Consider the following 72,089-nt stretch of genomic DNA (forward strand, 5'->3'; position numbering starts at 1 on the left):
TATGTATTTGTTGTTCTATTGTGGTCATTTTGATACCTCATTTGTCTACTTCGGTTGAAAAATGTTAATGTTATGACTATTTTTCAATTTTTAGTGAAATTCGAGATGGCGGCCATCTTGATGACGTCATAACCGGAAGTTCATCCCAACTTATGCAATGTTAACATTTGGATTTGTGATCAGTGGGTCATAAGGGTTCAGAAAAATATTGGTTCGGAGGTTTGGGGGGGGGGGGGGGTGCATGTGGGACCCTCCTAGCCCATGGCCTATATGAATGACGCTTTCAAATGATACCAAGGTACTTCGCGAAAATAAACCCCCGCGAATACGTATCAAGCGGGGAAACGCGAAATTTTACACCGCGAAATATAACAACTATACACTAACCTTATCACCGTTTAACGACAATGTTCAAATCAAGATAAAATCAGTTCTTGTAAAACTAATCAATAAGTAAAAAAAAAAACCACTTACGAAATATTGCATTTACTACATACTTATCTAATTTAGAGAAGATGCAATAACAGCAAAACGGAGAGCAAGAATTCACTAATCATTGGATCCAGCTAATGGGACTAATTCACGTACCACGTGATACCCGATAATGTTTGTGCGGGACTAGTATCTCCAGTGGTGCTGGAACGTTACTCTTTGTAATCTTCCCGCTGAAATGACGTTATCCCGCGATAACGTCATTTGACGTTATTCCATCACCAATAGAAACAATAGTCCCGCACAAACGTTATCGGGTATCACGTGGTACGTGAATGAGTCCCATTACCAGGGTCTAGTTATCAAAAGGATGTTTAGCTTAATACTCGCTTGGTTAGTATTTTTTAGTTTATCACCTGATGCAAAATATGTGATTATATCTTCTCTAAAATCAGTATGAGCATTTTGTATGTTACCAATAGATTCTTAATAGTCTTATAAAATTTCTTAAAATTAGTATTGGCAGAAATCATTATATCTTAATTCGGAAATTGCCGTTAAACTTTGATTAGCCTAATCACATTTTGAACAACTGGGCACTGACAATATTTGCTTTATAACATACAATAGCATATCAAAACATGTGGGGGGCAGAAGTACACTATGATATTTTGTGTTTTACATGTAGGTAGCGTGGCATTGCGTACCACGACGAATCCCTAGCTGTTGTTATACATTTTGCAAAATGCAGCAAACTAACGCGGTGCAGTTGAATACATATAAATATATATATTGTAATAAGTATTCCAGCATGCTGGATTATTAAGGAGATAATTTGTGGCATGGTATGGTTAGTGAGTGGGAGTGTGTATCATTCCTCGGTTGGTTAGAATATCACTGATCAGGAAGTTCTGGTGCGTGTGGCTGTTACATTTCACTTTCCACAACAGATCACTCAAAACATTCCACGAAATGATTCCCACCTTAGTTACAACAAAGTTATTTTGGAAGACCAGCCCATCCTTATTCTCTCTGTTGAATAATATTGTACTTTTGACGTTTATTGTATCTGTAATTGTTACACACTCATACGGTTATTAAATCAACTTTTATTCTGTTAGTTCGCAAACTTATTGAGTACATTAACTACAAATATTTTACTCAACATTCAATAATTAACATAAAAAACACATACAGCATTATAATGATTCATTAAACGGTCGTACAAAATAAATTCACATTTACAATATAAGTTCTTAAATTGCATCATCACAAACTTTCACATTGTCTAGTGCTCGCAATCTCACTACCATACCAATGATATATCGCCTTTAAATGTGGATTGAATTTGCAAATGTGACAGATTCATTTGTGGATTCAGAAACAACGTACTTGTACATTGTATATGATAAACATGGTTTAAAACGATGTAGATTTCTTAGTTAAGTATAAATCTCTTGGGATTTGTTTTAATGGAATTTAATTTTAACACTAACACCTATACAATTGCGAAATTTAACCAGATCAGATAATCTTCAGCAATTTCATAGATTTTGGAACGACACGGCATCGTCTATTTCCCGTCAGATAATCATCAAGATTACCATCAAGATCAACTTCGTTTCATACACGTTAAATCTACGAAACTCACCAGTAAAATTCTTGTCCGTTAAGATGTATTATTAGTACTAAAGGTCATAACATGTATGAAAACGTCACGTATTTTGACACAATGATCATGACGCATACGCTTTCCAACAGCAGTTTTGGACGACAATGCGGCGATCACAACATAGAATGACGTTATTTGCGTTGACAATGATGACGTGACACCGAGAATAAGTAGTTCAGTCAAAGTTAACCGTGTCAACCAATCAGAATGCGTACAGAGTTTATACCACGTGTGGTGTAAACAAATTGTTAAGGATGTATTCTTCTTAGGTTTCAGTCCCGTTGAAGTCTCGTTTCGACAAAGATCAAAGAAGTTATGAGATTTTCAAATACAATTTATCAATATCTGTAGCAAGTTGCCAGTTGCAAATTTTGTCAAAAAATTACAGTTCTAACTTAGCAGTTTTTTTTTATTTGGGGATATTAAGAAATGGCCCATTTGGCGGCCATTTTGAAATTGTGTCTTTTTTTCGCTTTGAGTAGAGCCAAAGTTTTACCATTTTTTACTGAAATTGTTTTTACTTAAATCATCACTGCACCAGCATTTTTAGCTGTATCGGGCTAATTTTTGCTGTAAATCTTTACTTGGTTCGTGATCATTAAAATACTGAGCATTAATGTATGCAATGATTTACTTTGTTCACTTTATTTTTACATTTAATGGTAATTTGAGCACTTTTATTTTTTACTCTAAAATACTGAAAAATAACAAATATTCAAGTGGGGCAAAATAGTAAGCACAAGGCTCCCCTCCCATTTTTCTGATTTTGAAAGAACAACCCTTTCCCTATTGACATGCAAAATATAAACAAAAGTTTAATACCAGAACTTTTTCTATTAAGGGTTAGATTTGGCAAAATGGCTGAAAATGGAGCATTTTGGAGCACAAAATTAAGGGGTAGGGGTAGCATATGTTGTTATTCTGAGAAAAAGATATTAGTCTTATTAATCAAAACTAGTATATTTTAAAAGAAGACTACTGGAAAATAAATTCTACAACATTAATTCATATCAAACACCTCATTAGGAAATTATGGCTTTAATCTCTTGTGTATATGGTCAAAACGGCAAAATTCCCATAAAATCCAATATTTTTATCAACTAGGTATCTTTGAGTGACAGTAGCTCAAAAACGAGAACACGGACATATGTTTTTTCTTTCATTTTCTTTCATGGTATGAACTCCTCTTTTCAAAAATCTATTTGAGAAAAAGAGTTTAATACAATAAAATTTTGACTTCTCAGAGGAGTAAATCCTTAATCAACAGCTGCAGTGTATATTCAATGTCCTGAGTGTTGAATAACACCGCCTATTGTGGTAGAAATTGTATTATACAACAACGTAAATGATTGAAACATTAATTTTGTGTTCTCTGTATTTTCAACAAATTTACTTATACTTGATGGATGACATTCACTTTGAGATATTCAGATAAATAATGATAATAATAATGATTAACAATACTTTTTGAATAAAAGACATATGAGGACGACTATATAAAACATTTTCCTATTAATTTGATTTGAAATAGATGTTGTCAAAAATGTAGTCGTCGTATAACTCCTTCAATATGGTTTACATGTTGAACTGTATGAGGTTTTGATGTAAAACGTTTTGTATGATCGGGAGTTCATATCATGAGGATTTTAATCAAGCATACACCATATAATGATATTCTCTAAAATAGCAAGGAATAGGACCAACATTAATAGGACATGTAATGATAATTGATTATGGACAAACAAGAGGTTAAGGTTATATATGCAGGCCATCTGTCAGGAGGTGGAGTGGAATGTTTGTACTCGAGCATGCTGGGGATTTCCTACACCGACAAAGGTCAACAACAGAAAGAAATCACGCAGAAAAAACGGACATATCTAGACAAACACCCTATTTATCATCTTAATGCCTGGAATATTGAATGTTTTATAGACATTTGATAGAGGTTAGAAAAGGAAAGATATCCCATTCACCCTCTCAAAAACGACAATAACAGAATCCAACATTTTTCTTTGTCTCAATATTTTCTGTCAGATGATATACATTCTCGTGGAAGAACAATTTTAATCTTTTCTATAACAAAGCTTTGTTTAAGATTAAAATAAGAATAAAAAACATTATTTTTTGTTTTTTATATCTTCAACAAATACTGCCGAATAGATGATAGATTGTGATTGAGGGATGACATTGAAATATTTACTTCGATTTCAAGAGTATTTGTAAAATAAAAATAGCCTAGACTAAACATATAGACAAGGTATTGCTTATTCTTCTTAAAAAATTCAAGATTTTTTTTCTTGAACTATTCAAACAACATAGACAGTGTACCAAGGAAACTTAAATTATTCTGAGAGAGACATCAGCTGACGGGATCTTAACATTCCCGGAGATACCAGCGAGGTAACACAAGCACGGAACGTGAATCACTGGATATTCCTGAGGCCCTGGTATATATAAACTGCAATGCGCAACTAACCTCACATTCAGAACTTCTCCCCTGAGCGGTCAAGATGAGGATGCTTCCCTTCATTTTGATTTTTTCTCTTACCAAGTTGTCTGTCTCAATCCCTTTGGAGGATTTCTACCCGTACGGAGCTGCACAAGGAGACACAGACTTCCCTAAGAATGATGACGGTAGTTCACCTGTAGTAACTATCAGTACCCTGTTTCCATTCTTCAACAACCAACATTACAGTTTATATGTAAGTATTCATTTGATATCTGTTTATATTTTGTATTTTTTTTATTCGTTGTTGTTAAGGTTTTGGGAAATCATAATGAATATAATTCATTAATCATAATTCAATATAATTATATAGTTTGCTTTTTTTAATATAGGTACAAGTAATACCATCAATCTTTAAAAAAAAAACAACAACAAACAAAAACAAGATAAAAAACAAACTCAAAAGAACATTTATTTAATGAGAACTTACAGCTGTATGGTCTATAACTTTCGCTCTTATTTTCACAGTGAAAACTGTTACACATAATTTTCTCCGTCTGCCTGAGTTTTAAACTTTCGAATTTTACCACTTTTTTATAAAGTTGCAGTACTGGAAGTATTTTCAATTTTAAAAGTAAAAAATCTTTTTAACGTGTACACGTGAAAATAAGCTCGAAATATGCCGAATCATTCCGAACTCTTCAGAACATTGTCGCAACAAACTCGAAGGGCGAGTTCACGTGGAACTCTGGAGTTAATACAAGCCGTGCGTGTTACGTAATTTGAACTTTGAACTCTACTCGTGTCTAACCCAGCTCAGATCCAGGGTTCGGAGAGTTTCTTTCGGAGCCAACACGTTTTGTTCACGACTCTCGAGCTAGAGTCTATAAATAGGATTGTGCGAAAAACACGAGAGTTGTGAAACCAAGAGAAAATGTCAACAAGTTTTCATAAAAACAAAACATGTGGTCGATCTCGGCAAACTGGATCTACAAAGAAAATAATGCTCTTAAATTACAATATTTAATACACACAATATTTTGCGGCAATGTGTGAATTGGCTGTTTCAAATGCTCATTACTGTACATATACCACCATGATTTGCTCATATTAGCTAGAAGGAAAATGTAAACGAACACATGTGCGCCTACGCTAGTTACCTGGCTCACCACGTGCAGGTCGTGTCGAACGTCAGTCACGTGATACGATTCTGAATCCGACAAAACCCGAATTCACTGAACATGGTGGTGATAGAATGCACTTTCTTCAAAACCAGGAATATATGATAACTAGATTTCGGCTCTTTTATAGGCCGACATATACCTTTGCTAAATCATCAAGTTGCATGGCAATGTTCAAATATTGAATGTTTAAGTGACATATCGTTACAGTGAAATTAACATGCAATATAACTTTAAAATTGAAGATGCTCCATCGTCGATCGTAGAATTTTTTCTCAATCAAAAACAGGAGCTGACAAATTAGTATTTTTACTTCAGTAACAGAAGTTACTTACTTTATGCTATTACCACCATTGAAAAGTTTGAGCTTCTTATTTTAATTCAAGATAGAAATATGAAAAATAATTAATCGCGTCTCGAAAAAAATCCATGGCAATATGGCCTAAATTTAATAGAGTCTGATTGCGAATGCACTAAAAGCAAAATATATTATTTTATATGTATTTTTGCTTTAATAAGACAAATATATACACAATTAAACATCACTTATTTTTCAAAAGATGAGTGAGTATCGTTTATGCTCTGTTGGCGGAGGAGCATCTTTAATAGTTAAATTTACCTCCATGTACACATACGACGTTTTGAAAATGTCTATACCTCAAAGACTTTGAGATTCTGTATTCGGTATAGGCTTGAAAGCATGTCTTGTTTTAAAATACCAAGGAGCCTGCAGCTTAACTTGGGTACTGTTTGGAAGTATATGCATATATATACATGTACTGAATATCTTCTCATTATGCATAAAGAAAAGATATTCAGCAAAATGTCCAGTAAAATAGGACCAAAATTTTGGTCGCAAATTCACTCAACGATTTTACCCTGACAGGATAATTTACTTTGAAAATAATATCCTTTTTATCTAAGTGTTTGGGTTATATATTTGTCATTTTATAATTATTTGTTGTTTTTTAATTGTTAGGTCAACACGAACGGTGCGATCAGTTTTCTGGGTACGCTATCACAGTTTACCCCTGAACCATTTCCACTCAGAAACTCACGGCGGATCATAGCTCCTTTCTGGGCGGACGTCGACACCAGACATGGCGGAACTGTTTGGTATCGCGAAACAACGGACAGTTCCATCCTTCAGAGAGCTACAGACGAAGTTAGACTGTATTACCCGAGTCTGAACAGCTTTAGGGCGGACTGGGTATTTATAGCTACATGGGACAACGTGGCTTTCTATGGAAGTGAGGGGAGTGCTCTAAGTGTAAGATTTTAATTTAATCCCTTTTAAGTTAGGAACCGTATGAAGCCTCCATTTAAAAAATTAATTATGTTTATTATTTTATTAACTTCATTGTAATTGACTTGTCATTAAAACATAAAAAAAAACCAATTTGTTCTACGGAAGTGAGGGAACAGTTCATTCATGTATATCCCGAATAAAAAAATCTGTAAAGAAAAATAATAATATAATAATAAAACTTTATTCGATATTTAACTTAATAAATTAAAAATCTATGGAAAGTAATTATTGTAATTCTCAAAATGTCAAAAACTTTTGTTGGTGAATTATATGTTAAATGTTCTTCTCAGAATGAAAATGATTAAGCACTAGTGGTTGCCGTATGTTTACATACACTAGTACAATTTTATCATATCCAATTGTGCGCGTTAACGCACCTTGATAGATATGCTAAAACAGCCAATGTAGCAATATATGTAGGATTTCTAACGTGAGTCCAGAGCAATAATTTTCAAATTTTGATGAGTCCCAGTACAAAGCAATATAGAGTGTTCTCAAACGTTTTGTGCGTCCCACAGGAAAATCATGAGTCCAGAACTCATCTAGGGGCCTCCCGTAAATCACTGACAATGTATGTTACACACCAATGTATGTTACACACCAATGTATGTTACACACCGATGTTACACACCGATGTATGTTACACACCAATGTATGTTACACACCAATGTATGTTACACACTAATGTATACACACCGTTACACACTAATGTATGTTACACACCAATGTATGTTACACACCGATGTATGTTACACACCGATGTATGTTACACACCAATGTATGTTACACACCAATGTATGTTACACACTAATGTATGTTACACACCGATGTATGTTACACACCGATGTATGTTACACACCGATGTATGTTACACACCGATGTATGTTACACACCGATGTATGTTAACACCGATGTATGTTACACACATGTATGTTACACACCGATGTATGTTACACACCAATGTATGTTACACACCAATGTATGTTACACACCGATGTATGTTACACACCGATGTATGTTACACACCAATGTATGTTACACACCGATGTATGTTACACACCGATGTATGTTACACACCAATGAACACCGATGTATGTTACACACCGATGTATGTTACACACCGATGTATGTTACACACCGATGTATGTTACACACCGATGTATGTTACACACCGATGTATGTTACACACCAATGTATGTTACACACCGATGTATGTTACACACCGATGTATGTTACACACCGATGTATGTTACACACCAATATATGTTACACACCGATGTATGTTACACACCAATGTATGTTACACACCGATGTATGTTACACACCGATGTATGTTACACACCGATGTATGTTACACACCAATGTATGTTACACACCGATGTATGTTACACACACACACGATGTATGTTACACACCGATGTATGTTACACACCGATGTATGTTACACACCATGTATGTTACACACCGATGTATGTTACACACCGATGTATGTTACACATTATGTTACACACCTATATGTTACACACCGATGTATGTTACACACCGATGTATGTTACACACGATGTATGTTACACACTAATATGTTACACACATGTATGTTACACACCGATGTATGTTACACACCGATGTATGTTACACACCGATGTATGTTACACACCGATGTATGTTACACACCAATGTATGTTACACACCGATGTATGTTACACACCGATGTATGTTACACACCAATGTATGTTACACACCGATGTATGTTACACACCAATGTATGTTACACACCAATGTATGTTACACACCGATGTATGTTACACACCAATGTATGTTACACACCAATGTATGTTACACACCAATGTATGTTACACACCGATGTATGTTACACACCGATGTATGTTACACACCGATGTATGTTACACACCAATGTATGTTACACACCAATGTATGTTACACACCAATGTATGTTACACACCAATGTATGTTACACACCAATGTATGTTACACACCAATGTATGTTACACACCAATGTATGTTACACACCAATGTATGTTACACACCAATGTATGTTACACACCAATGTATGTTACACACCAATGTATGTTACACACCGATGTATGTTACACACCGATGTATGTTACACACCAATGTATGTTACACACCGATGTATGTTACACACCAATGTATGTTACACACCAATATACACCGATGTATGTTACACACCGATGTATGTTACAAACCAATGTATGTTACACACCGATGTATGTTACACACCAATGTATGTTACACACCGATGTATGTTACACACCGATGTATGTTACACACCGATGTATGTTACACACCGATGTATGTTACACACCGATGTATGTTACACACCGATGTATGTTACACACCGATGTATGTTACACACCATTCCAATGTTACACACCAATGTATGTTACACACCATGTATGTTCACATTTGTTACACACGATATATGTTACACACCGATTTGATGTTACACACCGATGTATGTTACACCGATTATGTTACACACCGATGTATGTTACACACCGATGTATGTGTACACACCTGTTTACACACGATGTATGTTACACACCGTATGTATGTTACACACCATGTAGTTACACACCGATGTATGTTACACAATATGTTACACAGATTATGTTACACACCGATATATGTTACACACATTATGTTACACCGATATATGTTACACACCGATGTATGTTACACACCGATGTATGTTACACACCATATGTTACACACCAATGTATGTCCAATATGACAACCAATGCTTATATTTACATCTAACTAGTCCTTACCGTTATAATAAGAAAAACGATAAAAATTACAGTATGATAATCTTTAAGTTACCCGGTACATGTTGCTTTTTAGTACACGTATTTCGTCCTCTAAATTCTAGATTATCTTTTCTTATAATTTCATAGACAATATCTTATCAGCTGTTGCATTGAAACACTCTAATGCTTTATTTTATCAATACAGAAGAGAAACACTTTCCAAGCCGTCCTTATCACAAATGGTGGACATTCGTTCACGATTTTTAATTACTATGACATCACTTGGACGACGGGTACAGCCAGTGGTAGTGAGCCAGACGGATTAGGAGGCACTCCAGCGCAGGTGAGGTCGACTAGATTCATACACAACTGTTGGTAGCTTTATGTCATTTGCTATTATCATTATCATTGCATGTAATTTAAGTTTTGTTTTAGTCAAAATTATATCTAATGTTGGCAGCTTCATGTAAGAACCAATATTGTCAGTGAAACCGTATTACGGATGTTTTTCTCCATTGTCTAATCTTTCGGCATAAAACAGCTTGGCGAAAATTAAACTTGCGAATATTAGTAATGGCGTAGTCTACTTGTGGGCAGTCAGTCTGATAACAAAAAAGACCAGTGTATATGTTTTCATTATCGCATAAACTATGAAATGCCTGTTACACTAATTTGAACACCCATCATATTAAAGAAATATCGGTTTATTATTACCCGTATTGTTATACATGTACGTTATAATTATACAGGCGACACCAACCAGGGTCTTTGTCAGTTGTCCATCATGTCACTTCCGAGATACACAATGTTATTAAGCGAGATACACATAACACCTTCTAGAGAGAGAACACTAATATAGTATACAGTACATGGTTTTAATTCATCCCTGGCTCTGTAATGGAGAAATATCAAGTGACAAACATTAAATATCATATGTTTTCGGGTACTTATGGCGAAACTTGCGGGTAGCAAAAATAACCCATTATTTAAGCATTATTCCCAAAATAATTTAGGTTTATTTAGGTCGACAAAAAAACGAAAGGACATACTTCGTAGACGCGATTTTTTCTATGATTTTATAAACCCGAAACATATTGAAAATAATGCTTGTAATTTAATTTGAATAATTTACTGAGGTAATAATTAGGCATTGATTTCCGTTCTTTAATTTACTTTTACAATAAAACAAATTCGATTATGGCGTATTGATATCTTATCCATTAATTTAGTTTGGCCAATAACTGCGGCGCTTTTAAAGATTCCCGCGAAAACCTACTGTATGCATGACGACATAATACTCACCGTACAATCGTTTCGGTTTATGGAAAAATAACCTCAATATTCCCACCAATAGCAATGAGTGTAACATATGAAATTAAATTATACTGATTTATCATTGATGATCCTGGCAGATAAATGACTTTGACCTAATCAACCTACCAACGACATTTTACCAGTTAGATCAGTGATTTATTATGAAAATTGTCTAGAATAGTTGTTAATTCTAGAGAATTTCCGTATGTAAATCGTGTCCAAATCAGTCTTCCGATATTTTTAGATTCGTGTAGAAACACGATTGTAGAACAGAATTAAAGTAACCCATATTCGTCATTTGTATTAGGTGTTGTGATTTAGGTGGGATTCAATGCAGGAGATGGAATCAATTATTATGCTGTCAACGAATCAAGAACTGCCGCGATCATCAACCTCCCTAGACTGTCCAACGTACACGTGGATGGGAAGTTTGTGTTCCGGATTGACACAGAAACCATTGAACAGGGAGGCTGTAACACGGGAGGTTAGTATTAGACTACGAGACAATTGAACAGCGTGGCTGTAATACGGGAGGTTATAATTAGACACCGAGACTATTGAACAGGGAGGCTATAACACGGGAAGTTAGTATTAGACACTGAGACTATTGTACAGGGAGACTGTAACACGGGAGGTTAGTATTAGACACCGAGACTATTGAACAGGGAGGCTGTAACACGGGAAGTTAGTATTTGACACCGAGACTATTGAACAGGGAGGCTACAACACGGGAAGTTAGTATTAGACACCGAGACTATTGAACAGGGAGGCTGTAACACGGGAAGTTAGTATTAGACACCGAGACTATTGAACAGGGAGGCTATAACACGGGAAGTTAGTATTAGACACCGAGACTATTGAACAGGGAGGCTGTAACACGGGAAGTTAGTATTAGACACCGAGACTATTGAACAGGGAGGCTATAACACGGGAAGTAGTATTAGTATTAAGACTTTACACCGGACTATTGAACAGGGAGGCTGTAACACGGGAAGTTAGTATTAGACACCGAGACTATTGAACAGGGAGGCTATAACACGGGAAGTATTGGAAGTTAGTATTAGACACCGAGACTATTGAACAGGGAGGCTGTAACACGGGAAGTTAGTATTAGACACCGAGACTATTGAACAGGGAGGCTGTAACACGGGAAGTTAGTATTAGACACCGAGACTATTGAACAGGGAGGCTGTAACACGGGAAGTTAGTATTAGACACCGATATTATTGAACAGGGAGGCTGTAACACGGGAAGTTAGTATTAGGCACCGATATTATTGAACAGGGAGGCTATAACACGGGAGGTTAGTATTAGACACCGAGACTCTTGAACAGGGAGGTTGTAACACGGGAAGTTAGTATTAGAAACCGTGATTGTTGTAAAGGGAGGCTGTAACACGGGAGGTTAGTATTAGACACCGATATTATTGAACAGGGAGGCTGTAACACGGGAAGTTAGTATTAGACACCGAGACTATTCAACAGGGAGGCTGTAACACGGGAAGCTAGTATTATACACCGAGACTATTGAACAGGGAGGCTATAACACGAGAGGTTAGTATTAGACACCGAAACTATTCAACAGGGAGGCTGTAACACGGGAAGCTAGTATTAGACACCGAGACTTTACAACAGGGAGGCTGTAACACGGGAGGTTAGTATTAGACACCGATATTATTGAACATGGAGGCTGTAACACGGGAAGTATTTTTATTAGACACAGAGATTATTGTACAGGGAGGCTGTAGCACGGGAGGTTAATATTAGAATAACGATATTCAAAAATTATTTTTGCATTATTTATTAAATGACACCAAATTATTAAACTTAACTAATGATGCAATAAGAATGTTTAACTATCGATATTCTAACCATAACCTGATTGATACAACTTCGTTAGAATTACATCACAAAAACACTAGTATCTAAGTCATGTTGTTATTTAGGATGAGATTAAATGATAAGGATTAATTTGAATAAATTGAATTAGAGTACAATATTATGTTGCATCTACCTAATATGAAACGGATTTTCAGATTAATCCGAAATTACTGTATATCTTCTTGTTGATATATATAGTGTGTTTTCCTCATGAATATATAACAACAAAATCCATTTTGTCATTAATTTTCAGGAACCTTGACTATCTCACCCCGATATTCCCACATGTTTGGCGGAGAGAGAAAGGTGTTGGCTGGCCCCTGTATACACGCTACTGATACCGTTACTGCCACCTTTGGGTCGAGCGGCACCCCCGTGCATTGTTCTATGGATTCTATGTATAGTGTCGCGTGTGTGACGCCGACGTTTTACATCACTGGTGACGTCAGCGTGACGCTGAATGTGATGACGTCAGATCAACAATGTGATCAACAGCTGAACCAGTCCTGTCACCACAATGCTGTTTACCGGGGGAAAATTACTATAGGTTGGTGGAAAAAAAGTTATTTTTTAATGTTAATGCTATTTACCACGAATACTGATTAATTCTAACAATGCATTCTATAACTTATTTTGGGGCAAAATCTTTTAACGAAAACTGGAATTATATCAGTTTGTACAATAACATACTTGTACGCCATAATACTGCTACCAATATATCAATAAAAACTGGAAATCATATCATATTTTGTTGAACATTTATACCACAAAATAAGATTATGACAGCCAAATAGCAAACAATATAACTATAATATATTTCATAGTGTGTTAAAATCATTTTCGCAAAGCTTTAAAATCCATATGGCACCATTATATTGATAATAGAACTTGCCATCTTTTTCACACTAAAAAAAAAAATTTGACCGAGTGAATGTCGTTTTCAAGCGGTCATTTGTAATTTTATAAGCTAACATCATTTGGATTAGACAGCAGATATTGCCTTTATGGGGTCTCTGCCTACAAAACAACAGAGTGGTACAAGTTGCAAATCATTCGTGAACAGTAACACAAAAATAAAAGTAAAAGAAATAGTCCTCTAATTTCAAATGAAAAGAGATAATTTCCAGGGAGAGAACTCCAATTTTATTGGCAATTCAAACGTGGCTGTACTTGGTCCACACGTCTTTGATTAAATGGAACGTAACTGTTAATAGAACATAAAACAAGTGTTTATTAAGTAAACCTGTAATGAAACAGTATCCTGCAACTGTCCCATATACTAACCGATAAATACAGCCGGATAAACTTGTGCTTTATCCGTCAATACGAAATGCATTATCCGTCAATACGATCACGTGAATTTTTCCACGTGTGATGGAAATTTTTCAAACTTGACCCGGAGCTTGAACCCTCTGATGAATGAAACGTCATTTTTTCCCACTAAAAAGTGACGTCACATCCACCGGAATTTTTATGATTTCGAAAATTTACGGCGGAGTCGTGTTTTTCTTGGCTCATTGCAAAGGTATGTATTGTAAAGAAGTTTTTTACGGATAATTATTGTTTCTTTTGAGTACATTTGTATTTTCATTTTGTTTCAGTAATATTACACTCTGAATAGAATTACTGGTACTATTTGCGAATGCGCTTATATATTTCCCACGGTAGTAAAAAGGAGTACACTCGCATTCGGTTTAGTGAATGAATCTTTTCCTCCACATTAAAGAAGCTTCTCGCTTCAAGCGAATCTAAGTTAGTAACTAACAGTTTGCTTTCGTTTTAAATTTCATAATGGTTGCAGGATAAACAGAATACATAGGTAGTATCTTATACTACAATTTTTATTTTGGTACTCGACACGGAAAGCCGAGATGACTTGGCAAAGGATCATCATCACGGCTTTCCTAAGCACCAAAATAAACCTTGTATGGTAAGATAGTAACCTTGTATTATCTATATATGTGGATGTAATTTATATTTACTATACACAGAAAACCCTCTGAATACCAAACCTGTCCTCAAGAGAGTGAACCCATCGAACTGGATACGAGGGGAAGTAGTCACACTGAAGTGGCAGACCGAGGAGATTCCATTTGGTATGGGAGGGTCAAGGCTGGAAATATACTCTGTCAAGGTAACCAATGGCGTTATTGTTACCAGTTTAAGATTGTATTGCTATTTAATAAATATCCCAGCATTCCCAAGACGTCATGATATGTTCATATCATTATTTACATAAACAACCTAAAGGCAGTTGAAGCATAATATAAACATTACCACTTTCCTCGTTTCTTTCCAAATTAGGGGACTTCCTCCCTTCTCCTCCTTATTCTTCTACACAAAAACCGCGTATTCCACTATTTCTAAACTAATTCCTTACCACATAGTCTGTAAACTACCTATCACCGCTCATAGAATTACGTTAGAAGTCAGTAAGACATTGAATGCACACCACGAATGTAGAAAACGATATGCGTTTACGTTGGTTTTGTTGCAGCCCGATTCTGACCACATGCCACGACTACGTTACTCTAAAACGGTTGTACAGCACCTGGAATCCCTCCAATCAGAAGCTTCGTTTAGTCTTGACACTGATGATGACGTTATCGTTCTTAGCCTGGTAGAGGCGACAGATAGTAACCGACAGTAAGTCAACATGCCTTCTACGATATACCTATTTAACGTATTATAACATCTACTCTGGTTTAACAATAACTGCATATTCTACTGTCTTATTTTGTGCATCAATGTTTCTCTTATCTTAAATATTTTTTGTTTTCATTCGTTTAACAACATCTTATTGTTAGTAGTACCATCAGACACTGGGTAAATAAATACACCTTCATGTGTTTCAAACAATGTTTTATATGTTTTATTCTCAGATTTTAAAGCGACAAAATTGAGAAATAAGGCCAAGTCCAATAAATGGACCTATTTCAAACATTGAGTTATTGTTAACTTTCGTTTAGCTTACCAGCAGCAACACTACATTAGAATATTGAATGGTAATCTAGCGAGACTTTCTATTTCTGTTATCACATCATTTGTGAGTAAGGCTTCGTTTACAACAGCATCAACTGTTTCAAATTGCAACAGAATATTTTTTATTTTTATTTTTTATCATTCCAGCATTTTAAGGCAGCGCGTTTGGTCGGACGCCATTGTAGTGACACCAAGAACTATCCTCGAATCTAGAATGTCCTGTACCCGATGGCAGGCAACAGATGACCAGCTGGCATCACTTTCTGATGTAGATGTTCAGGTGTGTCCGTGTAGTTTTGACCAAGCCCGCATCGACGTCATCCGCTTCCACCCCGACCCTGTCTGCCAACAGAGTTCTACACGATCGAACGCTAACTGTCTGTACCACCCACGGGCTAGACAGTGCTTCAGACTCAACACACCAGGGTAAGGGGTACCCGCTACCGGAGTAATGTGTTCAGAGGGCTCAATTATGTGTTGTTTTTAGCATAGTACATTATACACAACTGACTTGTTTTTCCCAAACATTCATTGTTATCTATTCACCCTCTTGAAGAAATTATCAAAACGTGATGTAATTAGAATTTGCTCGTGCTGTTCCTATTGGTAAGGACACCACTTTTAAAACTAAATCAATGTATTGAAACCATTTGTTTTAATTACGATGTGATCTTTTTACAAGGTGTTAGTTTCTCTAAGTGCGTGGAATTTCAGGGAAACGTTACAGTATAAAACAACCGGACCATCTACAACATCTTAAGTTACTGCGATTTTTTTCATCAGTTTCGAATTTTTAATTTAATTGATAATCCATGACATACATTGAACTAGCTCGTTGTGGCGTGAATTAAACTTTCACGGATGATAAGATTTCACGGAGGATTAGAGTTCACGGATAGTGTCGATTACACGTGAGATAGCACTCTCTGATCAAAAGTAAACAGCCGTACAGTAGGATATTAAGTCCCCACACTATTGTACAATACTGGAAAGGATTTATCGATAACTCCAATACATTTGGTATGTCATGGTGTTTTATTATTTTTGTTTTCGTTTCATCAATCAGACCAATAGGGGCAGGGCAGCTGTGTTGCTATGACAACAACGGAAACCTCATGGATATGATGACGTCATCCGGTGGTGGATCACTACAGCGCTTTCATTATTTCGGTGATGCTGAAACCGTAGTTCCGTACTTGTCCAATATTGTTTATGATACGGCCCCCTACTACCATTGCTGTATGTATCCCCATCATATCCTGTCGGATGTGTCCAGTGACTGTTACAGATTTTATCAGCGGAGAAAGCCAGGAAACTGCCATGACTATGTCCCTAACACTCAGGGTAAGCGTTATGTAGAGTACAAACTTAATAGTACATTATAATTAAATGTAAAAATCAAATAACAGAATGTACATGTTTTATATTTTAGCCCAAACCTATGGTGATCCCCATTTTGTGACCCCTGACGGTATGGCCTTTACCTTTAACGGAGTGGGCGAATTTACCCTGTTTAGGACAATAACGAAGACATTTATAACTCAAGTCAGACTACAGCCGTTTATAAGAGGCGGTAAGATAGCATCGAGATATATGATATTTACTAACAGATTACAAATTACGTCTGCTTTGCTGTCCGAGTCGTTTTGTATGTTTCCTATGCATGATTTCAAATGATATAATCCCTCTTTGCTTATTAAAGTCTTACTTCTCTTTCGGGTAGATATCCATTGTGACGTCATTATTTGTGAATGCAATTCACGTCGTTTTCTCTGAAAAGTATGACGTTATCCTCTGAAATACATGACATCACAATCAATACCTACCCACAAGGGCAGATAACTCTGTAATATGCAAATATGGAATATATCAAAGGATATATAACAAAAAGAATTATTATCTCAATTGAGGTTTTAGTTATCTTTTTGTTTTACAATAAAAGCTATATTAAAGAAAATTTGTCCATATGAGTACCAGGCTATGTGTAGAAATGAAGTGTATAGATATGCTAAACCACACTACTTTCACGTGATTTTAAGTCATTCAAGCGTAGGTTTGGAATTACATGTATCGAACGAACTCGAATACTTTTATATCTGAATGTAATAAAATATAGTTATATCTGAATGTAATACAATTTAGTTATATCTGAATGTAATGAAATATAAATATATCTGAATGTGATAAAATATAGTTATATCTGAACATAATAAGACATACTTATATCTGAATGTAATAAAACATAGTTATATCTTAATGTAAAAAAATATAGTTATATCTGAATGAAATAAAATATAGTTATATATGAGGAAGGCAACAAGTCGAAATGCTTGCTCAGATGGAGTATTACCCCTTATGTCACACTGATTTCAATGAAGGTTAAGATTCAAAATCGTTAAAAGGTTCAATAAATTTGATAACGTTTTTTATGAAATGTTAATCAATGTCTCATTGGTTAAATACAGGTAAAAGTGGGGCCATGGTTACATCGTTTGTCGCTAGAGCTGTGAGTGTTTCCGTAACCGTGGAGATCAGACTCAACTCCATCCGGGCATTCGATATTCTGATAAACGGAGTCGTACAGGATATCACTGGAATCACGTTTCTTCGATATACAGGTAAGTTTAAATGAAAATTGAAATTCAACCCAAATGTGTCTTTTGTCGATATTCTGTGCACATTGTAGGTTGCGTAAACAGTTTAATCTGATGAGGGACGTTTGTTTTTGCTTATTTACTGGTATTTTAAGTTTCTACAAAATATCTTGATTTGATATTGCTTAAATGTTGATACGTAAAACCAAGTCTATTTATAGTAATGAGAATGCAAAAGATAAAAATGTTACTGTTGTATCCTATGTGCTGGCTATATATATATTGAAACCATTTCTGTTATTGCCTCTATAAATTTCTTATGTCCAGCGACATGTTCCCGGCGATTTAATTGTGTTTTTACAGATAAAATACCTAGTTATTACATTTAGTTGAATCTTTTCCGGCTCGGTTTATTTTCGCGAATGCCAGCGGCCGTCGGAATACGCAAAATAAGTTGGCTGACCGCAAAATAGAAGAATTAACCAGCAAAAACTTTCCCCCCTCAGACATTATTTTTCAAATTCATGATTTCAGGTGTAACTATATCTGTACTTCACAACGTCTCTTCGAATGGTAGTCACAAAAAAGAAGTCAGTCTGGCCTTTTGTGACTACGGTATCGCCTTCCAGACATTGGTGTTCGACACTCATCTTAACTATGTGGTGAGCTTTGCTCCAAGCTTCCCATCGGGTTAGTATATCAATGTCAATTCATCTTATTTTCATCTATTTCAGGGAAACTCTGAAATATTTAAAAATGGTCTTAAGAACGGCGTTAAACAAACAAACCGGTAAATAATACAAAGGCTTTTCTATTTGATAAATCACACTGTATATATTGTACAAGAAAGCACGAACTAAAGTAAAACATAATTTTCATACTGCGGCAGGATAACGTTTTATTGAAACAGCATATTAAAACGCCGAACAAAAACAAAACGAAAATAGTTCAACACACTTCTTGTTAAGTATTCTTTGGAATTTGTCTTTTTGTTTCGGTAATTGTTTTACCATTTTCTGGATTCTTAATAATGTGGTTTCATTTTAATTTAATTTATAGTCTAAAATATAGTGAAGCTGCAGAGAAAACTTTGTCAAATCACTTATGAATTTTTTCAGAACTATGTTACTAAGACAACGTTAAATATCCATATATATTTAAACGAATCTTTTTTTGTGTTGGCAGGGAGCATCGAAGGGCTTCTGGGAAATTTTAACAATAACTCAAATGATGACCTTGTGCCCCTTTATAGCCATGCTCTACTGGCCAATTCTACCACCGAATACATACATAACAACATGGGCCTGACATGTAAGTCGGTTTGGTATTGATTTAACACCAATCTGGTATGCTGATAACAGTCTTATTATTGCTTATTGAGTCATGTTATAAATATCGTAAGACACATATGTAATAATACTATTGTGACGTCACATGTATTATGACGTCATAATTAAAGTATAACGCCACACGATTGTGTCGTTAGACGGATATGTCAAATGCGAGCCCGGTTTCACCACTCTCTCATATATGTCTACACGAATTATATTTTGTTTATATTTCAATCAATACTATAGATAGAATATTGCACTCGTGACTGCGTTATATTCAACTACAATGGTGCCTTCACTAATGAAGAGAGCAAATTAGCAGACCTATCCGGATACTGTGTATAAATGATCAGGGACATTCCTTTGCTTGTAGATTATAACTCTTGTACAAACAATTGCTTTATTGTCCTTTGAAGTATAGGATTTTGAGAATAGGACTATTATTGAATAGCGCGTGTTCTTTTAGAAGTCGTATTTTAGTTTTTAAATAAAATGGAAGTTGAAAGATTGAAATTTTAAATTATCTTATTAGTTTTACACACTATGTTTCAAAGATTTCCCAGATTATATTATTTCAATCCTGATTTTACCTTATTTATATCAATATGTCCCTACACAGGGCGAGTTACAGAGGAGGAGTCATTGTTTACATATGCAGTAGGAACATCCCACTTGTCTATACAGGACCACACCTTTGTACCGACGTTTGAGGTTCCACAGTCGGCTGTTGATGACACCTCCCGGGCTATCTGCGGAAGTGACAGATTCTGTTACTATGACTACTATGTTACCCAGGATATAACGCTTGCTATCTCCACCCAAGTGTCCTCTGTCACATTGTCAAGGATCCAGGAGATTTCTCGACCGGGTACGTAATTTACTGTTATACAAACATAAACTACCCTGAGATATACAAACCTTCGCATAGTCTATAACAGTAGTAGTTTCTAACCCTGGTTAGTGTTCAATATAAAGAGAGTGGGACGACTAGTTTGCGAAATGCCAGTGCGATGCGACCGAGTGTGGAGTGTGTTGTATATCACTGCAACCATAACAAATATTCTATTATTACAAAGAGGCACAGCCCACCACAGCCTCTTTAACCACTGGTCTTTATACGGAGGTGGTTGCTAAGACTAGGTTTACTTGCTTCACTTGATATGTATAATTGGCGCTTATTCGTAGTAATGACAAATGCAATTAAAATATTAACACACCAAAACTAAATACATGAAATGGAACCAGTTACATATTAAACTATATTCAGGGTTGTAGAATGTCACACACAAAGCAAGAACGGAGTGATTAGATTCTTATTAAATAGTCTGGCAAATATACTGTTTAAATCCAAATATCATATTTAACCAGGAACATATTTTACAAACTCCGAAATAATTTCTAGGAAGTATTTTATGCTTTACCTGTATTTGAATTTGAACGAAATCTAGTCAACATTTGCCATATAGGTACAAAAAAAAAATAACTCTCTTCTGATTTTGCGAATTTACATAATCATTGAAACTAATACTGTTTAATTGCTTTAATAATGATTCTAACGCCTAAACATGAATGAGGTAATATTGAATTAACTCATCATTTGGTATTGATAAATATACGCACTACCGAGGTTTATTTTCTGTGAATATTTCTTTAGGCCTTATAGTTGATTTCCCGTTGGATGCTGTTATAGAAAATCTAATATATCATTGTTTGATATATGTCCATGAGTTGCGGGTTCGGAATATATGTAGGACAATCGCCAGATACTAACCGTTGGTCGATTTTTATCTCGGGGTACTCGGGGTTTTCTTAGTCTACTGAACCTGATATCTATCAAATACTTTATTAATGTACCCTTGTCGTTGATATGACGTTACACAAAATAAAGCCCCAAATCGCTTAACCTTGCCATTGTAGTTGTGACGTGTGGAATACCACCAGCAGTAGAGTACGGACAGTGGAATACTAGTGGTATGGAGGTAGGAGACACGGGCGAACTTTTCTGTAACTCTGGAGCCCAGCTTAGTGGAGCCAGATTCATTACATGTAGCACCGGAGGTCATTGGACGGATATTCACAGCGCATGTGAACCATCAGGTATTAGATTTTCGTTATTATTATTTATAAAGGTGTTTAATAGTATTGGTAATGTTTTTGTATCTTATATGAACATTTGATATGAAGTTTATTACATTCTCATTATTATTTGTCAGTCATTATTGGAACACTTAATTTTTATGCACATCTGATTCAAGTAATTTATGTCACTTTTAACGTTGAGTATATATTAATCTAATTGAGATTAAAAAAGTATCATTATATGATAAATTATTTTCTGCAAAAGGTCAACATTTACCTTAATAACAAATTGATTCTCATACCAATTTGTATATTCTTTACTTCATCACTTACATAATCAATATTGTATAATATGTTTACATATTTTCATAAATGTCTATATAATATGTTGGTATACTGATTTTACAAATGCATGTTATTTGTTGCTTATGTCTTATACATGTATCTATTATTGAATACTCCGTTTTAAAATTTAAATATGACCCGTGTCACCGGCTTTTTGTACACACAAACTACAGTTGATAAGGTAAGTAAAACATAGTATGCTTATGATTATATAAATATATACACAATTAAGGACTTACTGATAATTGAACCTCTTTCCCAATAGCAAGTTTTGAATTTGAATATGTAAATTTTTATTATTTTCAATAATATGTAATGAGGCATTTATCAGTACATGACTGTCGGTTGTCATTGTACAATGTCTAGTCTGCAGTTCAAGTGTCTATCAGGTACCGTGACAGTAGTCTGTAGTTTAAAATATTTAGAATGGTTATTTAAGCATATTCCTGTCAGATGATTCATAAACTTCATGTTCATTAATATGCGTTTAATTAGTTCAGCTGCCTAAGTACATTTCAGTATATCCCTTCAAACGCCTCTTAAATTTCAGGTTTCAATTTGGGTTACATTGGTGATTAGTGCATTACAGGTGCCAAGTACAGATTGGTACATTTCAGTTGTCTATAGACTGTTTGAGTGTTACCTAAATCCGTCTCAGTGACTCTGCATGGGTGACGATGTGTGGAAACATCTCAGCAGACCAGATCAGACATCAGGGGAGGTAATTCTAACTCATCAAGACGGAGCATTGAAACGAATACGGTTTTATATTAGAAATTCAACTTAAATTAATTCCTCCTAATAGAGAAAGTCGTAAAAAAGATGAACAAAAAGTGAGGCAGTTAAATATCGTTATTTGCTTAGGATGGATAACGTTATAGTGCTCTGTTAATAGTCATGGTGATTGTATGGTGTACAGAATTTAGACGTTCAAGCGTGTAAAGAATTCAGAAGCCCAAGAGAGTGTACAGATTAGTAGTTCAAGGGTGTACAGAATTTAGAAGTTCAAGGGTGTACAGAATTTAGAAGTTCAAGGGTGTACAGAATTTAGAAGTTCAGGGTGTACAGAATTTAGAAGTTCAGGGTGTACAGAATTTAGAAGTTCAGGGGTGTACAGAATTTAGAAGTGTACAGAATTTAGAAGTTCAGGGTGTACAGAATTTAGAAGTTCAAGGGTGTACAGAATTTAGAAGTTCAGGGGTACAGAATTTAGAAGTTCAGGAGTGTACAGAATTTAGAAGTTCAGGGTAAGAATTTAGAAGTTCAGGGTGTACAGAATTTAGAAGTTCAGGGGTGTACAGAATTTAGAAGTTCAGGGTGTACAGAATTTAGAAGTTCAGGGTGTACAGAATTTAGAAGTTCAAGGGTGTACAGAATTTAGAAGTTCAGGGGTGTACAGAATTTAGAAGTTCAAGGGTGTACAGAATTTAGAAGTTCAGGGGTGTACAGAATTTAGAAGTTCAGGGGTGTACAGAATTTAGAAGTTCAAGGGTGTACAGAATTTAGAAGTTCAGGGGTGTACAGAATTTAGAAGTTCAGGGTTGTACAGAATTTAGAAGTTCAGGGGTGTACAGAATTTAGAAGTTCAGGGGTGTACAGAATTTAGAAGTTCAGGGGTGTACAGAATTTAGAAGTTCAGGGGTGTACAGAATTTAGAAGTTCAGGGGTGTACAGAATTTAGAAGTTCAGGGGTGTACAGAATTTAGAAGTTCAGGGGTGTACAGAATTTAGAAGTTCAGGGGTGTACAGATTTTAGAAGTTGTGTACAGAATATAGAAGTTTAATGGAATCCGGAGTATTTAGGAAACCACAGCAGCATTGATATACTGCCAGTGCCTTGCGACGGCCCACTCGAGTGTTGAACTCGCAACCCAAAGGTGGTGGGTAGTGTTAATATACAGGAAAAACCTCAATGACTTGGCTAAAATTGCTAATAACTTCGTGAAGGAGATACAAACTAAGGGCACCCTAATAGATACTACTTATATACAGCTACATATCCGACCCTTTATTGTTGACGGTAATCTTGCACGGCTGCAGTTTACAAAATGTTGGTTGAGTTTAGTGGACAAATGGTTAGTATTCAATTGAAATACATATATCTGATAAAACTGATCGTTGGAGTGTGGATTGTAGTAAGCACTATCTCTTCATCGTGTATTACGATCCGAATGTGTAGAACCTGAGTCTACAACCGTGTCTTTATCAAAACTGTTGTGTTATATCATACACTCAATATATGTAATATTGCATTAAGATATTGATTATGTCACGGTATAACTATGCGATCGCTTGTATAATTAATGTTTCAGGGGGCGCGCTGGCCGATTGGATTTGATGTTACAACACATTACCACAAACCTTCACATCTGGACAAATTTGAATACCATGTGCATCGGTACTGACTGCTGGTTGGTTATTTTTTCTTCGGGTACTCCGACTTGTCTCCAAATATAAATCCTTTCTAAATGAGCCTGGCTGTTAATAGGACGTTGAAATGAAACCAAACTTGAGCTTGGTAATTATTAGATATAGCATCAGTAGACAATTGACATTTGACTATGCACTATTATTGAAGGCAGTGTTTGGTTTTTTAGGTATCTCTGGGCACATGATGAGGCTGATTACCACAGGAATTGGTGTTTCTTGATCATTTTTCGTGGTGGAGATTAGCATACCCGACGTCCATCGTGGTTATGAAGAACATACATAATAGAAGAAGAACACCTTAAACACTGACGGAATAATTCTACTATTGTTTTCACAACTTCAGCCACCTACATTTCATAGAATGCCAAAGTCAACATATGTTGCGAAAAATCCAGCGGATATCGCTATTTTTGTTTACGGACGTCATGTTGTCATAATGACATAATACGCATCGAAATACGCCCCAAGTTACATTATGTATATTAGACTAGTGACATATGCATGGCTATTACATGGTTAAACGCCCTGATATCAGTGGGATCGTTTGTAGATCTATATAAGGAAACTTTGAACATTGAAGAGTTCATTATGTTCTTGTTTTTTTTAATTACAGTACGTCATGTTTCATCTCTTCGATTTTTACTATCAGTTATTTAAGTATGCATCTTTAATGTATTATGTTCACTTTATATTTGTTTTTTTTTGCTAAGATTTGTATATATTTAAATTCGTTATATGAATTCTTGAATGAATTTAATTTGTTTTTATCGTTCTCAATAAGCAAGATAAAGGAGACATCAAAAGCATACATCTTGCGACGGATCCGAATATTAGTGTTTAAAGATAAATGTGATATTAAAGCTATCTTTTAGTTGAATAACACAGCGATAGAAATTTCATAACTGTTTTTTGTTCACACGTTAAAAGAATTGAAACTGCACTGACAGCAACAGAAACATGTATACTTGTATTATTAAAAGTTAAGTTCATTCTCTTAAGCATGAACTTGCCTTCTTGAGGGATTTAAGGTATTATAATTATACCAGACTCCCGTTATGATTAATGTGTCTGCAATCCAGGAAGAGTCGTAGGTTTATATCTCCTCAAGAAGGCAATTTAATGATCATATTTTCGTTTTCTGTTATTTTAAAGCCAAGCTATGATGTACACTGTAATCGCTATTACCAAATCCAATTTCCCGCTACCCCTGTCAGTGTAGCCTTTTCTTGTGACGTCATATATACCTCGGACGTCATGAGAACTCCCGACGTCATTCGCTGTAAAATAAATAAGCCCATGGAAATAAAAAAAAAAAATCAACAGTACATTTTAATAAATATGTTCCATCTTTAGGATAATAAACATTTTAAAACCATTAAACAAATATTGTTGTGAAAAACCTAGAACATTTGGGGTTTTCATCGTTAAATGCTTAAGAAATGTTAACCGGAATTAAGGCATCTGGTAAGAAATAAATTGTGTCACAGTAATCAATACTGGATGTTCAGAGAACGTGACTTTCCCCACGTGTGCTTCGTTTCGCGATTTGCATACATAAAACTGTTCCATATGTGTTACTTTTGCGATATATATATATCTGCAGAATTTTCGCTACACAGTTCATGAAGATATTATGTGCGGGAGAAGTTATCATCATCATGCAACCTCTTTCTACATTTTACATTTTACTTTTTATTGCAAATATGGGGTCGCGGTGACCGAGAGGTTTAGATGTCTAGACATATTACCACAGGCCCCCCTGGGTTACGAGTTCGAATTCCATGTGGGGTAGTTGCCAGGTACAGACCTATGGTCCGTGTTTTTTTGCGGGTACTCCGGCTTTCCTCCATCAACAAACCTGGCACGTCCTTACATGACCCTGGCTGTTAATAGGAGGTTAAACTAATAAAACAAATTATGGCAAAAAATTAACATCAAACTCGTGCACATGTAAAATTAGAAAAAGCATAAAATGTTATCGTATAATCTTACATAATCAACTATTCATTAAATAAAAGTCTCGTAACAGGTAGATTTGTAATGATAATGAAGAATAACATGCATAATTTAGTAACATGGTACCTATCATACATCATCTACGTAATCACCTCCCCATCCATATAGTATATATATGTCGCTAGACCGACAAAATAGATCTTGTCTGTGTCAATAAATCCTATAAAGGACTAATTATCACTATGTTACTATATCTTTCATAAACATTGGGCGCTAGAAAATTTGACTATGAATAATACATGGAAATATACTTACCGAACTTTCGGTTTTCTACGTTTTAGGGGTATTGGGTGTATCCATAAAAGAGACATTACTGAGTTTGGATATCAAGAAAGTTTGCAGTTTCGAACACAAATTGAATAAAAGGAAATTGGTTTTGCCTGTCAGCAATTGAATTCTCCTCCACACATCTCAATCAACACAAAGCATATATACATATTAATGGATTTCTCGGTCCAATGACTACGAATAAATTGGTTTCAAAGTGTTCAAAAATTGTTTGATTGTTGAAATATATAGAACATTTCTCATTCAATTTTATCAGCTGTAGTTGCTATGGTAGCCATCCAACACATGCATAAAATATGTTAGATTAAAATGAAATAGAAGGACTATGTAGGACTATGTATGATTTTGATCCTTTTTGACCCCAAAACTCATTATGTATATGATAAAAATGTTCAACTTAACGTTACGAAATTAAGGTGTTGTATTTTAAATATTAAATGCATCCCTGATTAATGTAACATGGTAGTTTTGTATTATGACCGTTGTGGTAACCAAACAGAATACGTATAAATTTAACGAACGTGGAAAATTGGTTACTTTTCGCTAAATTTGTCTTGGTAGTTTTTCTGTAAGAATCAATAGAACGCAAACTTGAACAAACTTAATATTTACTACAGATATATCGGGATTTAAGATACACTTTCAGGAGAAATATAAAGTTTGTTCATGGATGTGCTCTATGATTTCCATATGAAAAATGTAGCAAAAATAGGCAAAAATGACAAAATTTTCGCATTCGCGTAATCTATGCATATTTTATAGGGTTACCATGGCAACAACAACGGCATTGCTACATAATTATCATACCAGTTTTATCAGGGATGTAGTAGATACTTAAAATTCAACGATTTAATCACAAATAACAGATTTGAAAATTTTACGCATTTTGGCACATTAGATACAGTATTAGGATAAATATGAGGTTAGTTCAAATATGTCCTGTATGGTTTCCAGATAAAAAAAACCTGAACCAAAACGAAAAATTAACTTCATAGAATTTTCCTAGTTCATAAATGTTTAGGATGATAACCATAGAAACTGCAGTTGCCATGAAACACGACCACCATACTTATTGTATGAGAGATGTACGCGATATGTAAAAGTCAACAGTTTAAATAAGAGCGTTGAAAAGTTTACGGAAGTTATTTCTTCGTATATAATCACGATATAGAAGATCGAAGTTTCAGTGCAACCAGCGCAAATACAGACTTATAGTTAATATTTAAACAATATCCGTGTATATCAACAGAACGCAACATAGCATAGCTTTACAAGTTCGGATTTAAAGAAGGTCACTGTGACATTTGGTTAAACAGCAGGTCTAACAGTCACCGTTACATGGAAATTTATTTAGCAGACAGGCCTATCAATCGGTGATTAAGCTCGTCAATATTTAATTTGATCTACTTTGATAAAATCGTCCAAGCATATCAGGTAGGTACATAGTGTACATAAGAAGAATCCAGTTTACGAAACCATGAACAGTACGGTCCTCGTTGGTGCTAGTACTTGGTGACGTCTCCAAAAGCAGCCTCCATTCATATGCTGATTCACACAGCAACAACTGTGTTCGACTTGGCAGCAGAGTCAGTTCGTCCTCATTCTTCACAGCATATCAATACTTGGTATTTTGATTATTTATACATTCATCAAGGATCAGCATCCCTTTTCGTGTTATTTGTCAGTAAAACACAGTGTTGTATATTTTTATTAAGTTTGTGTAGATATAAAACAACATCATGTTAACTGGCCACCTCAATGACATTTGCTACGGGGCTGCTAACATGATCAGTAAATGGAGAATAAAGAGGATTCTGTCTTTAAGAAGGTGTTTCACTTATCTTCGGTTTGTGGCCGCTCTCGTACTACTGACCTGCCGATCCAGTGCCGTCGTTACGACTTGTTCTACAAATGACCACCAGTGTGGTAAACATTTCTACAGAATACGAACCAATGTGATGTACTCAGCAACGTCCATGTCTTTCCGGTCGTGTGTAAAGGCCTGCCAAGTGAGGAAGAGTTGTGAAGTGATGGCATACAATGAGAATCACAGGTACTGTGAACTCGGTCCTAACAGAGATAACGTCATATACGATGATGGGAAGAACTTCCGCTCACTAGTGAAAAGCCCCGATCCACTCTGGGTAAGCATTAAATATGGTATATCAAATAGCAGAAAGTGTCAATGTATCATATATTACTAGGAATGACATGTAGTAAAACCCTGCCAAGCCAGACCCCGATTTCTCGAAACAATCAAACCTTAAGTTATTTCTATCATGTAATCTATGTTAATAATTTGAACTTAAGTTCATTTTTGACTTTTGTTTGTTTCGAGAAATCGGGGCCAGGACGAATTGTGAAATCATGGATTACAATGAGAATCACATATACTCTTAGCTCGGTCCTAACAGATATAACGGAATAAACGATGATGGGATGAACTTCGGCGTTTTATTGAAACACGTCGGTCCTCCATGGGTAGTACGACGTAACTTGTAAGACTAGTATTTTCTGTTGTTAACTTGTAAGACTAGTTTTTTCTGTTGTTAACTTGTAAGACTAGTATTTTCTGTTGTTAACTTGTAAGACTAGTATTTTCTGTTGTTAACTTGTAAGACTAGTATTTTCTGTTGTTAACTTGTAAGACTAGTATTTTCTGTTGTTAACTTGTAAGACTAGTATTTTCTGTTGTTAACTTGTAAGACTAGTATTTTCTGTTGTTAACTTGTAAGACTAGTATTTTCTGTTGTTAACTTGTAAGACTAGTATTTTCTGTTGTTAACTTGTAAGACTAGTATTTTCTGTTGTTAACTTGTAAGACTAGTATTTTCTGTTGTTAACTTGTAAGACTAGTATTTTCTGTTGTTAACTTGTAAGACTAGTATTTTCTGTTGTTAACTTGTAAGACTAGTATTTTCTGTTGTTAACTTGTAAGACTAGTATTTTCTGTTGTTAACTTTTAAGACTGGTATTTTCTGTTGTTAACTTTTAAGACTAGTATTTTCTGTTGTTAATTTGTACAATGAATTGCACCACGGCGGAAACAGAGAGGGTTCGTTTCGAATGAAGTTTCGCGGTGGGAGATTTTACCCCATTCCGAAGGTTTCTTTGATGTGGTCACAGACCCCGTCACCTTCATCCCATCACCGAGATTCTGTCGAGAATAGAAAGCCACTTCCACTTACAATTGCAAATCCATGTCGCCTTTTGATTGGTCAGTCAGATTTTAAAGTTGTGCTGCTGAACCTTTGACTGACATTGGATTTCATCAGGCTCACATGCATATTGTAACATTTTAAAAATCAAAATCGCTTGCATGTACCGTACACAAGTACAATTCGATATATTAATATCTCGGCAAAGTTAGTATATGATTATGCACATTCAAAAATCGAATTAAGGATATATCACCAAGGATTAATAAGTAAGACTACGTCCTTAATTTCACATTTTTTAAGACTCTTTCATTTGTGTATAACTGTATATGAAGGATAGGGATATTCTACCCCAGGATCAAAAAATGTAAAACCCGAGGCCTGCCGAGGCTCATACATGAACATGTACCGTGACGTTTGATTGCAATTTTAGTTCTATGAATTTCCGCCATCTTGAAATAAATTCGAAGAAAAACGCGACTGCAAGTCATTTCTCTATATATGAAAATTGCGTGATATTTCAACACAAATCCGGTTGTTTGTATCTTTTACTAATAAAGAAGACCCAGCCTAATTTCTGAAATCAAAAGTTTAAACTTTACCGGGAAAATAGTTATTAAAATTTATGTATTAGCTGTATATTCATTTAGTCATATAGGCATCAACAAGACCTATTTTTAGAAAACTTCCAAGGACGTAATGCTTGACATACATGTGTCATTGAGTAATACTCACAAAGATATTTTGGCGAAATCACATATTTAATAATTATCGATGGCATAATCAGGTTAAGAACTGAGTTCTGATTTTTATACACTATTATCAGTTCTAAAAAGTATCAAGGAAATTATAAGAATGCAGGGGAGTATGTGCGCCTACATCTTCGATACTCCAAAATTCAAAATTTGTTTGTAACAATGTGTTAAAGAAGGTCATAAGGTTAAAAATAAGTGAATAAGTGGATTTTTGCAAATTAAAACCTTTCTTACACTATGTATCCTAGGTGTTGCCTGGCGATGTCTGCAGTGACCACACGTGTGCCGAGATGGAGATCTGTGTGCCTTTGAGAAAAGAAGAATACTTCTGCATCAAAGACGGTAAGCGTTACCGTATCACCAATCATGAATTCTTTATTACATCTGACAGTGCACATTGTATATCTATTATATCACTCTCTGATAATTTACTGACAAAACAAAAAAGAAAGATAACGATATTCTTTTAAGGGGTTAAACATATTAATCAAGGTTGAAAAAATTGTATAATTCCATTTTGCAAAGAGCATTTTCATTCACTTAAAAATTACCTTTGTCAGCCCAAACAAAAAAAAAGTCGTTGTTTGTAACATCAATTCAAATTCGGATAATAATAATATAATAATATAATAGAATTCAGTCCTTCAATGCATTTGGTTTGGAATTTGAAGAGATTACTTTAAATATAATGAGTTATAAAGATTTATTTGAATTAGGGTTGTTACGTTTGCGTGGATAATAGCATACGTTTCGCGGGAAACTATGTGAGTTTCGCTCGAAAACTAATAACGAATTATTGATAACCTCCACATTAATTATCCACTTATGTCAGGTCCTCTTTATTTTCTATATTACAGTGACTATGTTTACATCCGACAACAGATTCGTCGGGATGATCAAAAAGGAGATCACTGCGACAAATCACCAATCTACGTACACAGAATGTGTAAGTCAATGTCTACGTGATGATTGTCCGGCGTTTTTCTTCGGTAACAGTGCATGTTATGTACGTCAAAGCAGGGAGTCCGCAGGTGGTTTGCAGTCTGCCGCTGGTATGGTCTACTATGAACGCACGGGTTGGTATGCTTTACAGTCAGTTATTTACAGGTCTAAAAAGACTTGCCTATAAAGACAGGGTTAAAGAAAACATACCATTTATTTGTTTTGCATATAACTGGCCCTTTCAGCCATGTCATACAGTAATGTTATAGATATCGTAAATGACACTATTATGATGTCACAGGTAATGATGACGTTAAAATGAAAATATGACGTCACGCTATTGTCTCGGTTGACGCGAACGTCACATAAACGTCAAAGCCTGATTTTGCTTCTCAGAATAGAAACGAAATTAAAAGTTTCGTCTATATTTACAGAAACACTTGTAATGTGATAAATATAATCTTACAATCGTGGCTATTTAATATGAAACTTATCAAACTCTTTATTTAAGCATTAAACTGCATATTTATAGTCCTTTAATTCTTCCATGATTACAGACAAATTGAATAACGCGCGTTCGGGGTGTGATTGTTCCCATACCGTCGCATCCATACCCTTGATACTATAATTTTTCATTACTGTTGGTTACAAAATTTGTATCAGGTCCAAGTGCTCTAGAGGATAAACCTTAACCGTATATTCACAACAGGATGGCAAATATGCATAGGCATGATATTAATATCAATTACCATTTTTGAATTTTTACATCTATTTGGTCCTGTAGGTTTTGATATGACGCTATGTGTTTGTGAGCTTAATGTCATCGTACGGCACAATTTAGCTTGTGAACAAATGCGCAAAATATTAATAACAAGTTCCATCTTTACATTTATATAGCGTTTTACACAGTCTCCCAACAGCAAATATGCTCACGGGTAGCTTTCGACAACCTCCAAATGTAGTCTACATGTGGTCAGTTATGGGATAGGGAGTAAACTGGAGTGGGGATCTAGTAACATGACCCAGAGAATAACAATATATAATTATGGCCCTATGTGGAGGGATACATCTAGAATTGTCTCCCTGAAAAGAGTTATTCTTCTCGATGATGAAGCCCGAGAAAAAATAACTCTTTCCAGAGAGACAATTCTAGATGTATCCCAACACTGACGTCAACTTCCGGTCACGTGCGGAGCTTCCTTGGGGTTATTTCCTTGGGGTTATTTCCCTCGGGGGTTATTTCCCTGGGGTTATTTCCCCCGGGGGTCATTTCCCTGGGGTTATTTCCCTCGCCTTCCAATTCCGGGGAAACATCTAACTTATTCAATGTCATGTGATCAAGTTTAATCCAATCAGAACATTCTAAATAAAAGTGAGGTATAATAATATATAATTATGGCCCTCTGTGGAGGGATACATCTAGAATTGTCTCCCTCAAAAGAGTTATTCTTCTCGATGGTGAAGCCCGAGAAAAAATAACTCTTTCCAGAGAGACAATTCTAGATGTATCCCAACATACAGGGGCATACTTATTTTATCATGCCTAATAAAATTACTAGAAAAAACATTGGTAAAAGAACTCATGAAGATATGTCCTTACAACATAAATTTGTCGAGTGCAGGTCTGAACGTAAAACGTAAAAATATACTTATTTATGTAAATATATAGACTGAACATTGTTTTGATTGCGTTAAATGTGGTATGAACGCAATGGGATACAGACAGATTCTATATACATATATATATAGTGCTGACGCGCTACATTGAATATGTCTGTATCCCATTTCATACAGTTCAGTCTTTATTTGACATTAGGACGTCATAGTATACAACTAAGATGACGTCAGATTTCCACGCATAAAGATAAGATACACAAGAAATCGCCAATGCACCTCCTAGATTCGATACAGTACGTAGTATATAAGGACTTGACCGACCAATACATCAGGTATCATATTGATTATCGTTACTATTGATATGTTACAGGTGTATTTGGCAATGTTGCCCTTAGAAGGCCGGTTGTATAACTATTGATATATTACAGGTGTACTGGGTAATGTTGCCCTTAGAAGGCCGGTTGTATCTAATGCGTGTGATGAATGTCATTTTGCCACTGACGGATATCGTCTGTCTGACCGCTACCTCGCCACTAAAAGAGATGGTAATCCTTATTTTACGATCACATTGAGGAGCGCCATCACCTTGACTGAAGTGGCCATACTGATTAGACTCGACGGTGACAACAGTAAGTATAGCGCGTCAATTTTCCCCGATTGAGCATGAAAAGATAGAATTAACTAATAGAGAGGTACTGAATTTTCACAACATGGCTATCAGGGTATATGATTCAACCGCGTCTCTCGATAACTAATGATGGATCAACTTTTCGCAGTCATTGTCATATTCCGCGAAATCGCAAACGTATCATTCCCGCAAAAATATATATCTATTAAGCAATTTCCTTTTCTGTTTAATTTCCTGTATCAATAACTATAAACATGCTATTCAAGCGAGGGGGATTTTCAAAATTTACGCTAATTACGAAATATTTTGTGAATATATGAATGATGCAACTAAAAGGTATACAGATATATATCGCAAAACAAACATAATCGCAAAAACTTTCTGTATGTAAATCTCAAAGTTAAGCAGTCGCGAAAGTTTCCTCTTTTACAGTAGGTTTATACATTATGTGTATCTCTAAGCATATTGAAATCTCCAACGATAATTTGTTCTATTGTAAATGAACGAATCTAAGTGTCAGTGATTTTAAATCAATATTTTGGCAATTAGAAACATTTCGTCATACAATGCCACTCATTTTGATAACCACCGATCAGTCAAATTATAGATGCTATGGAATAGTAGCCAGTAACGTACATGTTACCCTTTAGATTATGTCTACTTTTTCCCAAAAATGCATGATCTAACCATAGTTTTTTTATCCCTCCGCGAAACCCGTTTCCGGGGGATACTCAATTTGACCCCGCCCGTCCGTCCGATTTTTTCCCGGGATATAACTCAAACACCTTTCAATACAGCTCCATAAAACTTTCTTTATACGTTAGAGAATGCCCTTGTTGTGTCTTTTGATATTGCGGACCTTCCATTTTGGGAGTTTTCCCCGTTACAATGGAAACTTAGTTTTAAAAAATCAAATAGCTATTCCCTTTAGTTTCCAGACGATATTTACACAACCGTTTAAGGCAGCTCCATTGAACTTTCTGAATATATCTGATAAGTGCAATAGTTGTGCCTTTTGCTATTGCGGATCTTCCATGTTTGGTGCCTTTTCTGTTACCATGGAAACTAAGTCGAAATACCAAATTACCCTTTCTTTTTGTTTCCGGGTTATAACTCCAAAACTGTTCAACGCAGCTCCATGAAACTTTCTGTATATATCAGACAAGTGCCCTTGTTGACCCATTTGCTGTTGCGGACCTTCGATTTTTGGAATTTTTTCTGTTACCACGGAAACTCAGTCAAATATACCCAGTTTCTCTTTTTTTCAGTTCTAAAATACTCACATACATTTAAAGTTAAAATTGAATAATTGTTGATTTTTTACTTTTTATTTCTGTTTTTTCTTTTCTATATAACCTTTCCAACTGGGAAATCATTTACACTTGGGTAAACGCAGTCGGTATCGCAATAGAATGCATACATCGTAACACTGACTTCCGCAAGTAGTGTTAAGGCGCATCAGATTTAACCTATGGTTTCTGGGTGGTTTTTTTTTCAATTCTTCAATATAAATAATTTGAATGTATTGAAAATCTTAAAACATATTTCAGAAAAAAAAATGTTTGAGAAATATTGCATTAATAGAATGAAAAAGATAATGTTATTGTGAACCTATATTTTGTGTACTTCCTGAACTTACAATATTTCTCGTTAAATTGGAGCCAGTTGTTTCGGGATTCCATCAATTGACCGGTTGTTACATCAATCGTATAATGTTGAAAAAACGAAGTTAGTTTTATCGGACCAGTAAATGTAAAAGAAATGTAAATACAAGGATTTTTTTTTTGCCGTTTACTGGTTATCAATGCATTTTTGGACAGATATTTCAACGAGATGCGTATTAAATACATATAGGAACAATCTTCTTAAATAAAATATAATCGTGTGCAGCAACGTTTTAAAACTATCGAAAGGTGTTTTCGACTTGTTTTCTGGATCTAAACGAATCAAAAGGGAACCCAACACAGCACTTACCCAATTAACAATCTTAATTTTGTTACGGTTGTAAATGGAACCTTTCTTGATGACCTAACATAAACATTGGTACATATTTAATATAAGAATCTATCAATGTTTCAGGCGACGAGGAATATTTCGGCTATATTACGATCATTGTATATAAAGCTGGGTCTAACGACCACTCTACCTTGTGTACAGAGTTCAGAGAACCAGGTGGATACAGTAAGATGGTTTCCAGGAGATGTGAAATACCACTTGTCGGGGATACGGTTGAAATAAAGGAATGGCAATTCGATACTCAGCTCTCCGTTTATGAAGTGGAGGTTTATGGATACTGTACAAATGATCTCTCTTCCAAGGGTCAGATGCAGACGAAAAAACAAAAAATGTTTATATAGAATCTTTTAAATGAGTGTTCATATCGTATGTTGCGAGCCGTGGCCGTGAATTGAACTCAAATTCAAGATACATTTTATCTGCATTATTTTACAACCATTTATAACTACAACAAACAACATTTCAAAGAATTTCAACGTCAAGAAGGTATTTTCACAATTTTGTCCCGCAGTCCTCGAAATTCTGACGTCACGTCATTTTTCCTGACGTCATTTTATTGTTGCTTTCTTGACTTCACAACAAATTTTCAGCCAATGAAAATAGATCCAGATCATATTACACAAGTGACATATGCAAAAAAATATTGCACGGGCGAACTCACTGGATACCAGGCAAATTATGTGACAAATAGGATGTACGTGATAAAAGTGGGTTTATGACTCGGAGGTAATCATCTCATCATGCAATTGCTCGTTACACATTTTACTTGCATACAATTTTGTCACCCAACTGTAAATATGTAATTTGTGTATTTGTGTGACTGTTATCCAAGATAGTCGCCTAAAGAAACTTAATACTTGATACGCTTTGACGTGCGAAGATGTATCTATAGCGTCATTAAATCATCAGTTAATCATTAAAGCGGTATTTTAATGTTTCAGACTCAGAACATACGTTGTTATTCTTATTGTTTAGGTTAACGGACATACTGACAAAAATATGATAATGCGTTAGAACAAACAGAAGTCAGGGAGTATACGTAAGGATAGTTCTGAGTGGACATTTGTGACATTTTCCGTATGTCAACAATGTTATGGCATTATCTAATTGTTGGATTTTATTGATAGCATTAACAGAAATACTGACAGCAAGCCTGCAGTATGTCAGAAACAAATAATGAAAAGAAGTAAAGTTGTTTGCTAAGAACATTTAGGAGTGTACATTCGTGCCATTTTCCTTGTTTGACATTGTTGTTTGTGTCATCCAATATTTTGGAACTTTTCAAAATAAAATATGTCTGATATCAGTGTTACCCATTGTTAGAGCAACAGCTAGTATCAAAAGTGGATGAGGTAAATGCAGATATGACGCTATCTGGTACTCAAACTGGAATTATTCACGGCAGTTTCAAAATGTTGTTATGACCAAGAATAACAGGAATGAGAAACCAGCAGCTAAATTCAAAACACAATTTATTTGTAAATACAATATTATACAAAGATGGTTTACAATACCCAAAGTACTTGGTGGTGGTGCAAGAGTAATACGATAATTTAAGGTGTTACTTATCTGTATGTGAAGGTCCAGGTATAATACTTAATCCTTCCAGGTTCCTAATTAACAATATTCACAACTCCACGAGGAAAATGAATGCGCACAGATACTTTGTAAAAGTTCCAGGCAATATGAATAAATCCACACAATGCGTTCTAATAATCCACAGAAAAAGTCACAATAGCTCTCCCAATAGAATCTAATATGGCGCTGTACAATTTTTGATATGTCTCATTACAGGTCTCATTACAGTTCGATTAGCCTTGGACAGCTGGAGTATATATAGCTAAACCCTAATTCTAGAATATTGGAGAACCTTCTACTTCTAGAAATATCTAACTAAGAACAGTAAACAAATAAACACACGGAACGTTCTGGAAATAGATCATTCTAGATCCCTACTTATAATCAACATGTTTACAAACATGTATGTTTATACATGATATTATTCTAGAAAGTTCTATAACCTAAATTAATGATATAACTTGGATGTATTGGGAATATAGCTATATGAGTTATTTCCCTTAACTAACAACTACATGTATTTAGTGTCATATATAACAATGTGAAAATATGATATAAGTGTTTATTTGTTTAACCATGTATAACCACCCTTTGTTCTCCTTCTAAAAACAACTCGTATGGTCGTTAATTTAATGGTGTTTGTTGTCTATCTGAGTCCTGATAAATTATGTAAGAGAGTGCCAGTGTGTTGAGGTTCTAGTGATTCAAGATAAAAAGTATTGCATTGTTAAAATATGTATCAGCATTCTCAGATCTCTTTTCCAAAATCCATGTATTATGGTCGTATAAAGTACGGTATGTTATATGTGCCTATAACCAACCATGCAAAAACAATAAACGAAAACACTAGAAGACATCACAATCGGAATCAGAATCTAAAGCTACCTATTGCCATACTTTATATCACATACATGTAAACATATATAGCCCTCGATATATATCGTCCACAGTCCTCGATAAAGGTTATTCTCAGTCCTCCATAGAAATCGTCCCAAGTCCTCTATGGAAATCATCCTCAGTCCTCCATAGAAATTCTCCTCACTCTCCTCGATATAAATCGTCCACAATCCTCCACAGAAATCGTCCCCAGTCCTCGATAGTAATCGTCCTCGTGCCAATTTAGAAATATACCACAGTCCTGAATAGAAATCGTCCACAGTCCTCAATAGAAATCGTCTTCAGTCCTCCATAGAAATCATCCTCAGTCCCCGATAGAAATCGTCCTCAGTCTCCGATAGAAATCGTTCTCAGTCCGCAATAGAAATCGTCCTCAGTGCCCGATGGAAATCTGCCCAAGTCCCCGAAAGAAATCGTCCCCAGTCCTCGATAGAAATCGTCCTCAGTCCCCGATAGAAATCTTCCTCAGTCCCCGTTAGAAATCGTCGTCAGATCTCAATAGAAAACGTCCCCAGTCCTTCATAGAAATCGTTCTTTGTCCTCGATAGAAATCTTCCTCAGTCTCCGATAGATATCGTCCTCAGACCTCAATAGAAATCGTCGTTAGTCCCGATAGAAATCGTCCTCAGTCTTTGGTAGAAATTGTTATCAGTTCACGATAGAAATCGCCCCAGTCCTCGATAGAAATTGTCTTCAGTCTCCGATAGAAATCGTTTGCAGTCCGCAATAGAAATCGTCCTCAGTGCCCGATAGAAATCGTCCCCAGTCCTCGAAAGAAATCTACCACAGTCCCCCATAGAAATCGTCCTCACTCCTTAATAGAAATGAAATCATTCTGTCCCCGATAGAAATCGTTCTCAGTTCTCGATAGAAATCATCCTCAGTCTTAAATAAACAAGAGGCCCATGGGCCTTAACGGTCACCTGAGTTAGAATATATAATGAAACAAACAATGAAACAAATTAAAGACATATAAACACTTTATGCTGGGCCTTGAAGTTGGTCAGTGATTTATAAATTTGACCTTTTTAGACTATAACGGTATTTGCTTCCATCAAACTTGCGAACTTTGAGGAAATTTTAATCAATTTGACCCTGTTTGGTCCTGCCCCTCTGGTCCCCCAGGGGGTCATCGAGGACGGATATGGATGTTAAAATGCTATATTTTAGGCTAATAATTCTAATCATGTTTGACTAATTTCCTACGAAAATTGGGCAAATAATGTTCTCAAATATGTTTTTCCTATATAAACTAAAGTAAACTTGACCCCTCCCCAAGGGGTAACATGAGACCCCAAGGTCATATAATTCACAGTTTTTATAAAACACCTGAAGACCTTTCCATCTATAATTATTTGATTCTACTATATCCAGAATTTTAGAAGATTTTTGAAGTTTTAGCCTATTTGACCCTTTTTTAGCCCCGCCCCTCTGCCCCCAGGGGGTCGGCCAGGACCAATGTGGATATGATATTAAAATGCTATCTCAGGCTAATGATTCTAACCAAGTTTGACTCATTTTCTATGAAAATTGAGCAAAAAATGTTCATTAATGTGTTTTTCCTATATAAACTATAGTAAACTTGACCCCCTCCCCAAGGGGAAACAGGAGATCCCAGGGTCATATAATTTACAATTTTTATCAACAAACTTTAAGACCTTTTCATCTATAAAGTGTATTTGATATACCATTTCCAGAATTTTAAAAGAATATTTTTGAAGTTTTAGCCTATTTGACCTTTTTTGGCCCCGCCCCTCTGCCCCCAGGGGTCGGCCTTGACCAATATGGATATGATATTAAAATGCTATCTCAGGCTAATAATTCTAACCAAGTTTGACTCGTTTCCAATGAAAATTGAGCAAAAAATGCTCATAAATGTGTTTTCCCTATATAAACTATAGTAAATTTGACCCCCTCCCCAGGGGGAAATGTGAGACCCCAGGGTCATATAATTCACAATTTTTGTAAAGGACCTTAAGATCTTTCTATTTATGAAACGTATTTGATTCTACCATTTCCAGAATTTCAGAAGAAGATTTTTGAAGCTTTAGCCTATTTGACCCCTTTTGACCCTGCCCCTAAGGCCCATCGGGGTCAGTCATAGAAAATTTGTTAATAGGATTAAATGGCCATCTCATACTGATAATTCTGACAACATTTGACTCATTTCCTATTACAAATGACCAAATAATGCGCAAAAATGTGTTTTCTCAATATAAAGTATAGTAAACTTAACCCCCTCCCCAGGGGGAAACTAGAGACCCCAGGGTCATATAATTCACAATTTTTGTAAAGGACTTTAAGACCTTTCTATCTATGAAGAGTATTTGATTCTACCACATCTGTGAGTAGAGAAGAAGATTTTTGAAATTTTACTCAATTTTACCCCTTTTGGCCCCTCCCACAGCCCCCTGGGGGGTGGGGACCATATAATTCACAATTTTGATTGGCCTTATGCCTTAGAAGGTTTGTGCAAAATTTCATTGAAATTGCTTCAGCAGTTTTGGAGAAGAAGTTGAAAATGTAAATTGTTTACGGACATACGACGGACGACGCACGACGCACGACGCACGACGGACAAAAGGCGATTAGAATAGGTCACTTGAGACTTCGTCTCAGGTGACCTAAACATCTACCACAGTCCTCCATAGAAATCGCCCTCAGTCCTCCATAGAAATCGTCCTCAGTCTTCAATAGAAATCGTTCTCAGTTCTCTATAAAAATCGTCCACAGTCCTCGATGGAAATCGTATTCAGTCCTCAATAGAAATCGTCATCAGTCCTCCAAAGAAATCGTTTTCAGTACTCGATAGAAATCGCTCTCAGTCCTAGAAAGAAATCGTCCTCTGTCCCCGATAGAAATCGTCCTCAGTCCCCGATAGAAATCGTCTATAGTCCTCGATAGAAATCTTCCTCAGTCCTCAATAAAAATCGTCCCAGTTCTCTATAGAAATCTTCCACAGTCCTCAATAGAAATCACCTTAGTCCTCCATAGAAATCGTTCTCAGTCTTCAATAGAATTCGTTTGCAGTCCTCTGTAGAAATCGTTCAGAGTCCTCGACAGAAAACTTTCTCTGTCCTCCATAGAAATTGTCCCCAGTCCTCGATGGCTGGTTTATCATAATTATCTACTCATAACTAGCGCTAATAAATCCCATGAATGTGGGTTAGTAAGGGAAACCATACAATGGATACGATACCAATAGCATGAACAATCTAGTTACATATATCGACAAGGCTCGATACACGACATTCAACAGTCAAATATAGTTGGCGATCGAGCGGAATTTTGAATGTTGCGCAGCTCGACATACGACATTCAACATTCAAAACCTATAACTAGCCAAAGAGAAAGGAATTTCAATGTTGTGCAGCTCGACATACGATATTCAACATTCAGAATCTATTACTTACAAACGAACGCACTCTATGAATGTTGAGCCGCTCGACATTCGACAATCAACATTCAGAACTTGTGTATAACTGACAAACAAATGGACTTTTGAGAATATTCGAAATGAAAGTGAGGTATAGATTCATCTGACCAGTGCTCGAACAGGACAGTGCTCGAACATCTATTTTATTTTTCGCTTCTCATTCCTAAAATTAGTCGATTCTTTTGTTCATGGTGCATAATAATTATGGTGTGTGTTGACATTTTCTTCTGCCAATAAGAAAAGTTCGCTTAGCAGTTCCGTAATTTGAATATGAGCAGACGACATCTGGGGCAAATCACAAAATTGACGATCGCCAAAATAAACAACATCGCATGAACAGTTAGAAATATCCTAAAAATATTTAATTATGTTAAATTGATAGCAATACTTATCTTTTTAAAGAAAAATAACCCATGCAACATGTTTTTGGCATGAATAACAAAAAAAATGTGATTTCATCAATTTTGGTTCCCTTCTCGCCCCGTTAAACACGTGTTAACCCATGATTTCCGGTGTGTTACCCACGAAATAGATGACTTAGTTTTTTGTCGAATATGAACAGGTTGTGGATTTAGAAAATAGTTTTTGTTGCTGTTTTGAGAAATAGAGATATAAATGTACCAGAATAGGTAGAAAACTTGTCATAAATACAATGTTTATATTTTTTGGGGTGTTCGAGGACTGGTCCCTTCTTACGCAATTTCCGCGATTTTGACAGTGATCATTAACTCGCTGTCGTAAACAAACCAACACGTGAGCTTAATCTTAATTTTGTTGAAAATATTCGTCATAAGTCTGTCCTAAGTTACAACAATTCAAACATGAACTAGTGCTTACTCTTTTAATTTCAACAGCCAAAAGCTGTTTTTAGCACTGGTCAGGGGAGTCTAATAGTGATAAATACAGCAATCCATTTAAAATATTTTAAAATAGAATATATTTTGCTATTGATCAATTTTAAGAATCTTAATATATTTTAAGTGAATTATCACCCGGACTTACTCTTAGTCATGACCTCTTGAACTCTGATTATGGTATTAGTACGCCAGAGCCTAGCTGTCAAATTTAATTTTGGAAAATAGCATGCATTGGGCTTAGCAACATATAGGTGCTGCAAAGTGGTAATGTAAATATATAAAGTACAAGACTAATGAACAGGGGGGTACATGTATATGAGACGTTTCTCAGCATGGATCCGTCTAGAATGAGTTCACAATGTGCTATGTTCGGACATTGTGATACACGTTGGAGCTCTATATCTTTCAGGAGCAGAGTCGTCAACGTTCTGACCTCATGTCCAGTGTACGGCATTTCTGGAAACAAAAAAGAGAGAAAATGTAAGGATGTAAATAAATAATAAATACAATAGTACGTGATAGTAAAATGAAGCCCAATAAATATAACATATTAATACACGTCAAACTAATTTTGTTATATAATTGTGATGGTTAGACAAGAATGGTTGGACAGGTCTTGCGATTGTGCAATGTAATGTCTACCTGAGGTCGAGATCGTCGATCCGATAACCCGGTTAAAAATTGAAAATTCACGTACCACGTGATACTTAATAGTGTTTGTGTGGGATTAGTATCTCCATGGGGTGATTGAGCGTAACTCTCAGTAATGATGATTTTCCATGGCTCGATAGAGATCATTTGCGTGTATGTTTTGTTGAAAGGTAAATTATCAAGCCACACCTACGACCTGCTCCCTTGACACATTATACAAGCCACACCTACGACCTGCTCCTTTGACACATTATACAAGCCATACCTACGACCTGCTCCTTTGACACATTTTACAAGTCACACCTACAACCTGCTCCTATGACACATTATACAAGCCACACTTACGACCTGCTCCTTTGACACATTATACAAGCCATACCTACGACCTGCTCCTATGACACATTATACAAGCCACACCTACGACCTGCTTCTTCGACACATTATACAAGCCACACCTACGACCTGCTCCCTTGACACATTATACAAGCCACAACTACGACCTACTCCATTGGCACATCATACAAGCCACACCTATGACCTGCTCCTTTGACACATTATACAAGCCACACCTACGACCTGCTCCTTTGACACATTATACAAGCCATACCTACGACCTACTCCTTTGACACATCATACAAGCCACACCTACGACCTGCTCCTTTGACACATTATACAAGCCACACCCACGACCTGCTCCTTCGACACATTATACAAGCCACACCTACGACCTGCTCCTTTTACACTACGTATAAGCAACACCCATGACCCAATCCTTTAACACTATGTACACGCCAAACCGACAACCACCTACTTTTTCACGAAATTATATACTTACACAGAATAACAGAGGAGCGGGATTTTATCATCACAGTCCATCACCTTCCACCAGAAACGTGAAAATTCACCCTCGAACCTATACATCCCTATACACTGTGTGCTGGGGATGTATGACGGGAAGGATTGAAATCTATGGTAGTCAGTCGACAATAACTTGGTTCCGGTTGAACTCCAGACCAAAGAGTCCATCTTGTCCGAGTATTCCAGACCAAACCAGAAGGAGAATGGACTGCATATCTGTTTTAAACTAGCTGTAATTAAAAAAATGTGAATTAACTAATTTTAATATTCACCATAAAGTTTCGTTTTGGTCCAATTTTATAATGACATGGTATTCATGATTAAAGTTATATGTGTCATATTTGTCATGTTCACACATCAAAATGAGTTTTTAATTTGATATTCATCATTGAGAATTACCAACTTTTTTAGGATTATGATAATTACAGTGTACAGGTTTTAATTTTACAAGTACAAGTAAGAGCTAAAAATGCTTTTTAGCAGTATTGCCAAAAATATTTTAGCTACATCTGCAGTGCGTTGATATGAGTATATACAGTAAGAGAATGAATCCAAAGTGCGGTTTACATTTTCATTTAATATTTTACATTGTTGTTAAGTGATTTCTACAGGTATGTTTCCATCTAAGCATAAATGAATCACACAAAACATGAACTGTGCAGTGCATACATTTGGTGTTGTATGTTATACAAGGTATCATACATGTTTGTCTGTCCATTTGAATGATTTTTACATATAAGTTCATCGAACCTTATGGTTTTCAATTGTTTACAGAAGAAACCAAAACATGTCAAAATGTTTAGCCTGCTATGGAACACAGCTGTCAAATTTATTATTTGTTTGCCCGAAGTCTGAGCCACATTTTAATATCATATATAAAGTAACACTTACAGCGGCATAAGAAAGATACAACTACTCTTACAAAGTCATCAAAGGCATATTTGTTGATCACCAGTAGAGACCCACCGTTACCACAGGCATCCTAAAACATCAAACAATTATATGGTCACACATATTCTGAAACATCAAACAATTATATGGTCATACACACTCTGAAACATCAAACAATTATATGATCACACATATTCTGAAACATCAAACAAATAAATGGTCACATACATTTTGAAACATCAAACACTTATATGGTCAGGCACATTCTGAAACATCAAACAATTATATGGTCACACATACTCTGAAACATCAAACAATTATATGGTCATACACAGTCTGAAACATCAAAAACAATTATATGGTCTGACACATCCTTAACACCAAACAATTATATAGTCATACACATTCTAAAACATCAAACAATTATATGGTCAGGCACATCCTTATACACCAACAGTTATATTGTCACACAAATCCTGAAACATCAAACAATTATATGGTCATGCACATTCTGAAACATCAAACAGTTATATTGTCACACATATTCTGAAACATCAACAATAATATGGCAATGCACATTCTGAAACATCAAACAGTTATATTGTCACACATATTCTGAAACATCAACAATAATATGGCAATGCACATTCTGAAACATCAAACAGTTATATTGTCACACACACATTCTGAAATATCAAACAATTATATGGTCAAACACATCCTGAAACATCAAACAATTATATGGTCAGGCACATCCTGAAACATCAAACAGTAATATTGTCACACACATCCTGAAACATCAAACAATTATATGGCCATGCACATTCTGAAACATCAAACAATTTTATTGTCACACACATCCTGAGACATCAAACAATTATATGGCCATGCACATTCTGAAACATCAAACAGTTATATTGTCACACACATCCTTAAACATCAAGCAATTATATGGTCAGGCACATTCTGAAACATCAAACAATTATATGGTTACACGTATACTGAAATATAAAATAATTTAAACATTAAATAAATAATAGTCACACGCACCCTGAACAGTAACAATAATATATTTACACGCACCTTGGACATTAAGAATTCTATATCCACACGCACTTTAGACATTAACAATTATATATTCATGTTCATACGCACCCTGAAACAGCAATAATAATATATTCACACGCACTTCGGACATTAACAATTATATATACACACGCACCCTAGACATTAAAAATAATATATTCACACGCACCCTTGGCATTAACAATCATATATCCACTCTTTCTTAAGACATTAACAATTATATATTCATATTCACACGCACCCTGAAACAGTAACAATAATATATTCACACGCACCTTTGACATAAACAATTATATATTCACACGCACCCTTGACATTAACAATTATATATCCACTCTTTCTTAAGTCATTAACAATTATATATTCATATTCACACGCACCCTGAAACAGTAACAATAATATATTCACACGCACCTTTGACATTAACAATTTTATATTCACACGCACCCTTGACATTAACAATTATATATTCACACGCACCCTGAACAGTAACAATAATATATTCACACGCACCCTGAACAGTAACAATTATATATGCAAAAGCACCCTGAACAGTAACAATTACATATTCACACGCACCCTGAACATTAACAATTATATATTGACACGCACCCAGAACAGAAACAATAATATATTCACACGCACCCTTGACATTAACAATTATTATTTGCACAAGCACCCTGAATATTAACAAAAATATATTCACTCGCACCCAGAACAGAAACAATAATATATTCACACGCACCCTTGACATTAACAATTATTATTTGCACAAGCACCCTGAATATTAACAAAAATATATTCACTCGCACCTTTGACATTAACAATAACATATTCACTCGCACCTTGGACATTAACAATAATATATTCACTCGCACCTTGGACATTAATATTTATATATGCACAAGCACCCTGAATATTAACAAAAATATATTCACTCGCACCTTTGACATTAACAATAACATATTCACTCGCACCTTGGACATTAACAATAATATATTCACTCGCACCTTGGACATTAATATTTATATATGCACAAGCACCCTGAATATTAACAATAATATATTCACTCGCACATTGAGCATTAACAATAATATATTCACTCGCACCTTCGACATTAATAATTATATATTCACACGCACCCTTGACATTAACAATTATATATACACGAGCACCCTGAACATTAACAATAATATATTCACTCGCACCTTGGACATTAACAATAATATATTCACACGCATCCTTGACATTAACAATTATATATGTACAAGCACCCTGAACATTAACAATAATATATTCACTCGCACCTTCGACATTAATAATTATATATTCACTCGCACCTTGGACATTAACAATAATATATTCACTCGCACCTTGGACATTAACAATAATATATTCACTCGCACCTTGGACATTAATAATTGGACATTAATAATTGGACATTAATAATTATATATGTACAAGCACCCTGATAATTAACAATGATATAGTCACTCGCACCTTGGACATTAACAATAATATATGCAATCGCACCTTGGACATTACTAATAATATATTCACACGCACCCTGAACATTAACAGTTATATATGCACACGCGCCCTAGATATTAATAATAATATATCCACACGCACCTTGGACATTAACAATCATATATTCACACGCACCCTTGACAACCTAAACAATGCTGTGGTCTAACACGGAACCTGAAATATTAAACTATTGCAGATGTTTTATTTCATTTGCTATATACATAACTGTGCATTATTGATCTGATTTGTTTGTCTAGTTTTACGTCCAATTTACAGCCAGGTTTGTTGGTGGAGGAAAGCTGGAGTACGCGGAGAAAACCAACCGGCCAGCGGTCAGTTACAGGCAACTGTCCCACATGTGATTCGAACCCGCATCCCAGAGGTAGAGGGCTTGTGGTAATATTTCGGGACATCTTAACCACTCGGCCACCGCGGCCCCACATTATTGATCTAAAATTGCATTTCTCCCATGCAAAATTAATCTAGTCTAAGAAGTTTCAGAGTTTCATAGAAAAATGATGAATGTTCTGGTCTTTTCCAAAAATCAAAAGGAGTCCAATAAACAGTTTTTCTACTGTCATCTGAATATAATGAATATTTTACGTGCTCCTGTGCCTCTTTTGAACGGTATACGCCTACGCATAGTCGTCCAAAAGTGACAATCATGTCCCGTACTCTCCGTTAACTGACAACAAACACACAATCGCTGAATGATTATTGTACTCTGAATGATAGACACAAATTAATGATTCAAACATGCTGCCAAACATGAAAACCACATAAATTTAACGTATGGTAGCCTATCATCTGAGCGAGAATAGTCCTCCGCTTCGCATCTAACCAAGAACCACGTTTAAATACATACGATCCCGTATCGAAAACTTGTTCGCTGGATCCCATATAATCAACAGCGAAATAACTATTAATATACCAAAACAAGGCCAAGAATCAAAACACCGTTTGATCATGGTGATCGAGAGCGACTCGGGGTATCCTTGACCGCCGATATATGAATGGAATTCCGACGAAAGTCGTGACGTCACATATGACGCATTGCTTTGACTGAATTTTACAATTTACCATTACACTTCTTCAAAATGTCAACAATGTTATAGTTAGAATTGAAATACATGTGATATCTGTTGTCCACAAACTTTCAGTTTGCCAAAAACGGGTATGCTTTCTAAGAATATCGTATTGTTTTAGCATAAAATTATGTAATCTGAAAAAAAAAGTAAAATTAAGGACCGGAAGGATCTTAATGGAAATTGTGTAATGATATGAAAGGAAAGGACTTTTTCATTGTGTGCAAATAGAGGATGGGGGATATTCCACCCTCGGGGTCACAAAATGTGGTAAAACCATTGGCAAGCCTTGGGTTTTACTAAAAAACTTTTATGACCCCATCGAATGGAATACCCCTATCCTCCATGAATACATATGAAAAAGTCTTATAATATTATTATCAATTTTTAAATATATTAAAAAACTGAAATTAGTACAGTAACACATAGTTAGTTCATGACTTTAGTATGCTTATTAAAGGAGGAAAAGAGCATATTAACGGACATTGTAAATGAATGAGAAAATAACACAAACACAAAATATTTAAGGATTAACTTGAATGGTATTTTTTATGTTATGGAGATATAACTCAAAAAATTATTTAAATTAATCCTTATGATTCAATTCCCTCTTGCATATTTAAATTCCATCTGGGGATAATTTTATCTATGAAATGATTACGCCGTTATCTTGGCCAATCCGAAGCGATTTTACAAATAGCGACGTCATTTCTTTTTTACGGGCTGATGAAGTAAATGTTTAAGCCAATGAAAATGCTCGTTACGACCATTATTGAATTATTATCATACCTTTGCTTCATTTCGGGTCATGTTCCTTAACACTAGCCATACACACGTGTCGCCCTTTCGTCCGGACGTCGGTGGACATCGCACAGTACTCAAATCTGGAATGTAAACAATACTATAGTATTCTGGTCAGTAAATAGCTGCCATTTAAGTGTTACCCAGGAACCTATTTGTCAAAATCGGGTGCATATTTAATTATGACAAAGAAATATTAGACCTTAAAAATCAAAAGGTTCCATGGGGCTATGGAATCGATAGTTTAGTGTTAGTTTTTCTAATGTTGTCGTCTACTAAACCTTTCTATTTACGTTTGTTTGGAAGTAATAACTTTTACTTCATCAGCCCGTAAAAAAGTATTGCACTTCGAAGATGTTTTCTAGAGGGAACTGTTCTCCTATAGTGTTGTCTGGCGAGGTATAGTCCCTGAGTCGAAGACAAGGTATACAATATGACGTCATGTATTTGATCAAGTGTTCATTCCCGAGGGGACTATACTTTGGTATAGTTCCCGTAGTCAGGTACAGTCTGCCGTAGCCAAGAAGGACAGAGAACTGTCGCAAAACAGACCATGGCTGTTATCCAATCACATTCCTAGTAATTATCATGTGATGTACTAAATATCCATAAATAATGATGATATACTTAGAACATACAAAACATCGCAATCAAATGTCGCCACTTGACAGACCCATGTCTATAATTCTTAATCTCTTAAATCACCATTTGCTATCCAAGTGTAAGGGCCCAGCTTCACTCACTTATACTATTTGTTTTTATCAATATCTGCTGAATCGTTAACAGACATCTAGACCTCGGTTAAGCCGTACTTTCGGATAATTAACAACATGTATATTTTTTATCGAAAATCCGATTATAAAACTGAGATGCTATATTGGACGTTTCATATACACATGTACAGTATTTGGTTGAGCTTACCACAATGATTGTAACACTGAATAAAAAGTCATTTAACATATCAGATCGAAGCACACATATACTTCTTTAGGAAATAGTCATTAAACATATTTTCTTATGTAAAATAGCTAAAACATTAAAATAAAATGACAAAAGTGTATGAAAAACGGATTTTGGAGTACTGTGAAGTGGCAACACTTATTGTGTTCAGACACCTGTATTATATAATAATTGCAATCGAGCCAAACTAGGATGATTAAGAAAATATGCCTATGTAAACTTACCATGCTGGACACACGTGTATCCATTTTCCCTTGGAATACACCTCTCATTTATCCTGCAATCGTGATTCCAACATGAACCAGCAACAACCTGTAATATTTATTTCAGAAAATAGTACTCAGACTTTGATATAACATTATGAAATAGAAGATTGACATATCGTATAGCGGGTTTTTTTTGTTGTATTTTTTGCAGTAAAATATTATTTTTTATACGATATTATCAAAAAATTGTAAAAAAAAAATAATGAAAAGAAAATTAAACAGATCATTTGAATTTTCATTATTGAACCAACTCAAACAGAAAATTGGCCTACCTATTCCGCCTTTATCTTGAAAGGAACTTTATTTATTATAATCAAGTACATTATGTGTATCGATCATGGTCGTCAGAGGGCCCAAAGTAACATACCTTCTATTTACAAATTTCATTATCAGGCTCATAGAATAAGCACGATTTACTCATAGTTCTTTTATGGACTATTTTTTTCTGGCCAAATAATGCTGGTATATTCACCAACTATACGGTATCCAGTATATAAATATGGTAAATATTGTAAGTAACAACACATATCGTCAGACACTATGACCTGGATCCGCTGTCTCCCTGAAATGTGTAGAGTGTTATGATGAAGTTAAAGATACATTACCTTATAAAATAGTCATAGTAAATCCTACTCATTCAACATCAAAAAACAATTGTTTGTGTAATTCTTTTCTAAGAATCATTACCGTGATTTCCTGCGTATTGTCCGCGAGCTATACGATTTTTTATACACCAGACGATGCCTAATGCGGGTTATCTACCAATGCGGGTTATCTACCAATGCGGGCTATCAGTGGGACCTATAGCTGCCGTTGAACCCTATCTGTGAACGCCGAAAGTGTAATACAATTACGACAGATATCAATAGTACATGATCAAAGACAAGTACTCTGCGGCGACTAGAATCAAATCTCGTTGGATGATTCGTTTACAAGGTGGGAGGGGCCAAATGTGACTTGAAGGGCAAGTGGGTTTGGATGTTACAATTTGGTGTTTGTGCAAGATGGCGGACGACGATGACAGTTTCCTGGAAAAAAGAAACAAAAATGATCCAGGGTCTAATTATCAACAAGAATAAGACAAACAAGCATACACAAACACATCAGTGCCAGCCACCTATGATCATCAGTGACTAGTTAGCTGAGCTGTGAATGTATCGCTAGTTAGCTAGCTTTACAGATCGATATATCATCAACAATGCGTCTGTATCTACTTAAAAACACAGATTTAATCTTCAGATTGCATCAACATTAACTTGAGTAAAGTACTGTTATGTCTTTATTTTAGATATTTTAACAAATCTTCATATTTCTAGTTAAAATTGCACATGAAACTCCTAAACCGTATCTAGCAATGCTCATTACGTAGTGAACCGCCAAGTCACGGCTGCAGGCCGTGTGCAAAAAAGTCAAAACACACGTGGGATTTATAAGATGTCTAGACTAACCTATATTTAGGATTTGCAATAAGTGGTTTGCAATATCATTAATTCAAAACAAACAAGCTACAAGGTTAGGGACATTTTTAACCGTACTGTTATATATAGTTAATCATCAGCATGGATCTGGTACCTAATTAGCGAGTTCACTCACAATCTTATTGCAAGCCAACGTGTCTGATATCCGATTGCTCTTAAAAAATGTTAATGATTTCGAACACACTAATTACTTGTTGTGGTAATTTTAAGTAACTAGAATCTAATCTTTTCAAATAATTATGATGGCGAATGGATGAAACTGTTGTGTTGTCGCTAGGTGTAATCGCCCTACTTATATGCCAAACAGGCATTATTACATGGTGTCAGAACTCGTAACTCACGCCGAAAAGGTTGATAATGGACTTATCAGGTATACCTACCCCTAAATTTGATTGGGACGCGTCAAATCTACCAGAACAGTGGCGGAAATTCAACGAACACGTGCAGTTGATTTCCGACGGCCCCCTCGCTGACAAGGCAGAGTAAATCAAAGTCAGTTATCTCCTGTTATGGATAGGGGACCAAGGGCGTGAAGTGAGAAACACTTGGATTGACCTAGACACGGAGGCAAACGAGGTGGACCGTTAAAAAAAACTACAAACAACCAGACCTATGTACAGCCAAAGCTTAACGCGAATTTTCTTAGCTTCAAATTCAGCAATGAAACCCAGGACACGGGAACCATCGAAATGTTTGAAACAAGACTCCATGTGCTGGCTAAAGATCGCGCATATGCACAAACAGATGAGATGATTCGCGACCGTATAGTGTTTGACACTTCATCTGAGAAGGTACGCGAAAAGCTGATTAATAAAGGGGAAAAACTTACGTTAGACAAGACTGGTATATGGAAAATATATCGTCTTAATCATTATAAAAGACGTTTAATGTTTTATTTTGTATTTTTTTTTACAAATGAAAATGCTTACATAAGTACACACGGAAGTACGTGAAATAGCTCCTACACAAGCAGCCTGGATAGAAGTTGATGCACCTATTTCATGAAGGATGAGCAGAAGACATAAACATATTATCTAAACATTATATTTTGTTGTTATTGTACTTTGTAATACTAGAATAATGAATATAAACAACGTAACAAACAAACGTTGTGAAAACATTATATACAAACATTTGGCGGACGTTGTAAAACAAGAGCTCCATGGGCCTCAACGGTTATCTGACTATTTGTACAATACAACATAGTCGTTCGATGATATTAGCATATTTGACCCCTGTGACCTTGGTTGAAGATCAAGGTTATTCATTTGAACAAACTTGATAGTCCTTTATCCCAGCATGTCACAGGCCCAATATCACGTCTCTAAACCTCTAAATTATTCACAAGAAGTTATTTAAAGATTTAAGCAATTTGTCCCTGTGATTTTGAATAAAGTTTAAGGTCCTTCAATTGAACAGACTTGGTAGCTCTTCATCCCAGCATGCTGCAGGCCCAATATGAGTATTCTGGGCCTTTTGGTTCCTGAAAAGAAGTCGTTTAAAGATCATAGCATGTTTGACGCTTGTGACCTTGTATGAAGGTCAAGGTTTGAACAAACATTTTATGAAACTTGGTAGCCCTTCATCCCAGCATGCTACATGCCCAATATCAGTATTATAGGCCTTCTAGTTCTTGAGAGTTCTTGAGAAGAAATCGATTAAAGATTTTACCCTATTTGACTTGAATGAAGATCAAGGTCATTCATTTGAACAAATTAGGAAGTCTTTCATCCCGTCATGCCATGGGCCCAATATCAGGTCTCTAGGTCTCTTAGTTATTGACATAAGTTGTTTAAAGAATTTAAGTCTATTTGATTCCTGTGGCCTTGAATGAATGTCAAAGTCATTCATTTTATCAAATTTGGTAGCCCTTTATCCCAGCATGCTACAGGCCTGATATCAGTATCCTGTGCTTTCTGGGTCTTGAGCAGAAGTCGTTTAAATATTTTAGTCTTTTTGACCACTGTGACTTTAAATGGAGGCCAAGGTCATTCATTTGAACTAACTTGGTAGCCTTCATCCCATCATGGTACAGGCCAAATATCAGTACCCTTGGCCTTTCGGTTATTGAGAAAAAGTCGTTTGAATGAAAAGGTTATGCACGGCACACGGCGCACGCCGCACGACGACGGACGGTGCATGATGACAATAGGTCATCCTCCGGGTCAGATGACCTAAAAACGTTCCCCAAACTTTCATTTGCAACTTTTTTGCAACCTAAATGCAACGTTGCGATCGGACCTAATAAAGTCCTCCGGATGATGTGTGTCCACTGGGTAGTTAGCTGAGCTGTGAATGAACGGCTAGTTAGCTTAACCGATCCATATATCATCAACAATACGTCTGTATCTTCTTAAAACCAAGATTTTATTCTTCAAATTGCATCAACATTCACTTGATAAAAGTTCTATTATGTCTTTATTCTAGATATTTTAACAAATCTTCATATTTCTAGTAAAATTGCACATGGAACTTATAAGGCGTATCTAGCAATGATCATTAAGTAGGGAACCGCCAAGTCACGGCTGCAGGTCGTGTGCAAAATAAAAGTACAAACACACGTGGGATTTATAAGATGCCTAAACTGATCTATATTTAGTATTTTCAATAAGTGGTTTGCTATATTATGACTACAAAACAAACAAGCTACAAGGTTAATGACATTTTTAACCGTACTGTTATATGTGCCGAAATGAGTTCACTCACAATGTTATTGCAAGCCAACGTGTCTGCTATCCGATTGCTCTTTAAAGTTTGTTAATGATCTCAAATATACTAATTACTTATTGTGGTAATTTTATATTACTAGATTCTAGTCTTTTCAAATATTTCTGATAACTATTCATGTGTAACATCTCAGGGCATTTACATGTGCACGGAGTACATCAGAACGTCGATGTTTTGGGCATCTGCAAGGTATTTCACAGATTTAGGGTTACGGTGGTCAATATTAGAAAATAAACACAATGCGATTTTTATATGATATTTCTTCTAAATACAACACTTCTTTGTGCAAGTTGTCAAGCATTTATTGGGAATGTTTTGCATTGAAACTACCAACTTTATAACATCGATTTTGTGGCTGACTGGACGCCGTTTTTCTCAAAAAAAAATGATGCGTAAAATATACCGCTCAAGGGAGATGAAAGACATGAAAATACCGGCGGTATATATCAGCGTATGATTATAGACTACATTATCAACCTGAAAACGCCAGAAACGAAAGTTGAAATGGAAGCTCAACTGAATAGCCCCGATGTGAGCCGTCGTCCGAAAAAATACACCTCCAATTTACTAGTAACGAGTACACCGATGGCGGAAGTCACACCGCTACTAATACTCTAAATGAGCCTGACTACGGTACAGCACAAACGAGTCAACCCTTTCGTGGAAGCGACAGCTAGTAAATTAGAAATGAACCATTAGCTTTTTTTCCAAACTGAAGATTATAGGCCAATATAAATTGTCAAATATTCAAATAAACACGGAGTTATATCATTGGTAAAAATATATATACAGTAATGAAAATAATAGTCACTGTATTCGTTATCCACATGAAAGGTATATCTTTCTCTTCATGAATTTTTTAATGCACTTCCCCAGTTATATTTGAAAAGAAAAATTGAACCAGGACTTGAAATATCAATCTTAATATTGAATCATGATACCTCAGATGTAAATAGAATAAATTAATAAGATAAACTACTTCTTTCATTTCATTTTAAGAAACAATTATTTACCTTTTACTGGCTATCATAAAGATACAAATTATAAATATCCTTAACCTAGTAAAAGCAATGTCATTAACATTAAAAAGGAATTGATAGAAAATAATATTATTTCATATAAGCCTACACTGTATTTTATATCTCATTTTTGATATTCCATATTTTATTTGATTTTTAATGCCCAAAATATTAATACAGATATCTTTTTTTTACATTGATTAATAGTACTCTGTACTTAGAGTTGCCCCCCTTACAATACTGCATGCGTGAAAATATTGATACGTAAAACATGTGTCTGCTCGACCAAGGACTTAGTAATAAATCCTTGGCTTGACTCAGTACACTGTCAAACGATCGTGGACATTTCACCTCAAAATTCGTTCTAGTGGGCCTATGGAAGCTACATGTATTATATCTATTTACAATAAGCTAGCTGACTACTGTGTATCACATAAAGTCAGATATATGATTTGTTTTTGTTATCGCAAGGATACATACTGCGGAAGATAGGATTTTGTTTACTTCATCTCGTACTTCAGATGAAGATGAAGAAATATAAACGATCTGATTGAACAGCTACCGTAATGTAAGCTACCGTAATGTAAACATTGACTATAATGGTTACAACATAACTGTAGATATTTAATTTTGGAAAAATATTGCAGTATTCACTCAGTCATGGTTGCAAAAGCTAAATCTTTCACTAGCAAAGCCGCTACCTTTTTGTAAAACTGCCGCCGCGCATGTGTCAAGTAGAATGAATACTGGCGATATAAAAATATTTAGGGTACTGATGAAGATGATCCGATTGATTTTGCTAACAATCAAGTTTATTATTTACAATCAGATTCTAAGAAGTTTATAAGCAAATACAATACTAGATCTAGCACCACGTCTAACGCTTGTACTAGACACTGGCCGGCTCACTGTTATAAGTCAGTAGTCAAATTAAGAAAAAACTTTCTTATCTAAATACAAAATTAATTCTATGTTCACAGACTATGAAGATTTAATAAAGTTATTGTCATCTAATGAACCACAACTTCTGCAGGATTTGGGCATGTTCATTATAAAGTCGTTTGAACTGAGGAAAGCGGGCTTGCTGAATACATAAGCTGTTCTTGTTTTATTATTAGTGTGGTATACGTGTAATGTTATCTTTGTAATTTGCTATATCGATCCTTGTTTGTGGATGTAAAAATACAAATAAATGAATTGAATTTATAATACCGTATTTTCCGAAGCATCAGTCGCGACTTTTTCCCCTTAAATTTGGCGATCGCGACCTATACACCAGTGAGACTTATCCGTGGACGAAAACCAAAATCTGATGATGTTTTTGTGTTATTACGTGATGATTCACAGGTGAAAATCTTAAGTTTTACTCGCCAGTTTAGTAAAGTTATACATCAAAAAATCGCTATAAAAGTGTTTGAAAGATAAAGATATGTAACGAAAATATAATATAGATGAAAATAATTACATACCAGATGCATGTCCAATTGTACAATTGTTTAATTCACGGAAAATCGGCCGACTGAAGCGTGGTTGTTTACAATCACAACACAATGGCGGACTGAACTCGATATCGATGTTCTGCGCGTTTGTTATCGAGACAATGATATTAAAATGTCAAAAATGATCAAATTTCAAATAAAAGGTTTAATAAATTAGTTTCGATTTCTAACAAAGATGATGATGACTTCCAGCTGGTGATAACAGTTTAAGCTTTTAAATTTTCAACATAAACACGGTAGGAGAGTAGGAAATAATCGAATAACATTCATTAAGCGTCTGGAGCCATTGAATAGTGAATACGTTTGATGTTTATTTTTAAAATTCCACCTATGCTACCTACTTACAACTTAGGCTAATCCTACAGTATGTATACGATTTTTATTTTACGGAATGGAGTACTAAGCATAAAATAATATATCTTAACGTCAATCTGAGTCTGTTAATATATGTTTGGCGTCGAAGTGTATTATTTCAATGGAGAACAAACTATACATTTAATTGACTGTGTCCTTAAGACATGGAGCTACATGTATAATGGAGTACATGTACATGTATGCAATTTACAAACACGCATGCACCGGGTTTATGTTATAAAAGCTTGAAGTGCATCAATTGATACGTTTTCATGTTGTTTTTGAATTATACTTGTTACAAATTAATAGGATTGTAACTGTCATCACGAAGCAGAATTTACAATGCGATGCTCATTTAGTTTCACACTCATTTCAAAATGTAAAAAATCCAGAAAAATAATAAAACAAGTATAGCATTTTGATTTCGGTCAATACATGGTTATATCGATCACAGAAAAAACATCGCCCTCGGACTACGTCCTCGGTCAATATTTTTTCTTTGGTCGATATAACCATGTATCGACCTCATCAAAATACTATATTTGTATAGTGTATTTGGAAAAAACCGATATTGCCAATAAGAAATTTTGCTTTCAAATATTCCTTTTTTTCATTTCTGGGCCAAAATTTTAAGAAATTCATAAATCATTACAGTTCAATATTAAAATGATACAGTCTTTTTGAAAAATGAACAACAACCCCCCCCCCCCTTCTCATTTTGTCTTCATCGTGTATGCTACTCTGTATGATATACATGCATATATATGTATGCTGTTTTATTCTAAAATAACAAATATAAGAAATTGCATCATTGTGTTTATTGTTTATCATCATTTATTGTGTTGAAGTTTCATATGAAATACAAAACATATATGGTGGCCTATTTCGGCCATGTCGCATTGTCGCTCCTCACAAAATCGCTCCGCGCGTTCCTGTTGTAATGCACATTTGATGTAATGTATGGTGCATTGTAATTTGTATTGTAGGATTATATACATATAATATGAGATAATTTTCTAGCATAATAGCTTGGAATTTAATTACACGTCACAAGACAATAGGCGAAGCAACATGAGATCATGCGCTGAGTGACACTGCAACAAAAATAAAAAAAAACACTGTCGGTGCGACAATTTTTATTTTCTCGCCTATGCGACAGTCACGTGAGTTCGGCAGTGTATTGTTTGTCGCTCCAAGCACTGTCGCTCCATGCATTGTTGCAATGGGCCACACGCCAATCATTATTTGTTGTAACTAAAATTACAGAGATCGCTGAAGCACTGATTAGTAAACCATGAGTTATCTTAAAGATGCTCCACCCCCGACAGAGCATAAATGGTATTATTCATTTGAACAGTAATTGGTGTTTAATCGTGTATATTTATGTCTTATTAACACAAAAAATAATATAAAATAATTTATTTCGCCTTTGGTGCAAACACAATCAGTACTTCTTTCCATAAAGGATATAGTGACACGGAATTTTTTTGGGATGCAATTAATTCTTTTTCATATTTTAACTTGAAGTAAAATTAGAAGCTCAAACTTTTCAATGGTTGTAATCGTGTAAAGTAAGTAACTTTTGTAACTAATGAAAAATACTAAATCGTCTGCTCCTGTTTTTGATATTGAAAAAATACCATTTGTCAGCGGTGGAGCATCTTTAATAAAATGGGTTTAAATTAATACTCTGGTGTGCCAATGTTGTAACTTTATGTAAATTATTTTCTTGATTTATTTCTTACTTCATGTCACCAGTACAATTCTTTTTCTCATGTCTTGACATATAATTGTAGGAATTAACAGAATGCCCGTACATTCATATTCACTTTTGAACATTATTTCTGAATTATGTATTTACAATGTACATGTAGGTAAAATACTCTTATTTTCCTATGTTACACTCTGAATTACATGGCATTGTGTTTGACGAAAACGATTCATTAAAACTTCAAATGTTTTGCTTTCGAAAGTGTAAAACCTCAGAACAAACCTTTAACTGTTATTGAAAAACTGTCTAAGAGAAGTCATTAAAATTTCATATACTTGGAATAAAACATTCAATTATGATATGCATGACTTAAACAAATTTTATTGTAATCAGACTAATAGAATGTACATGCAAAGGAATTTAGTTCTATAAAATGCTGTGACACCGTACATATTACATTGTAAAGAGAAAAAAATATCTATAGAGCCAAATGCCTGGGGTACATATATCTTAGTCTATATATCACCTCTCTTTTCGATGTATTAGCTTCATAAATGAATATCTACATACCTGTGCGTATCAAAAGAGGTTTCAATTCCTGTCCGTTAATGAATACAACAAGAAAATCATAATATTTGAAGAATTTATGTCTGAACGGAATGAGTTTTGCTTAAAGAGAGTTTCGTCAACAAATATCTAACCTTTATTCCGCCATCTTGCGCTGGTGTTAGCCGGTGAATCAAAACCGGCTGATCCGGCATACGCCGGTCGCGCTACCGGCGCACTTTTTCTTTGAATCGAGTGACTTAGCCGCCTCGCCGGGAGGCCCCGCTCTTGACGAATCGAGCAGGGGTAGTGAGACGCGACTATCTTGTTGCGTCACTTCATTCAATACAACGTACAAACGCTAAACAGTAGTATAGTACTTTCGTCGTTCATAGATAGGGTTCAACGGCAGTAAAATATGCAGGCTCAAATAACCCTCTTACTCTGCTAATTATTTTCACATGAGATATTTTTTGTATTTCCTATTTCAAAACAAAAAAATATGTAATTGATAACTTTATTTTTCTTGTATTTGAATAAACCTATTACCCTTTGGAAATGAAATCACTATTACAGCATATACAGACTCACACATTATTATCAGTACACACTTCAGTTTTAAGGATTACATTTGTTCTTCAGAACGCTTCTCGAGTTTACCCATTAGCACAACATTACATAATTTGCATAATGTAGTCACGATATGTAAAGTCGAGAAGCGTCCCGAGAGAAAAACGAACATGGCGGTGACGGTTAAAGTAAGTGAGCTACACGATGTTTAAATGGAGTTTCTACAAAGTACGGGTCATGACACCTCCAAAGGAGATTGTGGATGAACACAGTGATGGGTACTGTTTACCACCACAAGCGTAGATTTTGTGATTTTGACTTGGTTTTTGAGGTACCCATTAGAGCCGAGACGACATTTAGACCGGACAGAGAAATGTCTACCTAACATATTTTTCGTAAATTTTTCGATTCATCAAGCCATAACTTCGTCAATACTTGGCCAATTTTGTTCATCAAGCACTCACTGGAAAGATAAATTATTTCTCTTTAAGGTAAGATATCCGTCAATGTTGTATATTACCCATTTATTAAAATAATTACGGTTTAAAAAAAATAGGTCCGTTTTTCTCGACCGCCGAGTTCATACCCTTGATACTATAATACATATATGTATACTATTGGTTAAAATTTTCGTGCCAGATCCCTGTGGTATAAACAGCAGGCAATCTGCCGGTTTGGGTAATCTGTAATTCATTTTACAAAATAATAGAAAAAACCTGCTTTTGCTTCCCGCGGGCTTTACCCCGGTGCGGGTAGTACGCAGGAATAACGATATGCCTTTGTATAAGGCGACGGGACAATCAACAGCATACGATTACGACTGATAATAAGTATATACATTGTCAAGCCAATATAAATTTTAATGATACAATCAAGATTGTAATATTTAACAGATAAACACCTGATTATCATATTAGTTATATAGGTTTATATTTACCTGTGGTAGCATTCTCCTTAATAGGACAGTTGCACTCAGAGGTGTCCTGTATACCCCGGCGTCTTCCGAAGTGACGTCCAGTAGATCACACATATTGGACTGTCTCGAGTAGAACATTGACCTACACAGAGTTAACGCCCAGCAGATCTCCATGCACTGGTAGATCGTGGAGGCTTTCAAAGCTGTGAATGATCTATACGGAGGTAGGCCTGGTTCCTCGAGGGGTACTTCCTGAAGCAAATGTTGATTAGCAGCTTTCATCAATGTTACCAGAAATACAACAAATACTGCAAACCAAGTTGACCCGCGTGTCCCCAAGAAATACATGGTGACAATACATATAGTCGGGTGCTTACCACTTGTCTTATATAGACAACGTTATCATTATTTATGTAATGTGATTATATGGAGTGCGAAACCAGTCATGTGAATCCGTTCCGCGCTGAGAAATCTATTCTATAAATTATTAATTTGAGTAAAAAAACATATCCAATAGTTCATTTTGGATTAATACCACTCAGAGGAAAATGTCGTCCGCTATTGTTTACTAAGGCTATCTATTTATGATTTTATTTGTCATCTTAAAACAACCATTATTATCGTCAAATACAAATTTTGAAAAATGAATTTTCAACTTTTTCTGATTAGAGTAGTAATTTATAATAATAAAAATACGGATTTCTCACAATAAGTGTGAATTAACTTAATGATTAACAAGAAGCAAACATTTCTGAAAAATCCTAAAACCAAAAGCACTTTTTTATGAAAGTAATTAGAAGGAGATGAGTATTTTATAATTCATATGAAAAATTAACTACAATGTCCAATGATATGTGTGTTTGTCTGATGAATGGTCATATCCAACCCTGAACTATGCATTTTTGTATTTGCATATTACAGAGTTATCTGCCCTAACGAGTAGGTAGTAATTATGGCGTCTTGTATTTGCGAGCGTAGCGTCATATGTATCTGAGAAAACGACGTGCATTACGTTCAAAACAATGTATACCTACCCGCAAGGAAGGTAAATCTGTGGTATGCAAAGACGGAATAGCAAAACTAAAGATTTTGTGTTCGCCAACAGATGTTTCGAATATGGTACACTCTAGGAAGTTGTTCTCTGTAGATTTTCTTTGTAATTGATCAGGTTTCATTGTCGGTAATTTCTCACACTTTCCTGCACTACGATAGGTTACGACTTTAACCTACTATCATTACCAGCTTGTCTGCATGTATATATATCTGTAATGATATTGAAGCACTCTGTGATTGTTTAAAGTATCTACGCTTTTATAAATGTTATCTGTAACTTACAGATATCCGTTTCTAAGCTGTCATTTATAAGTGGACTTCAGTATGTGTACTTATAGAACTAACAGTGAAGGTAGTGTATCCTATCGATACGTTAAAAACTGGCTTTATCCGAATGATTTATTTCTCTTACCCAGGACAGGGATATATTTATAATTTTACCGGTGTGAGAATTGTTCTATCTCTCCCTAGGGTAAAGAGAAGCAACACGAAATCATCACACCTGCCCATAGAAAAAAATCTCCTCTCTCTAACTAGTTTTTCTGTCGGCAGGAGATTTCGCATGAGGCATTTATCTGTTAAGAAACCCCTTCCGTGGCTTGTTTATAAGGAAAACACCTATCTTGTTGTGCGTTTGTCGAAGTTCCACAAAGACCGACTAACCTATATATTTATGTCAATCTGTTATTATTTGATTGCTGTGTAGACTCGGGTGTTATATCATGTATCTCAAAGAAATACATTATACCATCAGATATCAATCTCCGTATCGTGTGACATTCACTGTTAATCGCGTTTCAATTATTCACCTAAAACCATTTCTATCAACTGTTTAACATAGTTGTGTTTTTTGAACCTTGAAATAACAATTTATGAATTTATGATTCAGAACATTTTAACGCCTTACAAACATAGACAGTATTTCAGATAGTACTATTTTTTACCATAAAATATATTTTTAAAACTGTATCAATGCTGTTGTTCGTTTTGCCCTAAATGACCCTGACTGTCCATGGATCTTTAAGTTTAAGATGCTCCACCGCCGACAGAACATAAATGATGCTAATCATTCGAATAATAATTGGTGTTTGATCATGTATATATATGTCTAATTAATAATTCATTTGTTGGCGGTGTAGACTCCATAAATACAATGTAAAAACAAACAAACAGTGTTTGAACGTCATTGTGTGTACGATCGAACGTCTGTTTGTGTGTTTCCAAATTGTCTGTTCCTGAAATGTAAAGAGGAAATTGCACAAGATCAGCAGATACCTACAGAACAGTAATTATCAAAGCACAATTATGCGAAGTAATTCCTTTCATTTACATTCATAACATTTATTCAGTGAACAAAGCACGCATAACCTCCGGTACATAGTCAAAGTATGTTCATAAATGTTCAAACTGAATTTACAATTGACACCCCGGTTATTACCAAAATTTTACACGTTTAAATTGCAATCCGGCAATTATCATAACTTTATAACATGTGGTCTGCCCTCAATGCGTAAACATTATGCACTTTAAACCATATCCCAATTTGTAAGACGTGCTAGGTTTGTCGAAACAACATTCCTAGAGACCTGAAATTGGATTTGTAGGATGTTGAGATAAAGGGCTACCAAGTCTGTTAATATGAATGACCTTGACTGAAATTCCTTGTTGGCGAAAAGCCCGTTATAATGGCAATTTCAAGTTATATTTGCATTTGTGCGCTGTAAATGGTTTTTGTTTCTGCTACCATAAATAGTGTTCAGCATAGTTTCAGACTAAGATCCCCTAGATGTTCCCGTTATTCAATACGATTTAGATTGTTATTGACTAGGAATGAGTCCATGCTACTTAATTAACCGTTATAATATAGTCACATGTGCAATTAATTGTGATTTGGAGTCTACTATAAGTGTTATTTTTTCGGATTGTTTTCTTTATTTATTTCTGGTTTATTCATACAAATGTCTCGATAATTTACAATATACACCTAAAATGTAAATATGTTTGAATTGGCTATACACAACGAATTATTTTCAATCAGCTTGGTTGAAAATAGATACGAACTGAATATATAAATAGTTATCTGCTAAAATCAGCCTACAATTATTACATATGTATTCTGTTTTTAAAAAAGCGTACTGACAAATATCAATTTATAAAAAAAATCATTTGAAGATCCAAAATTTATTCAGGTCGTGTAATAGTTTGATAGAAAAAATTCAGTTGTTTTTCCTTCACATTGGACTTTTCCTTATTTTAATAACATTGTGTGATAGATAATCATATGTACAAGTGTATTGATAGATATCTGCGACAGCAGAGGTAAGAAAAATACCATCATTAAAAACGAAATCCACAAAAAACCTGACAATTACATGTACACATTAAACTGTATATTGTATATATGTCCTTGAAGATTGACAGAAAACGGCACATGTACACATACATTATCAATAGTTCATATCATTTGGCGCTACAACCGGACAGATTAGTTTTGCTTTCACGCTGTGTAGAGCGCATGTGCGATTCGATTACGTTAGGTTAGTGGGAGTACAGTGTATGGAACGAGGAAGAAGATTATGTTTCAAACACCATATACAAAATACAATGTTGTCTTCCCCAGACTTCTATCGACTACGCGGGCGAGAACTAACAACATAGAACAATGGAAGGGGTGTCCCGACCGGATAGAGATCCAGTGTACACATAAACTAACTCCGATAGAGTATAAAGGTGAGCACACATTATTCGTATCTTGCGACATATTATTTACCTTAATCATAATCTTTAAATTCCCATTATGTTTTTGTAATAGCTTTGATTGTAAGAAAAATGCAATATTTTGCATAATTTTAGTGTGTATATCCTTATGGTGAATTTTACTTGGTAAAAACTACAACAGACAATCAGGTTTGTCACAAGGATGGAGAAATCCACATCAGTTTGAGAGATATTCCGCACATGTACTTCCGCCACATATATAGACAAAGCACACATGGGGACTAATTTGTATTACCACATGTATTTGCCAATACATGTGTGTACATTGTAGATGACAATGTATAATTATCTTAGTTTTTATCAGAATTTTGATTATAGTCGGTATCAAAAGTCCTCAAAATCTGTAGATCCATTTTAGTTACAAATTATCAATATCATATTCGCCGAACGAAACAAACTTTTTGCACTCGACCTACACTGTACACAACACCTGTACCCCAGGGTACGACAGCCAGATCGTATACGCGCACGTAACAGGGGCGTGTGAAAGTGAGAGGTATTTTATACTCAATAAGTATGTCGTTCTTTTGTATTCTTAGCGTGAAACTGTGTGGTAAAAGTCGTCAAAACGCGGTACATTGTTCTAACATTCTACCTTCAGTGAAGGCGTTTTTTGAAATAAGATCATAAATCAAGCCTTAATAATTTAAAAAATCTGCATTAAACATGAGAGAACAGGGGATGATGGACAGATGGTACATTTAATTGAATATAGCCTAATTTATACACGTGACCTAGCCAATGTGACCCTAGGATGTAAACATCTTAAGCAGGCCATGTAAATATCCACATGCGATTCTAAACATCAATATAAAGTTATCAAATCGTTGAAAACTAACATATTTAAGTTTTTAATGCTAAAATATAACAAATGCTTAAATAGGTCGCTGTGACCTATTTCTTATTTTTCATAAGTATCAGAACTGAACTACACAAACCCAAGATGTGCTGCCAAAAACTGCAAAACGTATATCTCTATTTTAATGTATAATTTATTGGGACTTAAACAATGAAAATGTTAATTTTCACCCTTTGACTTTTGTCTTTTGAAATAACCATGAGCCCAGAAAAAATAGATATTCTGTTTAGCACACAATATGCAGCTGATCCGAATTTATATTCATGCAGCATATTTTGCCTATCACTGAGTGACCGTTAAACGTAAAAGTGATACTCCTCCAATCTGTGAGATATCGTAAGTGCCGTTTGAATATCAATGTAGTCATGCAGGGTATAACTTTTTTTATATCATTTGTTTTAATAATGCAGTGTTTGTAAACGATGATTTTGTTAGAATAACTATGAATTATATTTATTTAATAAATAAGAAATCCACATCAGTGAGCTAATCCAAATACAGAACAAAAAAAGCGGATGGGTTTACATAATTACAAATAATGCACATACATGTATTATAAGGTCGAACTATGACATGACAAAAACAGCCTTCCCTGTCCACGGGAATAATACATAAAGCGTGACCGTGATGTAAATACTTAATAGGAATACAAGATTACTGGGGACAAAGGTGGGCGTATTACTAACGCTATTTAATATGGGGAGCATTGTTCTGGTATAATGCAGTCCACGGTGTCTCCTCGTCTTCTGTCCTCATAGTTATGGTGTAATATAGACTAAATGGGGAAACATTCACGCAAGCCAACGTCTAATTTGTATACAACTGATTTTCTAACTTCTTAATTACACATTCGGCGCATTGTGAATGATAAACGCCCATATTAAAAAACAGGACAAGGATACTTATATTATGACTGGAAATAGTCTGATAAATAGAGGTTTCCCAAGTATGTGTTGAGTTGTTTATTTTCTTCAAAATTTGAAAATTAAGGAACGCATGACAAAGTTCCATACTATAACTATAATGATAGTAAATAGTTGAGTGAATTGTTAATCCCATAACGTTAACTTGAGCTTTATACCATGGCTATAATTATTTCTACACTTAGGGACGCTTACTAGAGCGTTACGTATATTTCACCTTTAAACTCTTTATCCCATAAATGTACATTTATTTATCTGCTCTTTCAGGTTTCACAAATAAATTACAAAACCTTCTCATTCTGTATCATTCATCTTTTCTTTTTTGCAGATTAAGAGGAAATTCAACTGTAAAATATCTATACGTGATAGCTAAATGATGGCAGAGGGTGATGTAAGTTAAGGATTTATTTATTTGTTTTTTAGTTTTGAATTGGGTACGTATTTAATGACTACAACTCCTGTTGATCCTCACGCAGACGGAGATGTGAAGAGCTTCGACATTAAATTATTTCCAATACGTATATCTACATCTTTACTTTGTGATGATTTTTCTTTTATTGTTTTTGAGGTTTGTCAGAATGTTATGCAAGTACTGCGCGATGGTCCATTCGGGTTGTGTAACGAACTCTTTCTGTAATTTCATGAAACGTATTCTAAAGAAAGGCAGACAGCTGCATGGTCTACCAAATATAATTACATGTATTAGGGTTCTAAATATATTGCAAAGTAAACCTTGTACTTTATTTTTATATAATACAATTTAAAAACATTTACTGACCTAAACATATTATACATCTGAAGGCTGCCAATGTTGGGGGCTTGTGTCAGTCTTCAAAAATATAAACGAATATCTCCTCACAGAAAGGCCCCCACTCACCACAACCACAACACTTGAATACATGTAATATGACTCATAACATTCATCATATACTATAGACATTACAAAAAACTCAATCATTTATAGTCTTTTTTCTAAAAAAATGAAATTTTACAGCTGTAATAGAAATATCAGCATCAAGTTTATTTGCCATGTGATGGTATCACCATATACTTACATATATAGCCTTGTGTAGAATACCTTATATAATTATGATTGCTAAATGCTTCCTCCTTTCCGGAAGATTGCTATTGAATGAAACGAATACTTGACTGACATTTGATTTTGTTTCTTTCAAGATCAACCTTAAACTAGCGACAGCTGCCGAGAACGGAGATACAGAGGAAGTAAAAAAGTGTTTAGAGAAGGGTGCAGATCCAAACAAGGTAGGAAATAATAAGCAACATTGGGTGTCATATTTGTTTGGTATGTGACCATTATTGGGTGTTCCGGCATACCATACCGAATGATGCGCATTTGCGCACTATGAAAGCTATGATAGAACAAGAACCGTTTTGTTTCAGAGTGACGCATTGAGATATGCAGCATGGAAAGGGCATATAGATATTGTCCAACTGCTGTTGGCCCATGGCGCTGATCCAAATAGGGTGAGTAGCATATCAAAAATTAAATCTTTTTTTACCTTTAATGGCCTTCTGTTAATGCTTATCTTCCCATCTTAACGCTTCACTTTTGCAAAAAATTGGTGCAAAATTTAATAGGGAGATAACCTATGTAAACTATGTTCATAATCTTAAAGAACGTTAAAGGACTACATTTCCGTCGTTCAAAATAGTATACCCTACTTTTAATACATTTTAGATCGGGGCATTGACAGAGGCAGCCTGGGGAGGGTACATAGACATCGTACGACTGTTGTTGGACCACGGGGCAGATATTAATGCGGTGAGCATAGCATGGAACATTAACGTTATTATAATTCTTAATAATACTGCAAAGACGCAATCACAAGGCATCATGTGTCTTTGTTCTGATATCTAAGTGATACATGTATGACATGGGTGTTTCATTTTATATCAGATATATGAAATATATTTGGAATATGTGATACCATGTAAACAGATTCTAATTACATGGACAAATTGCCATTGTTTATGATTAACGATTTTTAGCATGAGTGGTTCCTCCTAGTTTGTCATATACTGCATTTACTGCAGTTCTTTTGTTTTAGAGTGATGCATTAGGATATGCAACATGGGGAGGCCATACGGAAATTGTAGAACTGTTGTTGATAAATGAAGCAGATCCAAATAAGGTGAGTACATCACGAAATATCTATGGTATTTGTATTCTTAATATCACTGCAAATACGCGACCACAAAGGAATATTTCTTACGAGTTAATACTTAGATTACGAATGCTAACAGAGAAAGGTTGGTATGCTGAAAGCGTGACGATTTCAGCGATGGGGAATTACTCTAAGTACGTGAATTTCGTTTTCGGGCGAATGTCTCCCTCGTGTAAGATTATGTGTCTTTAAGACACCATGTATCAAAAAGTGAACGGTCATACTTCGTAAATATTAAACACATACAAATCGTGAATATATCCTTGTTTACAGTATGATGTGTGATCTTGTAACTGAAACTTTTGCAGAAATAAAACATATCAATAAATTACACTTTTATTAATTTTTGATGAATTAATGTGAATACCTTCTTACAGTACGATACCTTGGATGATGCAGCATCGACTGGCCGAACGAACATCGTTAAGCTGTTACTAGCGTATGGGGCAAACCCAAAGGAGGTAACTTTTATTTTTTTTCTGTAATTGATTTTGATATTTGATAACATATGTTGATGTAACAAAACAGCCAAAACGATAATGAATTGATTATTTATCACATAACTGGCCCGTCCAACCATGAAATACGACACCAGTCTAGAACATTTAACATCAAGTTAATGTCTGATGGCCAGTGTAGTGGGAGATAATTGAGTTTAAAAATGCTGAGGAAGTCTTCTTAACAACTAAGGGTCTGATGACCAGTCTAGGGCGAGATAATCTAGTAAAGAACTCTGCTGAGAAAGTCTTATCAATAACTCAGGGTCTGATGACCAGTCTAGGGAGAGATAATCTAGTATAGAATTGCTGAGAAAGTCTTATCAACAACTTAGGGTCTGATGATCAATCTAGGGGGAGATAATCTAGTATAGAACTTTGCTGAGAAAGTCTTATCAATAACTCAGGGTCTGATGACCAGTCTAGGGAGAGATTATCTAGTATATAATTGCTGAGAAAGTCTTATCAACAACTTAGGGTCTGATGATCAATCTAGGGGGAGATAATCTAGTATAGAACTTTGCTGAGAAAGTCTTATCAACAACTAAGGGTCTGGTGGCTAATCTAGGGGGAGATAATCTAGTATAGAACATTGCTGAGAAAGTCTTATCAACAACTTAGGGTTTGATGACCAGTCTAGGGGGAGATAATCTAGTATAGAACTCTGCGGAGAAAGTCTTATCAACAACTTCGGGTCTGGTGGCCAATCTAGGGGGAGATAATGTAGTAAAGAACTGATGAGAAAGTCTTATCCACAACTTAGGGTCTGGTGGCCTGTCTAGGGGGAGATAATTTAGTGAAGAACTGCCGAGAAAGTCTTATAATCAACTTAGTATCTGGTGGCCAGTCTTTATAGAGCAATGTTGTGTTTAGTTTGGTATCGATTATATTGGGTATTTAATGATTTGAGTTATTAGATATTTTACCTGTTTTTGAAACAGCAATGACGGCTTCAAAAGTTCTTAGAATACCATTTCAGTACAGATTCAGGGTAAATATAAATCCATTGTTATTAAAACATAGCCATAACAAACGTGGAACTAGCAGAAGGTTTACGTTTCTTTCCAAATACTGTACAAATAATGTGATACTCAACAATATCGTGTCAGTATCGTGTCATAATAAGATGAGTACGAATATATGCAGAACTGACCCCCCCCCCCCCCAAAAAAAAAAAAAAAAAAAAAAAAAAAAAAAAAAAAATATACACAAAAATCATAATACGATGTGCCATTATATCATATCATATAGGACACCAGTAACAGATTATCATAAAGTCACGCTATATTTGAGTAACATCTATTTTATCATTAACCATAAATTGTACAAACCATTTCTTTCCTAAATTAATTTACGTGAAACTACGCTCGCCAATTCTATTGCAGTAGTTATTTTAGTTGTTTATTAAAACAGTCAATCTACAACCGGTGTAATTAATTTGCTATAGTCAAACGCATTGCGGGAAGCAGCCAAATGGGGTCACGGAGACATCGTTTTCCTGCTTCTGGAATACGGAGACGACCCAGAAAAGGTATACATTTAATGAGAATTTATCTTGTCTTATATGTTATATTTGTATTGCAAACTCCGCACAAACTCCAATATTCAACTCGTGATTTTTGTACATCGGGATTTCACTTTGGTATTCAGGCCGCGATTTCTCGAAACAAAAGTGCAGATTTAAGTCAAAACTTAAGTTTTTTCTCCTTATGAAAATTTATGACAATGTCAGTTTTTGACTTAAAATTGTGTCGAGAAATTGGGGCCTGGTCATGAACATCAGTAAGAGGTTCCGGCACCTTTGTTCTGGTATTGAACATGAGTTCTTAACAGTTGATTTCATGATGTTGAGAAATTAAAAGGAAACAGC

The 72,089-nt window shown here is 35.3% G+C and overlaps 3 protein-coding genes and 1 long non-coding RNA gene across 6 annotated transcripts in view; all 4 read left to right on the top strand.

The window, feature by feature from the left end:
* Positions 1–4,569: 4,569 nt before the first annotated feature.
* Positions 4,570–22,167, top strand: LOC138309727 (protein mesh-like). The gene is made up of 15 exons (XM_069250944.1): positions 4,570–4,806; positions 6,711–7,001; positions 10,038–10,175; positions 11,468–11,630; positions 13,280–13,573; positions 15,018–15,160; positions 15,524–15,672; positions 16,156–16,434; positions 17,075–17,352; positions 17,441–17,581; positions 18,474–18,626; positions 19,137–19,292; positions 19,788–19,913; positions 20,553–20,801; positions 21,851–22,167. Exons 1-15 carry the CDS (start codon positions 4,615–4,617, stop codon positions 22,108–22,110), a joined length of 3,012 nt encoding a protein of 1,003 aa, XP_069107045.1. The 5' UTR covers positions 4,570–4,614; the 3' UTR covers positions 22,111–22,167.
* Positions 22,168–24,123: 1,956 nt separating this feature from the next.
* Positions 24,124–26,103, top strand: LOC138309581 (uncharacterized). The gene is made up of 2 exons (XR_011206300.1): positions 24,124–24,768; positions 24,955–26,103. It is a non-coding gene; the product is annotated as an uncharacterized lncRNA (long non-coding RNA).
* Positions 26,104–27,754: 1,651 nt separating this feature from the next.
* Positions 27,755–37,559, top strand: LOC138309357 (uncharacterized). Its single transcript, XM_069250538.1, has 5 exons — positions 27,755–29,235; positions 31,253–31,346; positions 31,862–32,080; positions 33,992–34,192; positions 36,271–37,559. Exons 1-5 carry the CDS (start codon positions 28,831–28,833, stop codon positions 36,546–36,548), a joined length of 1,197 nt encoding a protein of 398 aa, XP_069106639.1. The 5' UTR covers positions 27,755–28,830; the 3' UTR covers positions 36,549–37,559.
* Positions 37,560–65,489: 27,930 nt separating this feature from the next.
* The window catches only part of LOC138309627 (uncharacterized), a 23,664-nt gene continuing 17,064 nt past the window's right edge, over positions 65,490–72,089 (top strand). For 2 of the 3 annotated variants that reach the window (XM_069250849.1, XM_069250851.1), the window contains exons 1-8: positions 65,491–65,706; positions 67,865–67,927; positions 68,713–68,799; positions 68,938–69,021; positions 69,236–69,319; positions 69,606–69,689; positions 70,100–70,183; positions 71,667–71,750. In XM_069250849.1, the coding sequence (XP_069106950.1) occupies positions 67,910–67,927; positions 68,713–68,799; positions 68,938–69,021; positions 69,236–69,319; positions 69,606–69,689; positions 70,100–70,183; positions 71,667–71,750 (525 nt within the window). In that variant the 5' untranslated portion in view covers positions 65,491–65,706; positions 67,865–67,909. Of the gene's footprint in view, positions 65,707–67,864; positions 67,928–68,712; positions 68,800–68,937; positions 69,022–69,235; positions 69,320–69,605; positions 69,690–70,099; positions 70,184–71,666; positions 71,751–72,089 lie in introns of all 3 variants that reach the window. The other variant, XM_069250850.1, reaches the window with a different exon arrangement.

This window comes from Argopecten irradians, chromosome 15 (assembly GCF_041381155.1).
Source record: "Argopecten irradians isolate NY chromosome 15, Ai_NY, whole genome shotgun sequence".
NCBI classification, from domain to species: domain Eukaryota; kingdom Metazoa; phylum Mollusca; class Bivalvia; order Pectinida; family Pectinidae; genus Argopecten; species Argopecten irradians.

Coding starts and splice junctions, on each gene's coding strand:
- LOC138309727 (XM_069250944.1), top strand. CDS start 4,615: ATGAGGATGCTTCCCTTCATTTTGATTTTTTCTCTTACCAAGTTGTCT. Junction 11,631..13,279: donor GGGAGGCTGTAACACGGGAG/GTTAGTATTAGA, acceptor ATTAATTTTCAG/GAACCTTGACTATCTCACCC. Junction 16,435..17,074: donor TTCAGACTCAACACACCAGG/GTAAGGGGTACC, acceptor TTCATCAATCAG/ACCAATAGGGGCAGGGCAGC.
- LOC138309357 (XM_069250538.1), top strand. CDS start 28,831: ATGTTAACTGGCCACCTCAATGACATTTGCTACGGGGCTGCTAACATG. Junction 29,236..31,252: donor AAAGCCCCGATCCACTCTGG/GTAAGCATTAAA, acceptor TATGTATCCTAG/GTGTTGCCTGGCGATGTCTG. Junction 34,193..36,270: donor TAGACTCGACGGTGACAACA/GTAAGTATAGCG, acceptor TCAATGTTTCAG/GCGACGAGGAATATTTCGGC.